At 33.5% G+C, this 72,089-nt stretch overlaps 3 protein-coding genes across 12 annotated transcripts in view; 2 read left to right on the top strand and 1 right to left on the bottom strand.

The window, feature by feature from the left end:
• Positions 1 to 7,983, top strand: part of LOC128246496 (uncharacterized) — a 15,285-nt gene extending 7,302 nt beyond the window's left edge. For 2 of the 3 annotated variants that reach the window (XM_052964725.1, XM_052964722.1), the window contains 10 exons: positions 664 to 732; positions 1,050 to 1,121; positions 1,426 to 1,608; positions 2,306 to 2,416; positions 2,616 to 2,690; positions 2,991 to 3,266; positions 3,582 to 3,656; positions 3,956 to 4,225; positions 5,069 to 5,149; positions 5,783 to 7,983. In XM_052964725.1, the coding sequence (XP_052820685.1) occupies positions 664 to 732; positions 1,050 to 1,121; positions 1,426 to 1,608; positions 2,306 to 2,416; positions 2,616 to 2,690; positions 2,991 to 3,266; positions 3,582 to 3,656; positions 3,956 to 4,225; positions 5,069 to 5,149; positions 5,783 to 5,850 (1,280 nt within the window). In that variant the 3' untranslated portion in view covers positions 5,851 to 7,983. Of the gene's footprint in view, positions 1 to 662; positions 733 to 1,049; positions 1,122 to 1,425; positions 1,609 to 2,305; positions 2,417 to 2,615; positions 2,691 to 2,990; positions 3,267 to 3,581; positions 3,657 to 3,955; positions 4,226 to 5,068; positions 5,150 to 5,782 lie in introns of all 3 variants that reach the window. The other variant, XM_052964724.1, reaches the window with a different exon arrangement.
• Positions 7,984 to 16,189: 8,206 nt separating this feature from the next.
• LOC128203182 (uncharacterized) lies at positions 16,190 to 41,945 on the top strand. Of its 6 annotated transcripts, none has more exons than XM_052904478.1 (21): positions 16,190 to 16,460; positions 24,709 to 24,826; positions 25,733 to 25,822; positions 26,493 to 26,595; positions 26,763 to 26,865; positions 27,235 to 27,275; positions 29,717 to 29,766; positions 30,717 to 30,812; positions 31,592 to 31,648; positions 31,919 to 32,056; positions 32,802 to 32,966; positions 33,477 to 33,557; positions 34,100 to 34,180; positions 35,041 to 35,094; positions 35,480 to 35,692; positions 36,112 to 36,192; positions 39,455 to 39,568; positions 39,784 to 39,858; positions 40,204 to 40,416; positions 41,082 to 41,162; positions 41,337 to 41,945. In XM_052904478.1, exons 2-21 carry the CDS (start codon positions 24,787 to 24,789, stop codon positions 41,402 to 41,404), a joined length of 1,944 nt encoding a protein of 647 aa, XP_052760438.1. In that variant the 5' UTR covers positions 16,190 to 16,460; positions 24,709 to 24,786; the 3' UTR covers positions 41,405 to 41,945. The 6 variants fall into 6 exon arrangements, with proteins under 6 accessions (XP_052760438.1, XP_052760440.1, XP_052760439.1 ...); XM_052904480.1 differs by having other exon boundaries at positions 24,712 to 24,826; XM_052904479.1 differs by having other exon boundaries at positions 16,190 to 16,374.
• Positions 41,946 to 43,268: 1,323 nt separating this feature from the next.
• LOC128203358 (SH3 domain-binding protein 2-like) lies at positions 43,269 to 57,432 on the bottom strand. Of its 3 annotated transcripts, none has more exons than XM_052904749.1 (14): positions 57,365 to 57,432; positions 55,657 to 55,740; positions 53,254 to 53,343; positions 52,897 to 52,999; positions 52,605 to 52,707; positions 52,332 to 52,372; positions 50,160 to 50,209; positions 49,574 to 49,669; positions 48,760 to 48,831; positions 48,349 to 48,642; positions 47,997 to 48,182; positions 47,118 to 47,390; positions 46,443 to 46,523; positions 43,269 to 45,868 (listed from the first exon to the last, which is right to left on the bottom strand). In XM_052904749.1, the coding sequence occupies exons 2-14, from the start codon at positions 55,694 to 55,696 to the stop codon at positions 45,810 to 45,812; spliced, it is 1,488 nt and encodes a 495-aa protein (XP_052760709.1). In that variant the 5' UTR covers positions 55,697 to 55,740; positions 57,365 to 57,432; the 3' UTR covers positions 43,269 to 45,809. The 3 variants fall into 3 exon arrangements, with proteins under 3 accessions (XP_052760709.1, XP_052760711.1, XP_052760708.1); XM_052904751.1 differs by having other exon boundaries at positions 47,997 to 48,179; positions 55,657 to 55,743; positions 57,365 to 57,428; XM_052904748.1 differs by having other exon boundaries at positions 55,657 to 55,743; positions 57,365 to 57,428.
• Positions 57,433 to 72,089: the final 14,657 nt, after the last annotated feature.

Raw genomic sequence — 72,089 nt, forward strand, 5'->3', positions numbered from 1 at the left:
AATTGGAAATTGTAATGACTTTATTGTTTTGCTATGTTGTTGTGTATTGTTGTTGTTCTTGTTTTGTATGTACGTATATGTAAGATTAAAGCAAATAGAAACTTCTTGGACGACTAAAATAGCAAAGGTCTACCTTAAGAACCTTGAAGTTCATAGTTGAACGTCAATATAAGTTTGATTGAACGGTAAATGAAATACTGTGTCTTACATACTGTCGAACAAAAAAAAATATAAAAAAATGATCATATAAACGTATCTTCTTTTGTTTAAATTTTATTTTTGACCTGTTTCAAAATTGATATCGCCCATATGACAACCAAGTTAAAAACCTAAACTCAAAAATCTATTTAGAGATTAGATTTTGAGAAATCTTTCACATCGATTGATCAAACGTCCTATGACGGTAAGGGCAATTGACAATATGTTGTTGCTTTTTCATTATGAATAAAACTTTTATAAATGAGCTTACATTTTGAATGAGCAATTTTAATTGTATATTTATTAACTAAAAATCTAAATTCTACAACGTTTAGAGAAAAAACATTTTAGTGTCGGTTACGAGCTCACATAACAGGTATTTGAATTAAGTTGAATAGAAACATATCGAAGTACTAATCACACTAGTTATAATCAACTATAATACCCAAGCTCTATTTAATGCAGATAACGATGATGAGAAAGAAGGACCATACAGATATATGCAAATAAAAGACAACATCATACCGCCCACAGGTGCTGCATGGTTTATGTGGTTAAATATATATTTTAAATTACATTAACTTTTAACTATTCGATATGGTAAGAGCACGAACGCCACTTTATAAACCGTTTAATTTCATCGACAGTGAACCCCTCCCATAGTTTTACCGAATATAAAAAAGGATCAATAAAACAAATCGGGTGGAGAGATCATTTCGGATAAACAAAACAAAACTCCAAAGTATGAAAACATCATTTTCGCATATTATGTTGTTTGCAACAAGCACCGATTTAACTGTCGTTCTACCTTAAAACACAGATTTTAAATGTTAAATAATTTATGTTTGAAGCTGACGACCGGACTACGTCAAATGACAACCACGGCGAAGAACCTCAATATGAAAATTTCGGACACTTTGCAGGTACAAGACAATTGTTTAAGTTTTATATTATAATAACTTATACGTGCTACCTAAAATACTAGATAATAATTTGTGTATAAAGAAGTATTTGCACCCGAGCGTACAAGTTGAGCCAATATCAACACGGAAAAAGGTGCGATCCGCTATTCCATTGCCGCATAATCGCGCCCCCGAAGGTTCGCAAAAGTATGTCTGATCATACCCGTTTTTATACTTGTGTTTGATATGCAACTGTATTGATAGTTCTTATCAAGATTTATTGTTAAATGATTCAATTGCTGGCTAATTATTAATGTATTATTAGGCAAACCGAATAAAACACATTCATTTGGAACGAATGTGAGAATGAGAACAAGAGCCGATAAGGATACACATTCGAAGGCGGAAATAAACGCAAATAGACGTTCTTTATCGTCTTTAAGTTCAACGGACTCAGAAAGCGCTTTCGCCCTTGTTACTGACAGGAAAGGTCCACCAGTAGCAATAGGTAAAGTATTATTGGTTAACAATCGATGAAAGCTCAAACAAGGCATCTAAAAAACTTTGAACGCAATTGAAATAAGTCGTTCCCACAAAACAATCAAAAACTATTACTACTACTACTACTACTACTACTACTACTACTACTACTACTACTACTACTACTACTACTACTACTACAACTACTACCACGACTACCGCCGCCGCAACCACCACCACCACCACCACCACCACCACTAACACAACCACTTCCACCACTCTACCACCACTACCAACAACAACAATATCACTACCACTACCACTTGTACCACCACCACCACCATCACCACCACTTCTACTACCACTATTACCTAGAACAAAGTTGTTTATTAGGCTTAATCTGTATTCTCCTCTGATGTTATAATACATCATATCTCATAGTGAGCAGTCTTAGAATAACCGGGGCAAACTCACTCCCCTTGAACACAGCCCCAGCTTGCTTTTACCCAATTCACACTAAACAGAAATGTTGGCGCCCTGTTTCGGCATCGGGGCTATGAAACAAACATCGACTCGTTAGTTCCTTGCATAATCATTTTAAAAGTAGTTTAACTATATTTTTAATTTCAATATTAACACCTGGGATATAAATTTATGTTGCTGTATCTATTAGCATTTGTTATACTCTTTTTACTGTTAACCTATATCACTTGAAAACATTTTAGATCAAGCCGATGTTCAAACTTCGACATTGAAGAAAAAACAAGCGAACGAAGTAGTTGACGACAAGCCGGGCGATACACATGACGATTTCTATGAAAATGTTTTACACGGAGGTGATAAATGTCGTTCATATTATTCACCATGTCAAACTATTACACGTTCATCCTTTAAAAACACTATGAACTTAAAGCAAGATTTTTTATATAAAGCTTCACTTTGATAGAACCATCCTTACGCTATTTCACATGAATGAATGTTTGTTCTCTGTAACATTTTGCAACGAACAACATGGAAATTATTTGTAATGTGTAGGTGCACACAATATGTCCATGCGACATCCGAAGATGGATAATCAACTAACACATGGGCAGAGCAAAATAAAAGGAGGTATATCATTGCCTTTTTTAATTTTCATTGCTACATACAATACGAGTTTTTGAAACGAGAAATTTTCTAGAATTACCTTACCCTGGTTTATGAGGTAAAAATAAATTACTGTTCTTTTCTTGTATGACAATCATTAGTAAACTTATACGGCAAAAACATAGCATACCAACAGAACAAATATGTTTTATCGGAATCAAAGGATTCACTGTCAACATCAAAGATTGCCTTTGTAGATACAAGTATTTGTATGGGTACTTAAATAGTCATCAATTAATAATTGTTTTTTATTGTATTAATAAGTGAGCAATATTGGGCGTCCAAAGACTGACGTAAACATGACCAGACCTAACAAGACAAGACCCCAAACCAATACAAATTCGTCTTCGGCTTCGAAAACAAATTCAGAAAACCCAATGGTTCGTGTGCCTGGCAGAGACCATTCGTCGACATCATCAAAGAATCAAGGGGAATCTCAATCGATAAAGATGAGGGCCATTGCAATCGAACAATCTTTAAAACTTGGATATTCGATGGGGAAAGGAACTCCAAGAAGCCATTCATGTGCACATTTGCACGGTATTTTTTTTAGATTTTACCCCGTTTTATTTGCGGAATATTATGTTAAAATCAATAGATCCTTTGAACTGTATTGTGATGAATCAACCATATTACTGATGCATCAGTTTTGCAAATTAAAATTATGTGTATGAGTGTGCACATCCGATCTATTCAGTTAACATTTAGTAAGAATTAAAACAACCATATTTCTTTTAAATAAAACTACATTACGCTTTAAAAATGTCGTTACGCTTTGTCATATGTAATTGTGTGTTTTGTCCGTAATACTTTGCAATGAACATCGAGGTATATACATGTTTTTGCAACTTGTAGGTGCACACAAAGTATCATGTGAGTATCCGGAGAATGATGACCAAGAAACACATGTGCAGCGAAGAATTAAAGGAGGTATGCTATGATCTTCTTTAATATACATGGCTTCCAACGATACTAGTATGATTTACTAATATTAAAAAAAAAACAGAACACTTGTATATGCGATGAAAATTAATTACTCTTACTGTCTTGAATGCCAATCACAAGTTTGCATTTGATCAATGCATATCAACATGTGGTTTAAATATCGCATTCCTTCCTTCTTTGCATCAAAAGATTCTCTGTCCCCTCAATATAACACTCTAAGATATAGTAGTATGTATAAGTACTTCAACCAACAAAGTAAATATTGTCATATTTGTATTTATAAGGGCGCAAGATTGGTCCTTCAAAGACTGACGCAAAGATGGATGTCAACACCAGGTACCCAATCAAAACGAATTCGTGTTCAGCTTTGGAAACAAATTCAGAAAACGCTACGATTGATGGTTCTGGCAGAGAAAAAAAATATTCGACAGTATTGAAAAAAGGGGAATCTCAATCGATGAGGTTGCGGATCAACGAATTCGAACAGTCTTCGAAATCGGCAAACTCGTTTGGGAAAGGACTTTCAAAAAACATCACATCTTCCAAATTGAAAGGTGCGTTTTTTAAAATAAAGATAGATGTAATTAGTTCCAAGATATTATACTGAGTTTTACACGGTTGTTCTAGTTGATGAAAATTATGTAAGCGTTGGAAAATCTTTTAACTGTATTATGATATGAAACATATTACTAATAACATTTGCGACTTGAACTTATATTTGTGAGTGTACAGGCACGTTCTGTCCTAAAGAGATTTTAAGAAATTGTATAAAACTGATTATAACCTTACAGTCATTATAACCGGTGTATCGGTTATAAACCACATTCAGGTACGGCTAAATACTTTTCATTACAATCTGGTACATGTCTCTTATTTACGAATCACGATAAAGTCGGTAATATCAATTAACAACAAAGAAAATCATGTTTTACTACTCAAAATAATAGGATATACTTAAAAAGAGGATGATTAATGTTTAGTTTCATTATGTACTGCTGGTACTGTTAATTGTACTATTTGTAACATTAGAGGGTCTTAGGAACACAAAGTGTATGCGAACATGTACGGGTAGCTGCACGTACAGTCAAATGTTTATTTCCAGGTCACCAGCTCTTATGTAATGTTTTAATATGATATGTATGTTTTAATCCATGTCGGAAAATGTCTCATTGAGCTAATTGTATCGTGTAACGTTACAATTGAGTTATAAATTGGAATTGTCTCTTCAAACTGTACAACTTCCTCTACCGATCATTTATGTAATTCATGTAATTCTAGTGCGTACAAAGTACGCATAGCTAGATGAGGTAATGCACTAAAATGATCCATACGTACATGTACCCGTACACATAGTGATTTGGAATTTTTCCCATATTTAAGAATCGATGTTTTTTTAGGTTCTGCACAGACAACAATACCCGTGGTTCAGGGAACTACAACCCCGTTAGAGGAGGATCCAATCTATGAAAACTCCCAAGGTAGGAGATGACAACCATGTTAAAGATTTGATCATTGTTAGCTTTATTGCTTTATTATCATATTGAAACGTATTTTTAGTATTTATTTATGCTTAATAAATGTGAAACAAAATTTCATTTTTTTTTTGGTAACTATTATGTACTTCTGTTCTACTTGAAAACCTTTCAAATTAACTCAGTTTTACTTAAATGTATTAAAACCTGTCAGTTATATATATCATGCTTACGTTTAAACGAAAAAAACTTTAAAACGAATTACATACTGCATTGTGTGTATGTATATCGCCTGGTTCATGTGTTATATACTGGACTCCATTATTTGTAAATATATATTCTTGTAATAGTTCAGCTATTTCGTTGTAACATGTACATCTCTAAAAAGTGGAAGGAAAAGATAATTAATCAAAATCGCTGAACGGGAAACCAGTTTCAAATTTAACGCGATCACCTGCAATAAAAAACGTTATAGTATTGATATTATTGTCCACTGCTTTTTCGCGGCTAAAAGTGCTTAACTAAAGCAATTCAATTTTTAACATTCAGAATAGAGGAATTTTTCCCTAAAACATTGACAATGTTCATTAATGACGGTATTCCTTGAATAAGAGTCTACATTTATTTCTTCCTCTTCAGATCTGTATGAGAATGTGGATTACCCTGCCGTGAAAAACGATAAGAGAGCCGGAGCTACAACTAAGTAACAGTCTAGTGGGTCCTTTGACGTTCCTATTGGTTTATATTCTGTTTGTATTATTTTGTTTGTTGTTGCTGTAGCTTATTATATAATACACAGAGACAATTCGTAATCATTGGTTTTATAATTTATCGTATTAATTTTGTTTTTCTCCATTAAAAATGTTTTTGTATTTTATTTAATTATATTATTGTTTTATTTAACATGGACTTAGTAATTTTAATAGTCATGATACTTATTCTCATTGATCATGCTGTTTTTCTTTTTTGTACCAGTTTGTACCGGTGCGAAAACTTTCGAATTGAATGTACCAATATATATCTTGTTTTATGAAGTTAAAGTTATATCAGGATTCGCTTTTCGGAACCCCCCTTCGACGATGCGTTTTTGCTATAGCGTTTAATAAAGATAACGTTATATAAAGACCATGACTTCGATCATCTATTCGATGATGTGTATTGTTTTAACAGTGTATATATCACTTTAGAATTTCTTTTACACGATTGTTTTGTTTTTATCATCACATGGATATATTTAAAGCGAGTTTAAGGGTTTATAAAATATGAACAATTGTGTGATAGGATTAGAAATTCCTAGTATATAAGCGTACTGTGATAGCCTTAAGTGGTAAATTGAGTGGTCATATAATGCTACCATATAATGTGTTGTTTTACACAATGTTAGCAGACAAAAATAAAAGTTAAAAATAAGTAAATATTTAGACAACACACTATGTTGTTACGATTCCTTTGAGACAAAAATATCATACAAAGAAAAGAATCACAAAACTGAACATTGCAAAATAAAATGTCGATGAACTCGAAGTGGCGAGTGAAAATGATTATGGATGTACATTTCGATACTATGACCCTCTTGATATGTATGTACTCAAACACATTCGATTACGGTTTTGTATACACTTGTACTATTGCGGATAAACTATGCCCGGACGTTCTCTCGTTTTTCTCACTTTGTATATCTTATTTAACAATGTAAGTTTGAAATCGATGTGTTATATATTGTCAGCGTCATATTTTAAACAATATCCAGTGATTTTGAGCATGCTCTGCTTTATTCTAGGTATTTTCTTATGGCATGTATGTGCAATATATTCCCTAAAAAAATTCACATGTTCAACATTATGTGTTAGTTAAATTTTGAAATATTGTATAATTATTTATGTTTACAATTTTCACATATGTACGTTTGTTCATGTATACGGTGATATATAAACAGGAGCTTTACTAACAGTATCAAAATTCATTTTACTAAGAATTTTATTACATGATGTAATCCTCATTATCCGGAGCGTTATGATACTTATATCGATCTATTTTTTACTTGTATATTCTAAAATGACAATAAAACACGTTATTGCAAAATATTAACAGGTTAGTTTGTTAGCACGTTGTCACCTCGCAACGCTTTACAATACATCATTTATGTTCAAAGGACCGTAACATTTTGTGCCTTAAATATCGAACATTTTATTTTAATCACACGTTATATTGTTACAATGTTCCATATCACAGTACTTCGACCGCTGCAAACTTTCGTATAAGAGCTTCCTATATATACTTCGAGGATGTTGCTGAAAGAAATGAACTTATTATATATTCGTCTAAAACAACTGCCAATGAGTAAAAAACAGTTCGGCGGGTCTAAAAACATTTGATCAAGAAAACATGTGCTATACGACACTAATGTCTTCGCTTATTCGTTAACACAAATTTACAGGAATTAAATTTGAAAAATCATCGTCTGTCACTAGCCCCGTAATATATAAATATGAGAACATAATTTTTAAATCCTAATTTAATTTATTGCAGTTTTGCCAGAATGTAAAATTAGGAAAGTATCTTCTTTTTTTCAAATATATCAAATGTTTACCTTCAATTACTTATATATAGTTGGTTTCTCTGTGTGTGCCAATCACCATATTGTACATATTTAAACATCAAATCTGGATATTTAAATATTAGTTTAGTTTATGGTATTTCATTATTGTCACTAATCACAACAATTTAAAACAGAATTAAGTTAGGCATCAAAAGGAAATGGGAAACGCTTTAATTAATTTTCCAAATGAGCTGATGTTATTTGTGTTTAAATATCAAAATAAACTTATTTAATAAATGTGTTACATTATTGTTTCAATTTATTTTATGCATTATGTAAACTGTGATTGACATGTCATATGACATGACCCATGATTGGAAATCAAATTTATCTTATCTTATCTTATCTTATCATACACTGTTATAGGCAGCACCAACACATCGGGACACTGCTGCCACTTAAATGTGTACATTCACGTATGGTTTTCCTTATTGTTCACATGCGTAGATTGCGCAAACACATTTTCCATAACGACATACAGTTCATTACTATAAAAACTATTTACCAAAAAAACCTGCGATTCGCCGGAAAAAATACATAGCTATGTTCTTCTATAAGTAACTGGTTTTGTACAATACGCAAAAGTTCATCTCGAAGTCTATCAAATGGATAAATATATCCTAGCATAATCCTTCATAAAAAATTCGTTTATTCAAATTTAACTGACTTTAAATAACGGTTGCTTGGCCCGGTCGTTTTGACATGTTTTTTGCTAACAATAAGACCCAGTAAGAAAACGTGAGTAAAGATTGCTGCACGTATTTGTAGTTTTCGCAATTCGTTTAGTGCGATCCAAATGCCAAGACGTTTTTGATACCAGACCAGTGTACAGTACAATCTATTATAGTATTATTGAATTATTGGTATACTTATGATCGGAAGTTGAGCAGCAAAAAAGGCAAGCCCGTAGTTGATATCCTATTACCCATCATTACAATCAAAGAAAACATAACTTTTTCAATATTTATTTCATTTTCATTGTCTTTATCTTATGTTCGGAAAATAATGGGCAACGCTCGGACAAAGTGTAGATAAAATATCCACGATTCTGTCATGGTATCTATGATCAGATCCGACCAATCTATCTAAATACCACAAATTGTCCATAAACGTTATTTGAGAGTTGCCAATCGCCGAGCAAAAGAATATGCTAAGGAGGCGGTATGCTACTCCCTCTGAATACGCAGCTGCTAGGCATGCTTGATATTTTAATCGTCAGAGCCTTACCAGAGAAAAAAACAAAAACAAAAACAACATCAAAATACTGGAATGACAAATAGCAAAAGAAACCTTCTATAAGTGACGCCCCCCTCCCCGAATCTGATGTGAGTATCCTGCTGTGCAGTTTTGAAGGTTTCATTGTAGAAATGGACCATTAATAGCCCTGAGCCAATACACGAATAGACAGGATATTGGCCCCTACTGAAACATCTGTGCAATTAGCAGGAGAAGCACAGCAGGAGATGATTATGCCAAACACTCCTTAAATTAGACCTTTGAAGGGATAACTTGAACTATTTTCATGAAAATATGCATCTTTCAGAACCAGATGTCTGTTTTATTATATTGTAAACAAGACTTTAGATCTTCGAAATTATGTCCATCTGAATATGTCGGTACCTAGGATTATTGTTAGGCGGCTCAGATTTAAAAGTCGCAATTCCCCAGATAAATTGGTACCAGGGCCTTACGTTATTGATTATATAATATTGCATGCTTTGCTAAAATATTTCTTATTTTACTTTTATAAGCTTTGTTGATTAGCAGGAATAATGATATACGTAATACTGAGGGATTTTCATTGTTCAAAGATCAAAAAAGAAAATTATAACATGACAGCTGCAGAGACTTAATAACTTTTCGGATATTTCTGTGAGCCGGTCAGGTAGAGCCAAACAAACTTATATTGCTTGTGGCTTAGTCAAAATTTGTTAATGAATCGACATGATTGTCAATAAAAGTCCGTAAACTTACGACAGCTTAAACCATTAACAACTAATATAATATTTAAAACTTTTGGCATATATAAGCGAAATCTTCTTCGTATTAATACCTAGTAACCACTAACTAATCATACCTTTTGAATATTAATTAAAGAATGTAAACGTTCTCTTGTAATAAAATCATGATCTTAAATACTTACACTGCATCAACAAGTATCTTTACGTTATTTATATCCAAGACAAGCAATTGATTCTAGCAATTCACAGATATGTTTTGTATCCTTATCAATATTAATACGAATCTATGGAATCTAATCAACGGAAGCTTACTAGGTCGCAAAATCCGTTCTTTGGTTCTAGCGAAACGCGATTAATGCTAAGTCCATACTAAACGTTAATGTTAATCAAGAAATAAAGGGAATAATGTAAAACATTCAGCATTATTAGAATGAAATATGAATCAAACACAGTATAACCGAAAAAGAACTCTTGGACGATTGTCAGATTATTTTACGACATGTTTTCCCATGTAAAAAAACACACAAAAACACCTTACTGTTTCACCTGAGGGCGTTGCTGAAGTGCGGAAAAATAAACCATACCTTTATGTGATACATGCATTGCAAAAAGGATAAATCCGGAATAATTGAAAACAAAATGTAAATCCCATCACCTAAATCCATTTAAAAAGGAATATTTACACCTCAACTTCCATTCCTTAAATAAACTGCCTTCCGGCAATTGCGGTTATCATCCGATGAACGCAGCATCCTCTGATATGTTCGTATTGTTTGTATTGTGTCAGCAGGTCCCGGTAATATATATCAACATTTTAGGCAACATTTAAAGGGATTAAAAGTGGTTGATCTTTTCCCGCGTTATTGTGACGTAATTTGATAAAATGTTTCCGGTTACAGTCGGGTCGATCTATTTACAAAAGGCATATCTATGAATATATATAATGTTGTAGACGTATGGTGTAAACTATGTTATGTAAAAGAGCAAGTTCTTTTAGTCTGTAATCAATTAGTTAAAAGGGAGAAAGGATAAAGGTAGAAGAAAAGGAAGGTGTAATGAGGAAGGTGATACAGGGACTGGTCAGATCGGGATCGGGATAAGTTTTGTTGGAATTTGTACTCAAAAACGTTTAGATTGACGTATATAGTTCGGGACGTGGTCAAAGATACGTTTGTTCGTGTGATATGAAGCTTTCTTCGAACCAAAAAGTAACAGTTGAAGAGACAAATGACCAACGATGGATAATTGACCAATGAGATGATTTTTTTGGACGTTATATAATGGACATGTAAATAAATAGTGGAAGGTGTAACGAATTTCACCGCATTGACAATTAGGACTGTTGACAATATTTTTTTTGAGAATAGATGCTCATTAAGATTGCTACAGGGCATACGCAACCTCGCGTGATTGACACGATATTTGCGGTCACATTCGTAGTAGAAGTAAGGAACTTGTTTTATATTCTTATTTAGTTTGTATTTGAAAGAAGGCACGGGTTGCGATGAACAAATTTCTTCCGGGAGTGCGTTCCATGCGGATATAGTTGATGGCAGAAATGAACTCGTCAACAACTGTGATTTGCATGAAATGTTTCGAAGGTTAGCTGCATTTCGAAGGTTATACGAAGTAGTTTCGCCAATTCTCGTTGGAATCAGAGTCGTTAGATATGCTGGTAAAAGAGACTAAAACATCTTGTAAAATAGGATAAGTTTTTGTTTATGTCGCCTTTCTTTGAGTGGTTCGATTCCAGTTTCAACGTAAAGATTTGTCAAAGATACTAGTCGAGTTGCACCGGATGTAATTCTGGCCGCCTCATGTTGTACTTTTTACATGTTGTCATCCTCGTCAGTTTGCGTCAGATTATTCCAGACAATATCGGCATATTCCACCAAGTCCTAATAAATGCGAAATACAAAATCGCATAAAGTGAATTCGCTGCCAAGCCTTCTGTGTGACGGTGTGAATATGAACGTGCCAGGAGCAGGTGCTAGAAAGTGTGACGCCCAAGTGTGTATTGGTTGTAACTTCAGATATTTGGGTATTATTAATTAATATTGAGTGGTGCACATGCCTATTAGACTTTCTAGTGAATAGTAGCGATTTAATTTTTGCAGGATTCTATATAACTAGCCATCTCTCAGCCCACATATGACATTTTTTAGAGGTCATCATTAAGTTGCTGTGCAGCAAACATGGGGTCTTCGACAATTATGTACAAGCTTGTATCATCAGCAAAGAGTCGTATATGTGATTGTATCTCGCAAACAATGGCATTAATGTAGTTAAGAAAAAGCAAAGGCCTAAGAATTGAGTCTCGAGGGACTCCAGCTGATATTGTAATTGTATCAGCCATAGAACCAGAAAGAACAACACGTTGTTTACGTTCACTGAGATAATCACAAAACCATAACAATAAAAAATCGGTTATGCCTCATCTAGGAAGTTTATGGATTAGCCCGTCATGCCAAACTCGATCAAAGGCTTTCAAAATATCACAAAATACTGCTCTTACTTATTTACCTTTATCTAGAGCGAGGCAAAAGAATGATATATCGATACGAGCTGGTTGACAGTGGAGTATTTAGGAACAAAACCAGATTGAAATGATGTTAGATAGTCGTTCTGACGCAATATATTAAACTTGTACGTATGCAAAATTCTTTCAAGAACCTTAATGACAACACTAAAAAGTGAAATAGGACGATAATTTCTAACATCTTGAGGGTCAGACTTCTTATAAATAGCACAGACACGAGCCAGCTTCCACTTTCATGGTACTTTACCGAGACGAAGTGGGGTATTAAAAGGTCACGTAAAAAGTGGGTAATAAATTTCAATTGCTACTTCTGTCATTACATAGCTATTTATTAATTTCCAGATGCTTTGCCGGTTTTATGACCCATTATTGAATCAATTACATTTTGAAGTTAAAAAACAAGGTTTTGTAGTTTAGGATTTTCATTGTCAGCGCAGTAAGGGAGGAGCCTGTTTGGTATACTTAATAGAGTCTTCGAATGGAAGAAATTATTTAGTAGGTTCGCTTTGTCCGTATCTGATTAGTAGATAGTACCGTTATTGCTAAGTGGGGGATTTCTTTAGATGAAATTGTTGATATAGCGAAGTTCTTTATGGCTTTCCAAAAGTCGGATGTGGGAATGTTTTGTTTTTTTCCATACGTCGTGTAGCTAGTTTGTCATAATGTGACTGCTTGGCAGTTCGAACGTTTTTCCGTTCTATAAGCGCGCCGTCTTTGTCAAAGAGAATTTCGGTTTTCGTTGTTAAACCAAGGGGGTTTTGCGATATACAACAGTCTACGTAGGTATACAGGTCTTACACATAGTCATTTTAGTGAAATTGTCGGTATATATATTGATATATGTGTGCACACAAGACTGCCAGTCAAAATTAGAGATAACGTTCCTTAGTTTTCATTTTCTGAACGACAAAACTTGTATTCATTTTGCATGAACCGGTCGACATTTCGTGACCTTTGTAGGTGGAGTTTTGCAAGAAAGCAACGCTCTGATTTGGCGCTGGTGTTTCACCGTGCGTAGAGAACTTACTACGATCTATTTTTTGTTAAATATAGCACAGCACATGTACACATACAACTGAAAAAAATGACACGGTAAATGTGTCAAGTTTTAAAAAAAATGGCACGTAAAATGTTGAAATGCATTTTTCATCATAAGATAAAGTGGTATCTCTCATATTAAAGATGAATATTCTAAATTATCATAACTTATTATAAAACAATATTTAAATACATGAAATGATTGGAACCTGTCAAATTGTCATGTATGTTCGTTTAAGAGCAATCGTCCTAAAGTGACAATTCGAGAGGACTTTCACATCATTAAACTACAGTTTGATAGAAAACATTAAAAGACAAGAAAAGAATAGTATTTTGACGCTATTTTTACCTGATAAACATAACGTTATCCATAAAATCATCATGACAACATTTGTTATGCCCACTCACATTTGTCATGCATATGTAAAACAGGAGTTAAAATATATCGATATATTTCGTGATAAAAACAAGAATATTACAAAGGAAATCATTATTACCACCACATGTATTACAATAACTACCAAATGATTTAAGAGTCTTGGATTATTTTATTTTTTTGCAAATTATTTTTGGACTTTTTATTAAGCGGATGATAAAAATTACGCAAAGTTTAACAACCAAGGGCGACAAGTGATCTTACCATTTACTTCTGCTCTTGCGTTTTGTTCCCTTTGTTGTAATTAAAAACCTATAGGTCGAAAAATAAATAAATAAAAGGACAAAGGTTAATACAAGTATTGGTTCTTATTTTTTGTGCTTTCATGCATTATGAACGCTCGGCACGGTTCATGGATAAGCAATATCCCGGCCGAACGTTCATACTGCATGAACGCACAAAAAATAAGAATCAATCCTTAAATAATTCTTGAACATGTTTAAAACATCTTTATTATGTATTTGATCGTGCACAATTATATTTAAGTTGTATACAACATAGTTCTTTGACAATTTAATAATAAAAATAATATTCTTATTAATCATTCGATTTTATGTCTTTGGCGTTTTCTCACCCTGTGTCATTAAACGGGGTTAATATTTAAAGTTTCGACTACGAAGCTTGTTTTGTAGTTTTTCATATTAATATTTAAAGATTTTTGTACTGGTTTTTACGTTGCGTAAGGCACAGAAATGAGTGTACCAAGGGATGTTTTGTTTTTATGTTAAAATTATATTAAGGATTCGTATTTCGATAATTCCTTTTTATACTGTTGTAACAGCTTTTTTATAAAGTTAAAGTTTATATTAAGAATCCGTTAATGATGTGTAATGGTTAAGCTTACGGTTTTGTTCCATGTTTCTTGTTTGTGATTTTTTTGTTTTTGTGTTATCTTAAGCGTTTACCCAGTGCCATTTAAGGTTTATGTTTAGACATTTTGCTACTGAGATTGTTTCTGTAGTTTTTCACATTGTTGACATTTGTACTGTTTAGGGGAAATTTAGCCTGGACTTTCTCTTATTTTCCTCACTTTATTTAGCTCATTTCACAATGTAAGTTTTGAACACAATTTCTTATCATGAATATGTGTTGTATGTTGTCAGCGTCAGGTCTTATATTGCATGTATATCCAGTGTTGATGAACATGCTCTGCTTGTTCTAGAACTGTAATATTTCTATTTGCTAGGTATTTCCTGATGACATTTACGTGTAATGTATCCCCTTAAAGAATCAACACATTCAACATTATATGTTTGTAGTGGAAAAGTTTGAACAATTGTACAATTTTTTTTATGTAAATTTTCATTTATGTACGTCTGTGCATTAATAACGAAATATTTAAACATGACCTTTTATAATAGAATTAAACATTCTTTTTTACTTAGAACAAATTGAATTTCATGATATAAGCCTCATCATCAGGAGCTGTTTGTTACTTTATTTGTATATATTTTTCACTTGTTAAATTATAATATGACAATAAAACACATTATTACTTAATATAAACGGTCAAATTTGGTTGCAAGTTTGTTATCCAGCATAGAATACACAACAATACATCGTTTATACACAGAGAAACACAGTTTGTGCCATACAATATCGAAGTTTTTTATTTTTTATAACATTTCTCGAAATATTTTGTTTCTTTCTGTATAATACAAAACTATTAAAATGACCATTTTCATTCGTAAAGCTAGATAACACACTTCCTTATAAGACACTTCCTATAGTCGCCATACATACTACCTATAAATGACTCCGATACATGTTTATCGTGAAGACATAATCAAATGTAAACTGTGAGAATAAATGAAACTCGAAACTATTTTGTGTTACGGGTCTTTCACAGTGCAAAAGTGGGTTGGAAAGGCCAATAAATAATAAGCACGCTTCACAACCTCAGGATTAATTAAGTTTTGAGAACAATATTTTTATACGTAAAACAGATATCCTTTGCAAAAACCTGGTGTCATAAGGAGTTCAGCGAATGTTCTTCAAACCAACGTTTGCACTGTAGAGAAGTAATATCGTTTTCTCTACCTAAAGAAAAAGGAAAATACACACTTGTTCAGAACTTACTTAACAAATGAGAATGTTTTCCTGAATACCGATAATTACTTACCTAATATAAGTCATTGTACGTTTATATCAATGTTATTGTTATGGTCACGCTTTTGCCGATAATATGGTATGAATGAAACTATATCTGACAAAAGTCTACAGCTCTACATGACATTATGATTTGTGTTTCAATCTTATATTTTATTTTTATTAGATGAATCATTTTCTTTGTGGATACCACTAATGATACTGGCAATTAAAACGATATTTATAAAATTGAAGGGAATCCATTAAATGCGTCAGATATCTAGTCAAACTATTGTCATCGCAATACCTCCTTGACTTAAGAACTCTGTACTTCATATGAAAGTGTCGATCATGAAAGAGAGTCGCATAGTGTCCGCGTCTAGAATGAACGTTGTTAAAAAACTTTGGGATTTGAATAAATCATACTAAATGTAAACTTGTATAAGTACACTGGCTCAAATGTTTAATTTTACATGTGATTTAAGAAACGTTTTACAACATTCGAATAACAAACATATGAGGAAGGCATGTTTTATTAGCAAGCGTTATATGGAGCGCTATTAATCAAAAGTAAGTTTTGTTCATTGCCTCGCCAAATATACTATTACTAAAACCCGGGCAACAGACCACTGTAACTTACAACTTTCGGAAAGCCTGTAAGTATTATTATTATTATTATTATCATTATTATTATTATTATTATTATTATTATTATTATTATTATTATTATTATTATTATTATTATTATTATCAAACTGCATAAAATTGTAGGTTGTTATCACACACATATAAGACTTTGTATTTCCATTCATAAATAAAATGAAATGCCTATTAAATAGATCTTATTGAAGCGACTTACACTTATCGACTATAAGAGCACGATGTTAAACTTGAAATATAATGCATTGTGACGAATTGCAAACATTAATTCAAGTAAGTTTAATTATTTAAGAGTGCGTATAACAGAAAAACAATATAAGTAATACACTTATAGCCCACCATTTAACATGCATTTAATAATCATTTTAATTGGGTTCTGCGCAAGTTGCAAAGCGGTTCTTAAACACCTAATGTAGGCCTCGCGTCACTATTTGACCTGTTTATTTATATGTCAATGGTAGCGCGTTGGGCACACCAAATTACATGAAAACATGTCACTGTCCACTTAATCCATGAATCGTATGCTGTGTGTATAACTGATTCAACGTTGTATTTTCCATTAAAGCCTTAGTATTTATACATGTATAAAATCGTTATAGTCAAAATAGTATCAATTACTTTTTGATAGTCAATTCAAACAAGAATTGATTGGCAAAGGCAGATATTTCTTAATAACTTATTTTTTTTCGCGGACAATTTCTAAAATAACATGTCGTTATAAAGTTGAACAAATCAGAAGTCTCTTACGGCATAGGAAGCTTATGAAAACTTGATTAGCAATTCTGGATAATCATTAACGTGGAACCCCGTCCATGAAATAATTCAATAACAAGAAAACAATGCATTTCAACAGTTTTGTATATATGTGCTTCAGTTGAACACACTCATATATAACACTTTGAACACACTTCTATAATTACGTCACGATGTAATATTGATCACATATTGTACCATCACGTATTTTTCTGTTGTATAACGAATAATTGCCAGAAAATCAGACGTTTATTTTTATAGTTGTTTATATATTAAAAAATCATTTGATAAAAATAGTTCATCTTCATTTTAAATCATCAGAGGATAACTTGGCTATTTATTCATTATATGAAATTAAACATGTTGCTGTCTTTCCGCTTACATAGCCCCGTATTGGTATTTCATAAGAGTTTGATTGAGAGCTTAGTTTCTTAAAACACTTTGACAAACCATTTCACAAAACCACCGCCTTATGGAGCACTCTCAAAAAATTATTTTGGATACAGTGTTTGAGTTAACTAATCACCTAATACAACTCCGGTAATTAAACGTAGGCGGGGCTCTATAAGTGGCATAGACTGCGCTTTGTTTCGTTTAAATGGAAAAGTAAAAGAATTAACGCTTTTTCTCCTAAATTTCAGCATAATAGAAATATTCTTGAAATCCATTGATACGAGTGAACATAAATTTTCCGTTATCACCCCGTTGAAATAAATTTTGAACTGACACCGATCTGTGTATCCATCATTGTAAAAATAATAATGTCTCCATTGCAATATTAAAGGAGCAGTTTCCGCTCAGATTGGTCATGTACATCAAATGAAAACTTATATAAATGAAAGTTATTGGAGAGAACGTCATTCTGAAGCTGTCGCCCTCCTGCCGTGGATGATCACTTCAAAGTTTAATGACAAAGAGTGCATATTAATGGTCTACAAACAGTAATACAAGTATACACTCGATATTGGTCACGAACTAAAATTGTAAGCACATGGTAAGGAAATTATAATCTAGTTAATCATACAGACAACGTTTTGGAGTGTATTATAGTTAAAATGAGTAGGATGCGGAAATTATAATCTGGTTAATAATACAGACAACAAATACAATTTTGCAATAAAATTAGCTGATATTTCATTGACAGTGATATGTAAAACAAAGGATATGTGTACATGGAATGACAAGATTTATTAATACAGGTAATTTTAGCAATACATGTCACGTGATATGTTGTATTGTTTGTCACTTGTTAAGTGTATATTTGGAGTTGACTTTATATCTCTGTGTCATTTGACAGGATCACAGTACTTTCCGACGGCTCTAGAATTACGCATGTAACGTTCAATACAGTACAAGATGAGCACAACCCATATACCACATACACTTTCCGTACATGTATATCACAGTAATGAGACTATAAGTACCTTCCATGGCCGAGAGTGTAAGATAGGTTCATCCCGACCCGAGCGTAGGGTGTTTTGCGGAAACGAGGTTTACCGAGTTTCCGCAAAACACCCTGCGCGAGGGTCGGGATGAACCTATCTTACACGAGCGGCTATGGTAGATGCTTTTTCTCCCACCTCAGTTAAACAAAATTAAGTAAAAATGTATTTTTTTGCTGGAACTCTTTTTTGCTTAGTAAAAATACTTGCGCATGGATATGCGATAATTCGTGGTTGTCATGGATATGCGCGCAGCGATTCAGATGATGTTATTTGTCAAATCGGTCTTTAAATAGTTCTAAGGAGGGTGAAGCATTGTTTCTTGAAAGGTGCGTGATAACTGTTTTATGGTGACATTTGAAGCGAGAAATAATTAATTAGCGTTCTAAATATAACCACAAGAAAATGTTTCCATAATGCTACAGACGACAGTCTTTAACAAGGGAGGTAATTACAATGTGGAGACCATTAAGAAGAAGTTCCATACGGGCATTTTATCTTTGCCCGTGGGCAAGATAAGAATTTCTAGCATAGCTAAATTATGGGATCTACTTATCTGAGGTGGGAGAAAATGGCTGCCTGTTTTATAAGATACGACATGATATCGTATACGCCACCACAACACAACACTTTTCCTATATATGTCGTATTAGACTCCCTGTAACTCAACCTACTCTCCCATCAACATGACCACTGAGATATGTCTCATTTTGTGCAGTATCATCTCAGCAAATAGCATATATAAATTGACAAAATATTTTAACAGAAACCTCTAAAAATAAATCCTCAAACTGTTTAAAGTTATCTAAAGCACAACGATTTTGAAACAATTAAAACGTTATTATGTTTTTATTTCTTCCGTTGGCGCGAAAGGTAATATGACATTTTAGCCGCAGAAATACAACTTGTTAAGCTTTGCGGCCACTGTACCAAGAAATAATGATAATAAAATACAAATATACTGATTAGTAGACTTATTCTCTTACTGATATGGTTTGGCTATGAGATACTACTTAGCTCACCAAAATCTACGACACAGCTAGCGTGAGGTTAAGTACTCCTAGTAAAACTCTCAGTGACCTCATGTTCGAGTCAAATATGAAATATTTTACTACAGGAAACAGTGAGAGTGCTAAATTTAACGTAAATATTTTTTTATCTCTCGTACAGAAGTGTAAATGGTGTGATAGATGGTTTAATTTAATTACAAACCTCATAAATAATGGTATAAATTCGACGAATGATAAGACTACCCCTTTATATTATGAGGCGGATGGTTGGTTACTATCTAACTAGAAACAATATGCAGTCTCTGTGGTGGGATGAACAATGTGAATTTCTTCAAACGCTGAAGTATTCATATCTACGGTTTTGCTTTCCAAACTTGGCATCCGATCAAAGAGTGTATGAACATTGTCGACATAATTTTCAGAATTATTAAAATGCTAAAACAGTTGATAGACGAGAACTTATTAAAAATCGAAATGAGCCTTTTAGTATTTGATAAGTAATAACGGCAAAAATTAATCAATCTGTAGATACCAGTATAGAGTATATTATGGCCAATACGTGGTAGGACTTTTATCGCAGTGCCGCCATGGTATTTGTGATATTGATATTGATAAAAATATTTTTTACTTTAAACGAGACAATTTTATTCGATGAAGTTGAATTTGCGATATAAGGTGAAAGCTGTGGTATAGACGGCATCTAAGTTTAAAAAGATACCATGGATAATATTGCTCCTTATATTTTAAATAATCGAATCAGGTTATTTTCCCGAAGTCAAAGCGTCATCATATATTCTATACATATATCCAGATCGTTCATTGAATTTATCGCGGACCTCATTTACCAACATCATGTGTATGATATTTTTTATTATAACTTATAAATGCTTGTATACACGTACTGGAGATACCAACAAAATTGGCGAGTTACAATCATCATTTTGTTCTGCCTATTCGGCTATAGATAGTGTATTTTGTCTCTAAGCAATGGTTCAGATCAATGTTTCACCGACGGAGGGGTAGGTTATATTGTTCGTATGTCGACTTTTGCTACGGCGTTTGCTATAATAAACCACACACGTTTGATTAAAAACGTAAAATGGGCGTTGATGCTTGATATTTGCACATGTGTTAAAAGAACTACGTAAAGATGAAATGCCATTGATGAATGTGGACATCTGCCATTATGTGTTACTTATTTTGCTTTTTGTTATTTACCATTTCCATATTTGACAGATTGCTACAAAATATTAAAATAATGACACCGAACGTAATTTAAGGGCTACAAAAGTAAAACCATTGTTATTCATTGGTTTTGGGGTATATTTGCAGTGTACAAGCTGAATGAAATATAGATGTATTCATATATACTTTACACAGCGTATAATTGATAATTGTCTAAAAACGCCAAAATGATGTTAATGATTCCTCCAGATGTCACCATTATAAATATTACAAATTTAACTAGATACTGAAAAAATACCATTCGGAAATTCCATTGAAGTATAACATTTACTAAGTTTAGATAATAACACCAAAACTCCACGATGAGATAACTTGTAATTTCAGTCTGAATCAAAACAACATGGCAGTTAATAACCCTGAATTTCTTGCATTTCTTTCAATGTATCAAGTCTAAAATTTATTTCATTTGTATACATCTTTAAACACAAGTAGTTCTACTCACTAATAGGTTTTGACAATGATAATAATGTATTAAAATGAACGATGCATATGCGAGAACTCTATCTTTTTAATGTGATGAACATGTAAGTATACCTACCATTATGTACAAAATAATATATAGATAGACTTAGAGTCTGCAGCGTATATACAAATCTGGTTATGTGTGCCAATAATGAACATTTTCGGCCGGTGCCCGTTTTTAATTTCACAGAATGAGTTGAGATAAGCGGACTTGAGTTCAGTTGAGTTCAGTTTAGTTGGGTTGAGTTGATCTAATATCAGTAGCCATAGACCTGCGTAAGATTGAATGCGACTGGGGTGATGTAATGATATAATTCATTTTAAACTGTTTGCTGCAGTCACTCTGGACAACTGACCAATGATCGCATGGCAAGGTCGTTTTAAGTCATCCATGTTTGGTTGGTTTTGTGGTGTTTTTACGTTTTGTGTCCTTCAATGTTCAATGTCTTTTGGAGGTAAGCTAGTGTCACTAAACAGGGCTTATACAAGAATATCGGACTACTGGGGTTTTCCCCGTAGAATTTATTTTATTTTTGTTCATTAGAAAACCAACTAATCAGAAAATGACTCATATTGTATAGAAAACCAAATTAAAATTATTTTCATTGTAAAATGTAGAGTGTTTTTTGTTTCGGTTTATTTACCAGGAAGCGGGAAGTTAAAGTATAGACAAAGACTTAAGTGATTAAAATGATTCAGTAGAAAAGGGAATGGGCCTTATTTGCGCACTATATCTTAAACTGGAAAGTAAGGTTAGTTTTATATTAATACTAAAAGCTTTAAAAATATTTATGATATCAATTACTATTTGTAATAACATATATAATAGGTGTTATCACAAGTGCATTTGATAAGCAATCAATTTTTCAAAATCATTGATACAAAATACCAACAGACATTGAATTTAATTGATAGGATATGAATCATAGATTTTTTACGGTGTTCAATACCGTTAAACTCTTCATATCATGTTTAAATTTTCAAAAAACTGAATTTACAAGACATATTATTTCCAGGTCTTTAAACGAATTTGTTTTAACTCTCTTAAAATATAGAGTTGATGACCAGTAATGTAGTTATTGTTCAACAGCTCTATGATTAACAAAAACGTATGTGATGATTATATTTAGAATGATGTATATTAAATGTTGATTTGTTGGGATTTATATCTATTTGTGTGTGTCAGAGTGCGTAATAATATCGGCAGCTCAAAGTTATGTTTGATAATATTCTTAATGCTGCCGACAAACTAGACATGTTATGTTAATGACATGTTATGTTAATACAAATTAGGCATGAGCTCTGTTTTGCTGATAAAATATAAAGTTATGCATATAGTATAATAATTAAAGTAATAACATATTAAATGATATTTGAAATGCCTCTAAATTTATTTATGTTTTCAAAGGTGTGTATCATTTGTTTTATGAACGTTTAAAATGTTCTCTTCTCAATTCTACTAAGAGTATAATAGTTTGTTTAGTGTAAGATAGCATTATATTTCACCTTGTGAGTACAAAATTATATATTTCACGAATGGCTTCGCCGGCTAATCGGCCGGTCACGTATCTTACTTAGTTTTAGTATATAAGCAAACTGGTTTTGGGGTCATATTAGTCTGAAAACGATCGCTAAAATCAGTACAAGCTCTTATCGAATTTATCGGCAAATACACATAATTTAATGTTAAATCTAAATTGATTAACAAGAGCAAGAGTCGTCAAGAAGTTTACTCTTAAACAAGTTATACTATAACGACAATGATTTAAACAATTTATATGAGAAGAGATCATTTTGGTTACTTACAATGTGTTTTGCAGTAGTCAAAAGATTCTTTTGGTAATACGGAAACGAGATAAAGAACACATTTGAAGTGCTGTGCCATATTTAATGAATTGTTGAGGTTATATGGAAAATGTTTTGGTATTATTTAAATGATGCAATGTTACAATGCTGATGATGTGTGTTATAGTTTACGGAGAAACATACCATTTTAGGTCCGAAGTCCGAAGCAGTTATACGTTAGACAGTGATTGTTAACGTTACTGCTTTCGGTACCCAGTTTAAACGGTACAAGCTGCATCGGTAATCAGAGTACATGCTTATATTGCTAATATATGTTTATCCTAATCTAAATTATATACATATTTATGTCTGGAGGAGTAAAACGCCATAATGCATCAAATTAAAAAGTTGCATCAACCTATATTGTCATTAAAGGGTGTGACCTGGTTAGCATTTCATAACGGACAAATTACTGGATGCTGCTTCTTGTTAGACTATTTGCCAAGGGAGATTCGGAGAACCAGTAGATCTCTATCATAATAAACACCATACATTAATAGTCGGGAGCAGTTCACCCCTGACCGCTAGCGAGTACGTAACAATATACTTTGTATGTTTTTATAAAGATATTAATTGACGGATAATTGTAGTCAGATAAAAACGCGCAAAATTGTATGAAAACGAAACGGAACGTAACGTTACGGTCATTTAGGAAATTAGTAATTTAAGAAATACCATCGTTGAAAATGAGTCCGAGCCCTGTGCAAACTGACATAACATGTTTATTTCGGTGATAAATCTTTCCATCGCATATCATATATATATTATTCTATTGCGATTAATTGCGATCAATATATATGCAAAAAGCTACAGAAACATGCTCAGTAGCAAAAAGTTTAAACATAAACCCGGTTTAGTGGCAATGGGCAACACCAAAGACATAGAACACAAATTCACAAACAAGAAACATAGAACAGCACACAACTCTACAAACAGCACAGTGAAAACCCATCACCAGAAAGGAATATCATTTTGTCTGTAACAATATTTTTAAACTCCTGTCTTATGATATCTCTATATCCGGTTGTAATATGTCAAATCTTACTCGTTCTTATCCTTCAGAACTTACCTTAGAAGTGGGAGTGATCTACATGATAATACTGTTATGGCAAAATGTTCTACCATATAGTTATGCACTAATCAATTGTAATCACAGCCCCCCAAGGTCCGGGGTATACCGGGGATAGCCGGGGAAATGGGCCGTGTTTTTACCTTTCCGGTGGTCCCGCAGTGCCGGGTGAATGCGGTGATTTTGTATTCGCGCCAAATATAGCGGGGAATGTGCCTTACTTAGAGTCCCTGGGGTGCGGGGGCATTTGGCGGGGATTTTACCATCAGTTCGTCCCCGCAGAGGGGGGGGGGGGTACCAGGGCTTGGCTGGACCGAAATTAAAAGTCCCCGCTATTCCTCGGACCTGGAGGGGCCGTGGTTACAATTGACTGGTGCATTAGTGATCGTTCAATCTTTACTTTTTTATATCATTTCAGCAGTGTTCTTTAAACAGTCGTCTATGAAACTGTAAATTTGGACGGCTCATAACCTACACCTGGGCATTTGTGCGGACAATGACTGACAAAGCAAAGCAGACTCCCTTAAAAAGCATCGGTATGGTATAGCTTCTACTGTCCTTTGTGATTCTCTGTTAAGTGTGACTGTGTTTGCAAGAACCAAATATACGTGGGTTTGAAAGATAACTCAACAACTGGCTCCATTTAACATGTGCTTACAGTTTTCGAATGTTTATATAAATATTATCTTACAAAATGTACTAATTTATTTTTATCATTTGTGATATATAATGAATCCTCAAATATATCTTCCTCAAGTTAATAACTATACTAATTGAAAAATGTCAAACGTTGTTCTCATCATCTTCTTTTTTCAAAGAGATTTAGTGCACTTACTCTAACGACATTGATCTGAAATGAGATATAAGGGAGTTTTTGTATTAAAACATCTTATATTAGAAGGGTTAAATGTGAGTGTAATGCGATTCCTATATATTTATATTACTTCCGGTTTAAGGAATCGCCACGATGCAAAATAAGGTGTGCAGAACAAAAATAAAATAAAGAGTTATGATGCTCATTCTTTCGCAAGCATAATACTTCCATTCTTTAAGAAAAAATCAGATGTTTTAAGAACTTTGAATATATACGAAGGAAGATTGTGTCAAATTCTGACTCGAAAATAATTTGAATTTTCTTATAGACGGTTTACAAGATTCTTGACACTATCCCTTTAGCAATTAGCAATGCAGTGTGTCTCAGTGTTGATTTAATCAGATTTAAGATTTGTACATTTAAGTAACCAAGAAGTCAATTTTAGACTCGTGGGAAAACAATGTGTGCTTTTAAACTAGTTTTAACTCACAAATCTAAATATCCTAATTACAGTACATGTGCACGCGTGGAAACCTGTTTGCTCTATTACAGTCACACAAAATGATCATGCGATAAATGTGTTTATTTATTTTATACATCATTATGAATGCCTTTATATCACTTCCAGGTGCGCAAGCGCTGGTAGAACTCTCCCGAAAGTGCTTTCATGAAAAGTTGAGGAAGAAGGATAAATTTAGATCGCTTTTCCGTGTTAAATGTTCGTATCAGAAGGATTTATTTGAAAAACTTCTATACTGTTCTTTTATTTATTAGATTTAAGCTACTGTTATGTAACGTCAATGGGACGATAATTAGTACACTGACATATTCATGCTGACATTTTTAGAGCAAATTCAATCATCGTTTAAAAATGTTAGTATTTTAGAGGGATTTATTTGGGGAAAAACTAATTTGTTGCTCCGTGTTTCTTGTTTGTTATTTTTGTTTTTGTGTTCTATGTCTTTGGCGTATACCCTGTGCCATTAAACTGGCATTATGTTAAAACTTTGGCTACTGAGCTTGTTATATATTTTTTTTGAGTTTAAGGATATTTTCATGCTGACATCTGTAGAAGGAATTCGAACAAAATGTCGTTGAAGTGTTGTTGTCGTCGACATCACCTACACAAATAATATATTGTCTCGACAAATAACATGCAATATAGCATACTCACTTATGTTTGAAAGTTAAACCGGTTAGGAATTTCATTATTTATGGCTGTTCTTTTTTCAATTTTGATATGCATAGTATCTCAAAAACTCTATGGAGAGCCATTTTAAGAGTATAGCGCTATCACAAAAAACAAATGGTTGCTTTTTCCTCAACAAGCATCATTTTCGCTTGCAACGACATTTATTTATATATAGTATTTTTGCTTTATCTTACAGGGTCCCAAAAGTTTGTAGTTGTTGCCCATGCGTGCTTATATATCTATGGCGATGAAGAGAGTAAAAACTATGATACTGCATTCTCTATGGCAGTCTTTAAATGGTAATCACTCACATATTTTAATTAGTATTTTGAAGGAGATAAGAAAAAACGCATAATTTGCAAACATTGTGACTTAATATGAAACTCGATGTGAAACTATTTATCACATAAATTACTATACTGAAAGTTTATGTATATTCCATTAACATTACCCTCTTTTATTTCAGTGTTAATGAGCACAAAAACGGTGACCGGTATTTTTACCTGACATTCAACGATCCGGACTGGGAACACATCGTGTTTTGCTGTGATTCAAATAAGTCGCAAAAGGTATTTTAACCTCTACGCATATCGTCGACGACGCAATACTCGCTCAATATTCAGTTTGTTAATTCTTCTTCTGCATCATATTCATAAACTCCTTCCAAAATAGTAATATATGTTCTATGAAATGTTTCCTCCCACCCCAGATAAGTAGATCCAAATAGTTGGCTATACTGAAAATCCTTATCTTATCCTCACGCAGTGCGTTCTGTGGAAACTCAGTAAATCTCATTTGAGCAAAACACCATTCGCTCGGGTTATGATGGACCTATCTTACACGAGCTGCCATGAAAAATACGTATCATCTATTCTTTTCAAAATCAATTTAATGTGTTTCTTAAAATGAAAAATAAACGAAGAACTGTTTTATTACAGAAATGGATGAAAACACTCAAAGCAGCAATTGATCAGGCGTCGTGAGTATGAATTTGTTGAAACATATTCTAGAGTAACACAGTTGTTCACATTCGAGTTTGGTTGGTGGTCACCAAGTAGGACAAATTGGATTTTTTTTTGGTTTCCCCCATAATACTAACTCAACATAAGACAATGTCACTTTCTTTACAGACATTGTAAAATTTTAACTAATAGGGTTGTTTAAAAAAATCATGGACATGTTTCTTAAACAAAGTTTTGATAGCAAAATGTCGTAATATATACGATTTCATTCTGACCTTTCATGGAATAAAAGGTTTGTCAATATGAAATCTCATGTTTTATGAAAATTGAAAACAAAGTCATTCATATTTCGAGGTTATTTATTTTGTTCGCATCTTACTGCAAACACTGTGTGGTATGTCGAACAACCTGTGATATTCGCATTTTACTGCAAACACTGTGTTGAACGTCGAACAACCTGTGATATTCGCATCTTACTACGAACACTGTGTCGAATGTCGAACAACCTGTGATATTCGCATCTTACTACAAACACTGTGTCGAATGTCGAACAACCTGTGATATTCGCATCTTACTACAAACACTGTGTTGGACGTCGAACAATCACACGTTTTCGCGTCTTCCTGCAAACATTGTGTCGAATGTCGAACAACCAGATATGTTCGCGTCTTACTGCAAACAGTGTTGCATATCGAACAACCAGTGGTTGTCGCATCTAACTGCAAACATTGTGTTGAATGTCGAACAGCCAGTGGTTGTCGCATCTAACTGCAAACAGTGTTGAATATCGAACAACCAGTGGTTGTCGAATCTAACCGCAGACAGTGTTGAATGTCGAACAACCAGTGGTTGTCGCATCTAACTGCAAACATTGTGTTGAATGTCAAACAACCATAGGTTGTCGCATCTAACTGCAAACATTGTGTTGAATGTCAAACAACCAGTGGTTGTCGCATCTAACTGCAAACGGTGTTGAATGTCGAACAACCAGTGGTTGTCGCATCTAACTGCAAACATTGTGTTGAATGTCAAACAACCAGTGGTTGTCGCATCTAACTGCAAACAGTGTTGAATGTCGAACAACCAGTGGTTGTTGCATCTAACTGCAGACAGTGTTGAATGTCGAACAACCAGTGGCTGTCGCATCTAACTGCAAACATTGTGTTGAATGTCAAACAACCAGTGGTTGTCGCATCTAACTGCAAACAGTGTTGAATGTCGAACAACCAGTGGTTGTCGCATCTAACTGCAAACATTGTGTTGAATGTCAAACAACCGGTAGTTGCCGAATTTTACTGAAAAAGGAACTGTGCCATTAAACGGGGTTCATGTTTAAAGTTTTGGCTACTTAGTTTCATTTTACTTTTTCATATAAACGTTCTTTAAAGATTTTTATTATGTTATGTCAATTCCGACAAAAGAGGAAAATAAATATACATTAATGTGTTCCATAGAAATTATCAGTACGTTTGTAGCAATAGACAAAGGACATTTAATGCTTATCCTGTCCCAAAATATTCAAAATACATCAAGTTAAGAATTCGGTTTAAACTAATTTATTATAGCTCAATTGTGACGACTGGAATGAATCACGTTCGAGTCCGTTGCATAAGTAGAAACTTGTATAAGTGTCCTTTTTGCGCGTCTATGAGTAGGTATCCCTGTGTGGTTAAACCCATGACCTCTGAAGTGAGAGGCGGACACCTTAGCAACTTGACCACTCTCAAACTCATGTTTTTCTAAGTAATACATAAACTACTTGAAGACTCCTCGTATAAGTTCAAAACGAATGCCTATTCTGTTCCACAAAGGACACCATTACTTGAATGAGTAGAAGAAATAGTTATACAGAATAAATAATCACTTTAAGAAGGTCAAGTAAGGTTATGTTAAATGTTTAATTTTAATCGCAGTCTGGTCAAATTAATTGGTAAACCACTATAGTTTTCCATAAGAATTTATTTCTATTTTTCAAATATGTGAGAACTATACGTTCCAGTATTACAGCGTATTAAGCAATGCCCATATGACATACAAAACATGGCTGTTTCTGAAATAAAAATATGTATTGGTTAAAACATCGCTACCTTGTCTGAGGCAAACGGTACTCTATACACTGAAATATTGATGCCTTGTGATCAAGTATTATGTAGGTATTATTTTGATGGTCTTATGTGTAAATAATTTATATGTATAACAATGTCGAAATTAGTATTACGTATTTTTGTTGATGTTTTTGTTGTTGTTTCTCATGGGTTCCATGTGGGATTTAAGATAAAGTAAAGAACTAAAACACAAACTGCAATAACTGTAATATATATTCGGTATTTTTGGTCTTCTAAACACCTTCTCAAAGATAATAATAGTATACATGGTAACCAGGCATTAACATTTGTACATGTTTGTCAATTGCTCGATGATATAAAACCGTAAATTAATTCTTATTTTTCTACATTAGAGACTCAGGAATAGGCCATGATGACGAAGCCGAACAGACAGATGATGAGGGTAAGAACATCAACTCTGTTTTGTTTATGTAGTAATTAAGTTCCAAGGCGATACCTAGCAATCCATGATAAACACGCCCAGTCTTTCATATACATTTACATTATATGTAGTGTGGTGTCTGTGGAGGTTTGTGCTGTTGTTCCATGTTTCTGGTCTGTGATTATTTGTTTTGTGTTATATGTCTTTGGCGTTGACCCTATGCCATTAAACGGAGGTTATGGTTAAACTTTTTAGAACTACTGTGTCTCTGTAGTTTTTCATATACATATTTATTGTCTTTATAATAGTACTATGAGTAATACTTGAAGCACTGCATATACTTATATGGTAAATGTTCACGCGATGTGTTTGAAATTTGTTCGTCTTATTATCTTGCTGCCATTGAGCTATATCTAATTTTGAAAATAAAAGACTACTTGGACGACCCTTATTGTTCATGCGTACTTTAATAACCTTTATAGTTCACTTCATATGTTTCGAATGTTATAGCTGAACTGTGCAAAACCTTTTCCAAACCCATATGGCATTTTTTTTTTTTTAATTATATTTTATTTTAAAGGAAAGCAATGTAATAAAAACCTATTTTAAATGAGAATTTCCAACACTGTTAATTTAGCTTTGATTTAAAAAAGAAAATGAAACATCATGACTTCTAAAATGACTGACCAAATGTTTTAAAACTTAAACGTTACTGCATCTTGACATTCCACAAGTTGATTGCATGTTAATAGGAATTCTTCTTTTTTCAAATGCTCTAATTTTGAATTACAATTATAATTGTAATTTAGTTTTAACACACGCTTTTAGTTTTAGTGGCACGCTTCCGAAACTCCCATTTCTCTTCAATTTAAATGACAAATATCAGACTATCAAGGAGATATTTAAAACGAATGACATTAGTTCTACAGTATGTGGAGCACTCAATAATACCCAGGAAATATTTTATGCAGATAGCGATGACGAGACGGACAATATTTCGGCAATGACAGCGGCGAAAAGACCCGACACCTATATGCAAATAAATGACAGCGACGTACTGTCAACAGGTACTGTATGGTGTCTGTGGTTGAATGTCTATGTTAAAATTATATTGAATTTAGAACGCACTTTATAATCATTGATTGATGCCAACGGGTACTTCATGCTTTTTTCTGGTTAAATGTCTATGTTTCAATGATATTTATTTATGAATGCATGTTGTAGTCATTTAATGTAATCCTTATACAAGTTAATTTAATAGAAGTATCGGGTTGAATAAAAAAATCGTTCGAAATCAGTACTAGTAAGAACGAAAACGCCCCATAAGAAACAATAGGAAGACATATGTATTGCAGTGTCTTAGTATGGATTCGAAAATGGTTTAGATTCTCCTTTAAGATAAATTCCCTGAAGTTTCTTTCACGGAAATGATGTTTCGAGACAAAACGGCACTTTCTTTCAATGTGTAAATGAAATTGAGACTCAAATTTACGAAAAAAAGAGTTAAAATATATCGACCAACCTACCGTTTACTGTTGTCAAATGCAATCGTAATGAAACAAACAAACTGTTCTGACGTTAGCGTAACTCGTGTAAAATTGGTAAAACAAAAAAATACATCATACTTGCTTTCATAATTAGTGTATGTATGTTGCATACATAAACGTGTAGCACCAACATGTTTGTAGAAACTATGTTGTATGAATTACGTGTATGAAAACTATTTAAGTTTCCTCTCTTTATTTAAGAGTTCAATGTTCTTTACTTACTTAATTCAATAAAACATGGATATTGATCTGTGGAAGTATGAAATCTGTTGTTATCTTCTTGTACTTATCAATTATAGCCTTACAAGTTGAGCCACGATCCGCTGTGCTGATGCCGCAAAATCACACTAGAAAAGGTTTGTATCCACCCATTTGTAAAACACATTTGCTGTAGGAAATCTTTCAACTTGCACTTTTTCTAGTTTAATGCCGGCTTTGTATAACAAAATGCCTGATCATAGCCGATCTTAAAGGTGGTGTTTGATGGGTAACTGTATTAATAGTTAAGTTTTCACCAATAAGCATTGTTATTCACTATACTGCTTGAAAATTCCATTTCTGTACACGTATTTATCTATTATTAGGCAAATCGAATAAACACCTATCATTTATATATTTAAAAACAGAACATCGAGACGATATGGACAATCATTCGAAGCTGAAATCCACCAATTACAGATTATCTTCATCGTCTATAAGTTCAACAGATTCAGAAAGCGCATACCTGATTGTTTCTGGCGGAAAAGAATCTTTAGTTCCAACAGGTAAAAACAAAATCGATGGAGGCACAAATAAAGGCATTTGAAGAACCTTATAAAACCAACTCCATTTGAGAAAGGTCTTAAACACAAACACTTCACTATTATACCGGAGCCGAAGGTTAAAGCCAAAATATGTCCAATAATGATTTCTGTGATATATGTATCTGTAGCATCTTTGTTTAACGAATGATGTATATGATGTATAACGTGAAATAATAATAATAATAATAATAATAATAATAATAATAATAATAATAGGAAAAGTAATGATGATGATAATGATGATGATGATGACCACGATGATGATGATGATGAGGATGATGATAATAATGATTATTTATATAATAATATTGATATTTATAATAATATCATTAATAATAATAATAATAATAATAATAATAATAATAATAATAATAATAATAATGATAATGATAATAATCATAATAATAATAATAATAATAATAATGAATAGTGAATGAAATAAACTCTACCAATTCGAGTTATATAAAAATATTCTTGTATAAAAAAAATACTATTGCAATCAAACTTGAAGAAAATAGAACATGTTATTCTTTGCTTTATATCAGATCAGAGAATCATTAGGGAAGAAAAAATCGTTTCAAATAAACAAAACCTATCTCCAAAGTATGAACACATTAGTCACGGTTTGATTGCATTATTTCATTGACAGTGATTGTATTTTCAACAACTATATAACCTTAGTTTTGTAATTTATAAATGTTTAAAGCTGGCGCGTGTTGTACGTCGAAATGCAACAACGATGAAGAGCCTCACTATGAAATCCCCGATAGCAACTTGTCCCCATCAAACAAAACTAAACAAGTAAAGTCAGTAACAACACGGGACAAGCCGCGATCCGCTGTGCCGTTGTCGCAACATCACAATCCTGCAGGTTTGCAACACTTTTTGTATCATTCAATCTTCTGTTTAACACTTTGGCTTGTTGAATTTTTACAACTTGCAATATCTTCATCTTCAACGAAGGCCTTCTTAGATAAACTTGTATGCACATGAACTTAAACCAACACAAATTAATACTGTTAACATTACCCCTAACGACTTTTCGTTACCATTTGGAGCAAGTCTCAAGTAAACTACATACATTCGTTAAGCTCGAACAAAACGATACTACCATAAGGCCAGCAATATCATAAGTATTATTAACAATCCAAAACGGTAGGAATTGTGATTAAAATTGATTAAATATTTTGTTTTACTATGTATTCGTACTTCTGCTGCTGGCCCTTGGTAATCGTAATATTTCTCATTTTAGAAAGTATTTAATAACGTGTGCAATGTTCACATATCTTGATGACGTAGTGCACACAAAGAAGTCCAATCACAATACGTAGGTGTACATGTAGCGTTTCGCTGTCTCTCCAATACCGCAATTTTCGTTTAGGTTCTGTACAGCCACATTTATCCCTGGTTCAAGAAGCTGGAATTCCGTTACAGGAGGAACCACTATACAATAATTGCCACGGTATGAGATGACAACTGTAATATTATTATTAATAATAATAATAATAATAATGATAATAATAATAATAATAATTTATATAATCATAATCATAGTAATATTGTTTTTAGTGATAAATATAATATAATATTGATTGAACGATAAGATATCTTATCTATCAAGACTACATATATTCGTTATGCTCGAACAAAACGATACTACCATAAGGCCAGCAATATCATGATTGTTGTTGACTATCCAAAATTATAGGAATTATGATTAAAATTGATTAAATATTATGTTTTACTATGTATTCGTTCTTCTGGCTGCTGGCTCTTGGTTATCGTAATATTTCTCATATTAGAAAGTTTCCGAAATCCCGTACAGGTAAAAATTGTTGTAGATTTTTGAAAGTCGATTTTCCTCCTACGTTCGTACACGTATTTATTAACGTGTGCAATGTTCACATATCTTGATGACGTAGTGCACACAAAGAAGTCCACAGACAATACGTAGGCGTACATGTAGCGTTTCGCTGTCTCTCCAATACCGCAATTTTTGTATAGGTTCTGCACAGCCACATTTACCCCTGGTTCAAGAAGCTGGACTTCCGTTACAGGAGGAACCACTATACAATAATTGCCAAGGTATGAGATGACAACTCTCTAACAAGTTTGGTCACTATAATCATTAGTATTTTATCATAAAATAATGTATTACTATAATTCTTTTTTTATTCTTGCGTGCGAGTACATGTGCTCAGCTTAAGTATATCGGTAAATGTCGCGTTCATGTTTTCATTATAAAGACATTATTTATAAATGTAAAATTCTTGTTAATTGTTTTGGGTCGTAACTTCTTCTCTCATCCTTTACAATATATCAAAGAACCACAGCATTATGTACTTGACTGTCTTTAAGCTTGTCAGTTCTAATCGATCATACTATATTCTACATATATTAGAGAGGTTCGAAAACACGACTTGTACGCAATCTGAAAACGCGTATGAGACACATATTTACTTAACAAGATCTAAAATGTATCGACCTGCTTAACGGCAAATGAAATCGTTAACAAACAAACACATTGTTGTGACATTAGCCTTTCTTGCATAAAAATATATAAACACATTTTCAACTTTGCAAAATACTTTATTTATAATAGTGTATGTGTGGAGCATGCATACACGTGTAGCACCAACATGCTTGTAAAAAATATTATGTATTCACTACATATAAGACAACTGTTTAAGTTTCCTGTCACCATTCAAGAGTTCAAAATTCTAGGTGTCAGAACATTTACCTTTGGAAAAAAAACAATAGTCGAATGAGTGTATGTTAGGCCCCTGAACACATATCCAGTAAACACAGAACTAGCAATGTATTTTTATAAAGCATCCCTGAAATAGAAATTTCATTACGCTATAGCATATGTTGTATGTCTATTGTCCGTAACATTACAAAACTGTATATATTTGCGTTTCTACGTACACATGATATATTTACAGATCACCTTGGATACAATGGCAAACATAACCATGGGCAGTGCAAAATTAAAAGAGGTATTGCATTGCCTTCTTCAATGTGCATGGTTACACATAATTCCAGTACGATTCACTTACCTTCTACAATAGCCGTAACCTTGTATATGCGATTAAATAAAATTGCTGCTCTCTCTTATATGACAATCACTAGTAAGCGTATGATGCACATACATATTAACATGTATGGCATATAATATTTCTTCCTTCAGAGCGCATATTTTCCTCGGAATTCAATGAAGGTCTTTTTAGATTAACTTGTACGTGCATGAACTTAAACCAACACAAATTAATACTGTTACCATTGCATTGATACATGTACGCAAGGATGGTCGTGCTAAGACTGACGCTAACATGGATGACATGACCAGGCACCAAATCAGTTCAATTTTGTCTTCGGCTTCAGAAACAGAATCAATAAACACCATCGGTCATGTGTCTGTCAGACTAGGTAATTCTCCGACAGCATTAAAGAAGAAAGGCAAATCAACAAAGATCCCGGTAAACAAACACGATCAACCCACCCCAAAACTGTCAACTACGATACGTAAAACACTTCCAAGAAGCTCCCAATCTGCAAAATTACAAGAAGATATGGAAGCACGTCTTCACAAAAAGGGTAATTCACATTAAACTGAGATTTTCTTCGTGGTAATACTAGTTAATGAAAACTGTTATATATCTACAGTTAAAATCATGAGGCCAGCAATATCTGAATTGTTGTTGACATTCCAAAATTATAGGAATTGTGTTTAAGAAATGATTAAATATCGCTTTTTTATGTATTCTTACTTCTAGCTACTGGCTCTTGGTAATCGTATTATTTCTCATATTAGAAAAGTTCCGAAAACACGTACAGGTAAAGGTTGCTGTAGAGTTTCTATAAGAGGTTTTTTTCTCTTCTGTTCGTACACGTATTTCTTAACGTGTGCAATGTTCACTTACCTTGATGACGTAGGGCACAAAATGAAGTACACACATACACGTACGCGTACGTGTTGCATTTCGCAATCTCTTCAATACCACAATTGTATTTAGGTTCTGCACAGCAAACTCTACCCCTGGTTCAAGAAGCTGGAACTCTGACACAGGAGGAACCACTATACAATAATTGCCAAGGTATGAGAATACAACTGTCTAACAAGTTCGGTCATTATTATCATTAGTGTTTCATCATCAAATATTGTATTTTTATAATTCATTTATTATTGCGTGCGAGTTCATGTGGTAAGCTGAAGTGTTAAACGATTATACTATATGCTACATAAATAAGAGAGTTTCCAAAAACACGACGTGTAGGCAATGTGAAAACGCAATTGAAACACAAGTTTACTAAACAAAATCTAAAATAAATCGACCTACTCACCGGCAAATGAAATCGCTAACAAATAAAAACAATGTTTTGACATTTGCGTTTCATTTGCATAAAAAGATGTTAACTATTATAGAAATTATTATGTATGATCTACTTATAAGACAATTGTTATGTTTCCTGTCTCTATTCAAGAGTTCAAAATTCTTTATGTAAATAATTCAATGAGGCATTAGGGATTTAAAAAGTACATCATGTTAAGGAAAACTTTCTCAAATTTTGTTAATGGTCATTATAATATTATACCAAAGTACAATAGTAGTCTTAATTCGCTTATGGCTAATAGTATTGCTCATCCCGATTTTTATGGTGATGTTTTAAAATAAAATCGTAAAATTAAAATGTTTCCAGCAGGTAGCAGGGCAGATAGACTTAATGAATTACTATGAATTAATTAAACCACGGATATAACGGCAATACTTTGATGGGTACTTGGCTTCTAGTTTTTGAAGATGGATTCCTGAAATAAAATATAGGGTTGAATATAGCATCCTTACATAACTAAGCTTTCAGTCCTTTGATTTTAGGCCACAACAAATTGATCATTTGTTCGTCGGATTTGCCGCACCTAAAATTCGAAAAACGAAAAAAAAAAAAAAAAAAAGAATTTGCGCCCGCACTTACTATTTGGCCGCGCATATTATTTATTTTTTTACTTCTGAATTTCCTCTATTATCTGAAGTTTTTTTACTTAAAATTTGAACCTGCAGCGTCGATTTCGCCTTTTTTGAAGGTATTTCCATGCTTTACATTCTCCGCGAGCAAACTTTTCTCGTGTCAGGACAAAATCAGGTCCGGGTAACCGCAAAACAGCCGATATTTGTTGACAGTCTTTTTTGTCGGGAATATTTGCAGGACGCACCGTTGTTATCTATTTCCGGTATTAATTTGCAGGATACTTTCAGTTTTCGTACACATATAAAAATACACATTTTTAATTGAAAAGCAGTGTCATAGTCAATGGATAATAGTCTTCAGTAAACAACAACAGTTTGACAGCGTCGAAGGCAATAATTATTTATGTGTGTTTTAAGTAATTCATTGTTTTGTACTCAAAATTAAGTGTTAAATAATAACTTAATCAGATTTTGAGTGCAAAACTTATATTAAAATACACGGACACTCGACTTACAACAAATGAACATGTTTTCGTGAGTTATTTTTTAAATTCTAAAATGCATTTCTCAGTTTTATACTCGTAATTGTTAAAAATAGAAGGACTTGTAAATGTTTCAGAAACAGTCTGTATTTATGCACCATTCAATTGTAACCATGCCCCCCCCCCCCCCCCCGGGGTTGGCTGGACCGAAAGTCAAAGTCCCCTCTATTCCCCGGACCTTGGGGGTCGTGGTTACAATTGACTAGTGCATTACACATACATGTACAGTATAAAAATAACATCAGTAAAATCAGAAAATAAAACCTTTTATAAGTAAAATGACTGTTTTAATTTTCTCAATTCTTTGTTCTTATCCACTTGTTTTCTTTGATCGATTTGTAGTAAAGTGGTCTGTTATTAAAGTGGCCTGTTTCTTACGGGCATTGAAGCTATGGAGGGTGTCATGATTTTTTTTTTCAAGGCACGGACCTATAAACCATTGGTTCGTGGTAAAGGCGAGGTCTTGAAAGGGAAACATCTTTATTCCACCACCTGCTCTAATATAATGACCGGTGCCACATTTGCAGATTTGTTTAATACTGCTTCAATTGTGTTGTCCCGCAATTTAATCGGCAGTGTCTTAAGTAATAGTAAAGCACTGGATCTTATTGCCATTTGTTATATATTGAGACAGATTTTCATGTGATACAATCAAAACCTTTTCATTTATATTTAAACTAAGAACCTATGTTTGCAATTAAAAAGCATTTCTTGACATATTGCATGATAAATTTAGTAAGAAATAAACTTTTTAATTTTTATTTTATTTTACGCCTTGCGCTCGCCTCTGAATTGCCTTAAATTTAAAAAAAAGTATTTTAAATTTTTTTTCGCTCGCTCGCTCCTACGTTTTTTGGGCAAAATCCGTAGAACAAATGATCAATTTGTTGTGGCCTTATGCCAATTTTGCAAATTCATGTTATCTTTAAAACCGTCTTTGGCTGACTCTACTAAGCTTTCAGTCCTTTGATTTTATGAAAACAAATTGCAGATTTATGTTATCTTTAAACCGTCTTTGGCTGGCTCGGAATGTTTTGGCATGTGACGTCATTTCTTCAAATATTTTACATAGGTAATCATTTGGAAGAAAATATTACCTAATTTACGTCGCTTTTATTTTTAATAATAGTTTCTTTATTTGTTTCCAGTTAGTAAAATGATGCTTTTTATTATGAAACTCTATGCTCACACAGTTTTAAACCATTTATTTTCTAAGGTAGACTGTGTATGATAGTCATAGTTTCAAACAATGATTGCATCGTATCTTTGAACTGTTTTTGCATTAGGTAATCTGAATTGTATTCCTCCATCCGCAGATAGATTTGGGATCTCCAATTATTTAAGTACTTAGGGTTTACCGATTATTTTATTATTATTTGTTTTATTGTTAAAAGTGTCTTCAAGTTAATGCATACTTTGATAAGATTTACCTTTAACGTTTTTTCTTTATTCAGGATTGTTGGGATAAGAGTGAGGTTTGTGCACATTAACTGGCTTAAACCCCCAGTAAATTTACATTTTACTGACCGTTCCAAGGCGGTGCCTAACAATCCTTGATAAACATACCTAGTTTTTGTATATAGCATATATGCACTGTGCTATTTGTGGAGTTTTGTGCTTTGTTCCATGTTTCTTGTTTGTGATTTTTTGTTTTTGTGTTTTATGTCTTTGGCGTTTACCCTGTGCCATTAAACAGGGTTTATGTTTAAACTTTTGGCTTCTGAGCTTGTTTCTGTAGTTGTTCACGTATTATAAATCTTAAATAATTAAAAGGTGTTATGTGTATGTTGCTATTTATGTTATACTTAACGATACTTTCTTTGATAACACACCAATATAATATATTGCAGAACATGCCGATGATCAAACTTTAACATTAAAGATGAAACGAGCGAAAGAGTTAGTAAACCATAATCCGGACGATAAAGATGAGAACTGCTATGAAGATGTGTTACAAGGAAGAGGTATGTGTCAGAACATTTACCTTTGAAAAAAAAAACATTATGTAGTCGAATGAGTGTTTGCCCTCTGAACAAATGTCCAGTAAACACAGAACTGGTAATGTATTTGTATAAAGCTTCCCTGAAATAGAAATTTCATTGCGCTATAGAAAATGTTGTATTTGTATTGTCCGTAACATTATGAAATGTACAAAAACGGTATATATTTGCGTTTTTAGGTACACATGATATATCCACGGATCACCTGGGGAACGATGGCAAACATTCCCATGGGCAGCGCCAAATAAAAAGAGGTATTTCATGGCTGTCTTCAAACAATACTAGTCCGATTTATTTACATTCGACAATAGCCGTAACCTGGTGTATGCGGTTAAAATAAATTACTGCTTCTCTCTAGTATGACAATCACTGGTAAGCGTATGATGCGCATATTAACATATGTGGCATATAATAATCTTCTTCCTTCAGAGCGCATAATTTCCTCGAAATTCAATGAATGCCTCCTTAGATAAACCTGTATGTACATGAACTTAACCAACACATATCAATACCGTTTCTATTGCATTGATACGCAAGGATGGTCGTGCTAAGACTGATGACCCGATACCAAATCAATTCAAATTTGCCTTCGGCTTCAGAAACAGAATCAACAAACTCAATCGGTCATGTGTCTGGCAGACAAGATAATTCTTCGACAGCATTAAAGAAGAAAGGCAAAATAACAAAGATCCCGGTCAACGTACACGGACAACCCACCCCAAAACTGTCAACTACGATAAGTAAAACACTTCCAAGAAGCTCCCAATCTGCAAAATTAAACGAAGAAATGAAAGCACTTTTTCACAAAAAGGGTAATTCACATTTAACTGAGATATTCGTGGTAATTCTAGTTATGACAACTGTTATGTATCTAAATTTAAAATCAGAAGATATTTTTTTTAATTTTATTTTGATGAATTGTTCAGAGTTTTGATGAATCATACCTGCAGATTGAACGTGTGCATGTGCGCTCTATTCTACTAAGACTTTCACAATTATCACTTAACGTGTTTTGGCTATTTTTACTAACGATTTTTCGTTACAATTTTGAGCATGTCTCAAGTAAGACGACATATATGAGTTATTCTCAAACAAAACGATACTATCATGAGGCCAGCAATATCTTAATCATTGTTGACAACCCAAAATTATAGGAATTGTGATTAAGAAATGATTAAATATTTCGTGTTATTATGTATTCTTACTTCAGGCTGTTGGCTACTGGTAGTCGTACTATTTGTCATTTTAGAGAGGTTCCGAAACCTCGACGTGTACGTAAACGTGTTTGTGTTGATATACGTACAGGTAAAAGTTGCAGTAATGTTTTTAAAAGTCGTTATTCCTCCTCTGTTCGTACAAGTATTTCTAAAAGTGTGCAATGTCCAAATACCTTGATGACGTGGTGCAAAATCAACACATACACGTACGCGTACATGTAGTAGTTCGCAGTTTCTCCAATACCGCAATTGTCGTTTAGGTTCTGCACAGCAAACTCTACCCGTTGTTCAAGAAGCTGGAAATCTGTCACAGGAGGAAACATTATACAATAATTGCCAGGGTAAGAGATGACAACAGTCTAACAAGTTATGTCATTATTCTCACTATGGTTATATCATCAGATATTGTATAACATTCAGTCTAGGAAAACAATTCCTCAAAAAAAAACGTTATTTTCCAATGTACATGCATGACAGGATCGCTTTAATGAGTTCATGCGTACTTTTTATTACAGATCTGTATGAGAATTTGAAAAGACCGGCCCAGAAAAGTGTTAAGAGAGATACAGATAAAACTCAGTAAAAGTCTAGTCGGGTCGCTCAATATTTTCTAAAGCAAGTTTGTTATCATGCGTCCTACATTAATTCTAATTTGTTAACATGTATAAATTAAACAAAACTAGTTTAATATTGCATATATTGTTCGATTTTACACACACTAGGAACATTTACATTATTATGATACCATTATATTTTTTCTAGTCTTTTTGTTCAAGTTTGCTCCTGTGTTTGCAGGATACGTAAAATAAGTATACCAAAGAATATCTTGTTTTCCTTTCATGTTTTTCGATTATGCATTTGTTTTTATAAGTAAAATAGAAATAGTAAATACCATGAATCAAATTGGACAAATGTTTTAATCCACTGAAAATACAAATTTGTTTTGCTACGATTTTGACTTTGTATATTATTTCATTCGGTTAATGGCGACCAGTATCATTTGGTCATATATTCGTGCGCTGTTCAATTGTACATTTATGTTATGGAACTTTAAAGCATTAATCAAAGGTAACTGATAATTGTTTGTAAAATGTTTGAATTTTAGCATGAAATAATAAACTTTGAAAAAACAAATTCTTCAAGATAGCGAAGTGACGACAGTATACATCATCGGCGAGGGACTTCCTATAGATGTGGCATAGCAAAGGGGTATTCAAAAAAGGCTGATTTAAAAAAGATATATATTAAAATACGAATTAATGTCAGGAATAATCACACATAAAGAAATTACGCGTGTTGTTGTGACAATGAAAACATCACGTCTACATTTCATTGATTCAAGTATTTTTAGAATAAATAATAATGCATAAATGCTTATTTCTATGGAATATGACAGCACTTCGACGGGCGCAGATTGTTACAATCAAGCCTCTAGAATGTATATGTATCCAAAAACACTGACATGGTGCTAAAAATAAATAACATGTTTTAATTTGTCTAAACCAAGTGCCAATGAAATAGGTTAGGCGGTTCCGTCAAATTATATTAAGTATCAAACAGTATAACTCTGTATTCAAAGTACTTATTACTTAGTGAAGGCAGAGTCATACAAGCATGATATGTCTAAAGATCGTGTAAAACGTTTCTTGGGTTTGACTTACCCGCATCATTCGGTCTTCTGTAAGATTAGTTAAAACGGATTGTGAGTCATACACAAAGAGTAAATGTGTCGGTTCCTCAATTCATTTGCCATTCAACCGAGCTGCGGTACCTTCATATGCATTATTTATTGGATGGGCGTTTATAAAGTCATGGACGCCGCGGACTAAAAACATGTCGTCATTATGGCGAAACAGGACACTGTATATTAAATCCAAAAAAACAAAATACTGGCAAACCTAACTAAAAGTCTTTTGGTTGCTGGGTCATCGTCGAAGGGATTGCCCAACAAACAATCTGTGACATTTTGAAACGAAGATGGACATTCTATTATGTAATGCCCTAGAAACCTGTAAGCGGGAATTAACCGTTTGGCAAAGTAGGAGTCAGGACTGCCAGCATTTGCCCTACAAACCAAAGGGTTTTATAGCAACACTTCAGTTGATATGCCAATATCTTTTGTGTCCTTTAATTGTTCGATGTCATAAAGGTTATAGAGGTTATGTCTCACAGATTTGGACTTTTTAAAAAAGACTTCTGCAACTGTTTAATTCAATATTTCATTTTGGTATTACAGGTATGACAAACGGATATTATTATTGCGAACAAACATCCATTGAATTAATAGATCTATTTCATTAAAAATGATATATGTAATACATATTATGATACATATCATGCTTTTTCTTTTTCATTTTTGTTAATGATATTTGGGGATCTCCGACCTAATTCCACACTTGCTACGGGATAATAATTGCAGTCATTGGCTTCAAAAAGAAATTATAATATCAACTTAATATTCTTTTATTATATCACAGTTTACATTTAAGCAAAAGCATGTAAAAACGCAATATATATATATATAAAGAGGTGATTTATCAGAACCTGTTTTATTGTCATGTAACAGTAAACTTATAACAAATCAATCGATATAAAACTACATAACATTTGAGATACTACATGATAGATTATTTAACAAAATGACATCGTATGAAAAATTATATATATCATTTTTATTCATTTGTACTTATTGACATTCATTTACTAAGATGAGTATTGTTTAACAAGTCTTTAATACGCGTGCATAAGGGTCTCTGCTTTTGTCTTCAGGTAGGTTAAGGGGGTACTACAGTATAAATATGTATACACGCGACAATGTGAAATATGTAAGTCTTCGTCTTAACATCGATGGAATAAACACATTCTTTTAACATAAATTAAATATATAAAGTATGGATCCTTAATAATCTATAATACATTAAGTATGGATCCTTAATAAATAGTATCACGAGGTATACTTGACAATCGTAAAAATGAGTTTTACATGTTATAATGACAATTCAGTAAAGGTTGCATCAGAGTATTTTTTTTTGTACAAACTGAATTATATGACTTGCATTTTATTAATCGTAATGTTGAAATAATGGGTCATATTGACGCAATTTAAACATAATATTGAACAAATGAATGTTAAAGAAAAACTTCATTCGTCTGAAAAACTAAAGCTGTTAAGAATGAGAATTACATCATGAAATAAGATTTAATGCTTAAAGGGGCTAGACACCAGATGGTCAAAATATCGGCAAATACAGTATTTTCTCTAAACACAGTCACAGAATTGCCAATGCGAGCTAGTAGGAGGCCGATAATACATCACTTTACATGGTTAAAATGATAAACGCAACAATCATGTTGCTGTCTCGCCTGAGTGTCCCCGTTTGAAATAGCGCTAAAAGGTTTCCCAATTTAAATAGTATATGTTTATGAGTACAGATGAATATACCGATGCTATTTGTAAACTTACTGCGATTAACGTGGTAGACAACCTAGTAAATTTCGAAACGGAAAACTGCGCAAAACTGCAAATGATGAATTTGTCGTAAGCAATGGGATACATCATTTAGTAGGAATCAATGCGTTGTACAATAAGATGTCAATTTTATGACATTTTTTCTCGCAATTGTGGTATCTGGTGTCCACCCCTTTAGTAACATAAATGCCTAATATTATTTCAAAAGTTCATGATAAAATAAATAAATAAATGAAAACAATACATATTCACGTATGCCATTATGTCTATAATAAAGTATTTCTGGATACCAGTCGTTTGTAAGCTCTTTCAAGATTTGTATAACCAGTTTTAAAAGCAATGGAATAACAAAATGAGAATGGTACAAAGCGTAATGCTAAAGTCTACGTGAGGACAAACGTATACAGTACAGTTACATCACACTTCAATCGTATGAACAGAAATGTAAACAGGACTTCCAGAAACTTGGCATCATAATTGTGTTGTTCTTCATTACTTAGAAACGAATTTGATTGTTGAGGAAAACTAAATCTTCGTTGTTTTTGCCGTACTACAGGAAGAAATTACAAAAAAAAATGGTTATTTTGCAAAGCCTTTGAAGTTGAATATATTTCAGGGGCATGATGATTGGTAAAATAAATGGTTAAGTTATAAAGAAATGAAAATAAAATGTCATAAAAATTTAATTAACATTTCTTTATAAATAAACGTCCATTTACTCGAACGTCTCATGTTTATTTGCATTTCAATGCCGTTACACGCAGATTTCGCATTCTCTGCATTTTGACTTCGTCGACAGCTCAGTTTTGTGATGTTTTAGTAAACCAGCTTGTTTGAAAGGCAGAGTCAAAGTAAAGTGTACTGTCTGAACGATTACGCTTCCTTAAAAAATTGTTATGTAATAGAGTGCAAACAAATTGTAGAACAAAACAACGTTGATGGACACATTAGGCTTCCCTTTGTTATTACACGAGGATTTTTTAATCCTATCAAAAAATGTGCTTGTTTATATATAACTATGTCGAAAATGATATAAAACCATTATATAAATAAAATGAATAATTGATATGTAGACTCTCAACAATAACACGCCTCTTCGCATGGAATCATCGAAGATCGAATCCTTAAAATAATTGCCACATCATGAACGTTTCAGGAGAATTTGGTATAATCGTTTGTTTAATCGTTTTGAGTTTCTTGCAAACTGGTACAAACTAATTCAAAAAATATTTGAAAAACAGAATCGAAAATGAGAAATAATTTTATTTAAATGTCATAAGTCTATGTCAACTTAAATAAATTATATGCAAGACAAAAAATGATTAACCTGGTTTAACAAAATATGATTAATGAAGAACACATTTCGCTCATTCATTGTATAGTACTTAAAAAAAGACATCAACAAATAGAACAATTTAAATGCAATATCAACTTCTCGTAATACGAATATCCGTGTAACCATACAAATGCAATCTCAACTAATACTAATATCCGTGTAACCAAGGAATCCACTGTATTCTTATTTAGTTGTATCTGTTTCCATCTGATCACTTTCTCGCAAATTCTCATACAAATTCTCTGCAAATAGAAATTATATGGATACACTCATTCTCATTAGAAGGGACATGTGCATTGATAAACATCAATTTGGGAGAAAATAGATTTCCTTGTCCGATAGATAATTGATACATCATGAGAGGAAAACGTTATATTTCATCTTGATTTAATAAAGGAACATTTATTTTTTGTCACTTATTGTAAATGAATATATTACAAAATGATGATGTCGGGTTAACGCTTTAGTGTGTATGTTATGATCATGACAGTATTCATACTAGTTATAAAAGACAATTAAACTAACCGAATGTATTTTGTTTGAAAAGTCAGTCAGTTTGTAGTCTTTGGCACATCATTAGTGCAGGTTAAACAGGTAGGTATCTTTTGTAACGTTTAGTATACACGTTTTGGATATCGCCGAAGGCTCGCTAGCTTACAAACTTCGTGAAGTTGTTAAAAGGTTTTGTAATTAAATTCAAAGAACGGAACATTAAACACATGCAAACGGCAAAATACGCATAGCACAATATTTAATTAGCTTTAGTACCATTATCCTTTTTTTAAAAGATATTATAGGATAGTTGTAATCTCCTACCTTGGTAGTTTTCATAGAGAGGTTCCTCCTGTACCGAGGCTCTAGCTTCTTGAACCACGGGAAACGTGCGCTGTACTGAACCTAAAAACATCGAGTTTATATATGTTAGAGGTTGCCAAACACTACCTGTACAGGTGTATGCGCATATGGAAACATTTTGTGCCTTACATCTTTTACATATATGTGCCGTGTACACATTTAAAATAATATGCTCTAAAAGTTCGCGTACAAGTCATGTTTTTCAACCACTCTTATATTACCAATAGTGCGAGTACAAGAAACCAGCAGTTCGAATAAAACAAAGTAATTTATCTTCTTTCTTTAAAAAAAATACTATTTTGATTGAGCGAACATAGTTAAAAGAATTAGTTGCAAAATAATATTAACGATCTTTTGGTGAACGACAAAATATGTGTTGTAAAACTTGATTCATGTACCGAAATGTAAAACAAAGTCGTTAGACTCATTTAAATAGATATATCGCCACAGCACGCTAAGTGAAAACTGCAAGCTGATAAACAAATTCTAAAAAATCTCATTTGATTAGAACGGATGCGCATACTCATAGAAAAAAGTATTAAATTGCAAATGTGATTGATCAGTTGTTAAATGATATATCATAATACAGTTCAAAGCATCTTTTTCTGAAGACTTTATTTTCTACAAAGCAAGCACCTTGCAATTTCGGAGATGAATAGCTTCGCGCAGGTCCTTTCCCAAGCGCAGTTGACGGTTTTATAGATTGTTCGAGTACGTTGACCTGCATCTGTTTCGATCGAGATGCCCCTTTGTTCTTTACTGCTTTCGAATTATTGTTCCCTCTGCTGGACACACTAGACATGGCGTTTTCTGAATTTGGTTCCGAGGTCGCAGACGACTTTGTATTGATTGGGTTCTTCGTGTTGTCATCCATTTTAACTTCAGTCTTTGGACGACCACCCTTCCGTCCTTTCAATAAAACAATTATAACAGTTTTTATTGATTTTGTACATATTCCTTTATTTTTTTTCTTAAAAGGCCATCTTTTAGGGTTATTTTTAAATTCCGTGGGAGAGTAGTCTCTCTGAAGGAGGCGATATTTATGATTAATCAACTAACACTACAGGGGCATTAGCGAGTATTAAACTGTTGAGAGGCACAAGACAAGAGCCTAGACGATGAGGAACAAGAGACAACAATGTATAAAGATCACAATTGCAAACACACGACCAACAGACCACATCAAAATAACGTTACCGTTAAATGATGAGATTACCAGAACAGTGTGTACAGCCATAAACTCATACTTATCCAAATAGTTATCAATTGTCTGGCAATAAACAACATTAGCCTCATCCGAACTAGCATCAACTTGAAAGCAATGAAGAATATTGAAGAAAAAAATACTGATCAGAATAAGAGATTTTGATCGGTTATAACAGACACCAGACAGCAATACGGATAAGGCAGAATAAACAACCGCTTTAGTTCCTTTTAAAACGGTGTAAGAGAAACAGATGAAACAAACTATTACTGGATAAAGTTTGGTTAAAACATTTTTTTCATCTTGTTTACCTGTTTTAACTAAAGGTCCTTCTCCGCCAGAAACAATGAGGAAAGCATTTTCTGAATCCGATGAACTTGAGGACGATGAAGAATTTCTATTTTCGGTGGGTATCAACTTCGAATGTTTATCCTCATCGTCTCTATTTCCCGTTATCTCATTAGTTCCCAATGGTTGCTTGTTATTAGGTTTGCCTACTTATACATGCATAATTATATATAAGTGGAAATTTGGCAATTAAGTGTATAACAATGTTTTTTTTATTGTTATTTTTTTATTAATACAGTTGAGCTATTATCAGGCATTTAGTTATACAGAGTGACCAATAAACTATTTGCGTTGATGATTAATATTCTTGCAAACCTGCAGGAGTGTTATGATGTTGCAAGACCACAGCGGATCGAGGCTTGTTACGTCGTGTTACTGGCTCAGCGTGCGTCAACGGTACAGCGGATCGCGGCTGGTCCCGTGTCGTTACTGGCTCAGCGTGCGTCAATGGTACAGCGGATCGCGGCTGGTCCCGTGTCGTTACTGGCTCGGCGTGCGTCAATGGTACAGCGGATCGCGGCTGGTCCCGTGTCGTTACTGGCTTAGCGAGCGGAGTTACCACAGTGGATCGAGGCTTGTCACGTGGTGTTGTTGGCTCATCTTGTATGGCTTTTTTGCAAAGTACAAGTTGGCAGTTGCTGTTTTTATACTGACATAACTCTATATCTATTTGTTTCAAGTGTTTTAATGTAGCACTTTAAAGGAAGCTTAACAATTGTCTTGTACCTGCATGGTCGCTGGTATTTACATATGGAGGTTCTTCAGCGAGTTTGCCTTCCAACATAGTGCAGTCGCCAGCTTAAACATAAATAAATACACATGTAGAGGTAAAACAACAAGTCTGTAGATGCAACAGTTGCTGTAAATATCATTTCTGCCAATGCAATTATGCAATCAATCCGAGACTGATTGTGCTGTCGCCATTTTTCTACATATTAACATGTATTGATATTAGTATGCATACTTACGAAAAATTATCCCAAAAGGAGAAAACAAAATAATAGTCAAACATTTTTTAGACTGCAAAACAAAGAGGTAGGGTCGGGTGCAAAAAGGTTATGGTAGGTCAGATTAAGACAAGATGTAAGATTGAAACATTATGTTGTGAAGTACTGTGAATATGTATGTTGTCTTCACCAATGCGCATTCGGAAGTATAACTTTAATCTTTTTCATGTATCCTAAGTAATTGTAATGGATATGGATATGATTTCATGGTTTTTAGTAGGAAACGTTCTTGCACTAAACATTTCTGTTATTGAACGGATTTCCTAGGAGACGTTCTTGTACTTATAATTACTGTTATTGAACGGATTACCTAGGAGAGGTTATTGTACTTATCATTCCTGTAATTGAACGGATTACCTAGGAGATATTCTCCTACTTATCATTTCTGTTATTGAACGGTTTCAATCAAACTGAGACTGTTATGTGATGGGGGGGGGGGGGTTGTATCAGAAATGCAATCAATGACTACAAACTGCAATCTAAATTAAAAATTATTTAAACATTAAAATTCCACCACAGACACTATGCATTACCTATGGATACTATGTCGTTGTCATTAATTTGTATATAGGTGTTGGGTCTTTTTGCCGCTGCCATTCCCGACGGGTTGTCTTCCTCGTCATCGCTATCTGTATAGATTATAGCTAGAGTTTTGTGGTGAGATTACCATACTGTATAGCCAAGGGTTTTCTTAATTGTTCTGAATGTTTTCAGACATTTGGTCAGTCGATTTCAAAGGTTTTTTAATGTTTCATTTCAAATCAAGGCTTGATCTACAGTATCGGATATTTCTATTCAAATTAGACTTTTGAGTAAAATATGCATTGAAAAATGTCTTTTGCCATATAGGCAACAACTAAAAAATAACAACAAGCAAACATCCAAGCAAAACAAACAAGTAATTTAGGCGTTCATGCATTAATTTTGCTGAAAATAGACAAGTCCAATAGCATTAACATTAAACGTAATGACAAAACTACGTAAATAATACAAATAAAGCGCATCGACATTAACCATCTAAACATATGCAGTATTTCAATTATTACCAATATGAGGAGACTATTAAGACAATACAACAAATCAATTTCTACATAAACAAAACAACAAAGATGTTCTTACCCTCATCGTCCGATTGATCGGCATCCTCTTCATGGCCTATTCCTGAGTCTCTAATGTACAAAAAGCCAAAATGAAAGAACGTTTACTATGCTTATGTGCAAATAACTTTTATTACCCATATTATTAATAGTGTTGAATGTTAACGCCTGTTGATCCCATCTAATTTTGATTTCATTTGGAATTGTATAGCTGGCTCATTACAAAGATGTAAATAAAAGACCCAAATTATATGATACATTAAATACTGCAGTTTGGGTTTTTGTTCTTTTATTATTTCAACTATAACATTACATAAACTTTCCTAATTGCATTTCTTCAATGCCTTAATGACTAAGTGTAATATCAATTTCGATATGAGTTTACATTTCAATTATCCGCACATAAGATCCTTTGAAATAATACGAAAAGAGAAATTGGGTCACAAGGCATCAACAATTCTCAATATGGAGTATCGGATACATTAAAACGAGGAGGCGTTGATTTTACTTATACATGTACATGTTTTTAAACCTCAAGACAAAATATATTTATAAGGACTTGACAGCTAAGTGTATTAAAATGTATGCAAGTATGTCTTTCTGTCAAAATATAACACGCTGCTTTAGTTTTACCAGACTGCAATTTAAAGCTTTGCATTGAACAATAATCTAACTGTCACACCTTGTGGTCAATTTTTACTTCACCTATTTGTTAAAGTTTTGCCATCATTAATAGAACAGAATATCAATTCGCTTCAAAAATATACGAGGAAAGTACAACAAGATCGTACACTTCTGAAATAACTTATGTAAGAGTGGTCACGTGGTTACGGTTTCAGCCTCTAAGAGATTAAAATAGTTTGATCGAAAGAAACGAATAACGGTGGTCATAGTCCAGCTTGGCTTATTTCTTACAATGGCATTACCTTCTTAAGAATGGTTTTAAAATAGTACCCGAAAACTTTTGTGAATAAGGCTATCCAATACAATACATCTGTTTATTTCTTGTTCGGATAATAACGTTGTTGTGCAAATGTTATCATTTATTTACATCTAAAAGTCGATAGTTTTATCACCTGCACCTTGTATAAAAACCGTCTGAGTGTATTTTATCGTAGTTCGAAGTCATACCGCGCAGTTGGGAAGATATAAATGGGTATATCACCCACCTTACCTTTTCAAGGGAAATGGTCATGTTAACCGAATGTTTTGAAAATGGTATTTGTATGTTTTATATTTCGATAAAACGAGTTCCTGTCGTTTAGCGTTTGGAGACAGTTTGTGTTCGTACTTAATTGTAGGCCAATGACAATCGAGGATTTACCTCCATATCATATAGAGTAGATCTGACAGTGAATACAACGTTTATTTTCATAGAACATATTTTGTGGGTCTATGTGACCTGCGCGAAGTAGCTTTGTTTGACAGATAAGGCTTCCGACTGTCTGGAGGTTGTTTAAGCTTACGTCATGAACCAGAATTTAAAAAAGATGTGTATACAGCTGTCATATCCTATTGACAACCGTTTGGTGCACAATTAAAATATTTCTGTGACAACTATTCAGGTCACAATTAAAATTTTACCAAACCGAGATTTTACACAGATCCATTCGGATATCGCCGAGCAATTAATCTTGTTTCTAAAGTCATACCATTCCTTTATTTTGTACACATCAAAATCATTTTATCCGTATCAGAAATAGTCGCTTCAGTTACATGAAGGACCCCCTGCTGTAATAAAAAATAGACTAAGTAGTTCAGCAAAGTTCTTATATCAAGTATTCCCCACCGAAGGGATTGTTTAATCAATTTTCAGATATAGATAATTAATTTAGATAAGCAGATCAACGGGAAATGGTTGTTCAACAGTCAAACAGTGCTAAAGGTGTTTTCAGTAATACTTTTGTAATACGAAAAACTTAATTTGAAATTTTTATAGAGAATAATGTTGTTACATTGGCAAACCAATTGATCTATGAAAGGTTAGTGTATCATAATCAAGGCGTACATACGATGACAATAACTATGAATATACATATATTTTGTGTATTTTATATGTATTTGAACTGTTTGAAGAGTCCTTGTATGTCGCGGGCTTAGTACAATACGGTTGAAACCAAACTTTTAAATAGATGGCGTTACAACAATTTTGCGCTAAACCCTCGATGTTTATGTTGAGCAAATTCATACTCACGTCGCCTCATCAATTGCTTCTTTGAGCTTTTTCATCCATTTCTGTAACAAAACAATATGCTGTTGTATTAGATTTAAAGATACGTATAGATACATTGTGAACACAGAGATTCGCCATTCATTAAACAGCAATAACGGAGTTAATATGTTGCAGAAGAATATTTCAAAATTGTTGAGATGAATTATCCTAAGCGCCTAAAATCATCAGGTTAAAAGGATTGTTCATATTGGGCGATCACTTAGCCGTCAAGGGAACGCGTACAAATTAAAATACCTTTCGCGATTTTTTGGTATCACAACAAAACACGATGTGTTCCCTCTCCGGATCGTTGAACGTGAGGTAAAAATACTGGTCACCCTTTGTGTGTACGCTAACACTGAAAATAAGGATGGATCTTAGTTCATGGAGTTACAACGTACATTGACTTAATAGTTGAAATTATACAAAATATCTAATTTCATATCCGGTAACATATATAAAGTAGTAGTGTATTAACACTTCTTCATGTATTTTAAGCTCGTTCTTATCTCATTCAAAATATTTGTTAAAATATGTGAGCGATTACCATTTAAAGTCTGCCATAGAGAATGCGGCCTCATACTTGGCACTCGCTTCGTCGCCATAGATATATAAACAGGACTCGGCAAGAACCACAAACTTGTGAGGCCCTGTGGGTTTAACATAAATTAGAACACTGAGTAAACACCTAATGAGGTGAAAAAGAAAGAAAATAGAGCTACAAATATTTATAATTATCAGTTAAGATTATACAGTACACTCACGGCAATATCACTATAACTATCACAATGTCACGACGTTTTTGTTTGAACTAATTTATCATTAAAATAACGTACTCGTATATAACACTGGATTAATAAAAGTGTATAGTTATTTTCCAAAATAATCTTGTTGATATACGAACATTTCAAATGGAGAAATGATCTTAATTTATCCCGCTTCCTTAACTTCTCATGCGAGCACTTTCGGACGAGGGCTATCAACGGTTGGGCACCTTAAACAAAAACGAACATTAATCGTTAGATTATTTCTTATAAATTTTAATTCTGCAAGAATGCAAGAAATGTTCTACAAGTGCAAATGTTAAGGTACATGTAGAATATCAAGATTTATTGGTTCAAAAAGAACATAATTGTTGGTTCAGAGAATGATACACTGAGTGACCAAAATGTACACATGAACAGAACATTCAAAATTTTGATTATGCAATCTTTACGATATAGAAAGTTTAAAAAAAATGCTTAACAGACCCCCCCCCAAAAAAAAAAAAAAAAAAAAAAAATTAAATAAATAAATAAATAATAATAATGATAATATTTTATCAGATCTCCGTTCTCCGATCTTAATATCCTGCTGTGCAGTTTGGGAGGTTTTATTATAGAAATTGACCCTAAATGTCTCTGAGCCAATAAACAAATAAACAGGAAAAATGCATGACCGCCAATCATTAAAGGCCTTGTTTAAGGAATGTTTGGCATGACAATGCCCTGCTGTGCATCTCCTGCTAATTGAACAGGTGTCACAGTATGGGCCAAATGTATGTGTATTTGTTTATTGGCTCAGGGCCATTTATGGTCCATTTCTATTATGAAACCTCCAAAACTACACAGCAGAATACTCCGATCGATGATCTGATAAGACGGCACCAGGCAGTTAGATTAAGATCAATACATAGAGGCTGTGTACACCGATTTGCGGGAGGGGTGGTCAATTATAGAAGGCTTAAACTATGCCAAGGAGGTTGAATTAACATGACGCGGCCCGTATGTCAAGCTGGTCGATACCCGACCGACCAATCTACGTCCAGACTAGGCGGGGCTTATCAATTGCCGTTGCTATCCGCCATGACCCCCGCCTATCTGCACATATCAACAGTAGTGTAATTACGCTTTTATATATATATATCCGAAAAAAAAACGAAATACTGATATTATTCCTTATTGCTGTTCAAATTATGCATTTTGTTTGCATTTGTTGATAACAAGAGACTTTTTAGTAGACTATTCAACCCTATAAATGTCTTAATGTAACCGTACAAAATATACGTTTGATTGCCGTTAGTCTTAAAACAATAACTATCATTATGAGTATTAGGTATAATATTGACGATATCTTGCGATTTATTTTAATTTTGTTATTTGTTTCCTTCTTGTGCGTAAAGTTTTAAATCAGAAGCAAATACATTTGCTTTTAAGTTTGTTTGGACATATAAGTGAATCAAACAACTTAGTTGATTCGAAATACATTCTTATATATAAATTAAGGTCACAAAAAGTATATACGTATAGACAAAACAAAATCATCTTTGTAAATGACGCAAATCAAATATAAAAAATTTGCATTTATAATGACTATGGTCATTTCTATTTCCTATGTTAGAACAGTTTTGCATTTCATTTTATACGGATATTAATTCATTGAGAGAAACATTAAGGTAGTTATATCAATAATAATAATTCATTACACTTGTATAAAACAGGTGACTCTTAATAAAGAAAGGAAGAAAAACAGCGAAATCCATTGATTTTTGACAATGGATCTAAACAAACGTCATTTTTGTTGATTTTCAGAAAGATTATTAATAAATGTTTTGTTTCCCTAAATTTGAATATTCAAATAGAGACTGTTATTCTACTGTAACGAAATGCCGATGTTATTTAGAAATAAATTATTTAAAAATTTTGACATTATTTCTACCTGAATCATAAATTGCATACAATTGATAATAACTAACTAATTTAATGTTAAACTTGATTTTATTGCTATGCTTTACCATGGTCCATGCATTCTTTTTCTGATTGTCAAGAAAAACTTTTGTATTATTATCGTCTGTTTCTGCGTACTTGTCGGAGGGCCCTTACTAAGAGGTCACGTGACACACGTGACCTCTTAGTAAGGGCCCTCCGACAAGTTGAAACAAACAGGTGTGGAGAAAAAGGAAAATCAATTTCTATTCAATTTACACAACACCGATAGCGATAAGGCTACGCCTACATAAATTACCTATTTGCTTCGTTTTGAAAAAAACAACTTATTATGTTGTTTTGAGGTACCATTATTTTAAAGAGTAAAACATAAATAATTTGCAGCATGTTAGGTGTGACATAAAGGTGAGAAAAAATTACTTTTTTTATATAATTGTTGTAAATCCGTTACCATTTTTCCAAAAAGCCATTTCAGGAATTTGAACATTAGTTTAGGTCAAACTACTCCAAATTATCAAATTAACAATGCCTTGTGCTTTTCTGATTTTTTGTTTGCTATCACATGTCAAACAAAACAGAGAATAAATCAAAATAGAACAAACCGATGTTTTTTAAGGGAATCTGCCTTGCTTTCCCAGCCATTGCCGACCAACATGTTCAGTTCATCTACATGTGTTCGAAGAAAACTGCTGAAACGATGCAAAAGTATAGAGCGCTCTTTTACAATAAAGTAAAAAATGTTTCCATAATATTATTATCATGTAGATTAATTCAATTCTTAGGAAAGTTCTTAATGTGACTCGCTCATGTTTTTGGTCCAAACGTTTTCCCGGTAATGCATCTGAAAAGACTTATTTAATCATTAGTTTACTCTATGATATCGAAATTGCAGGAAAAAATACAGTTGTAGCATAAAAAACTAGTTTGGTTTCAGTGGAGTTCGAATCCACGTCGGTAAAGTCAAGAACAAATTGAAAACAACCGGCTAGTCCACACGGCCATTGGAACTTAACAAAAGTGGAGAATATGTTGACCTGTTAATGATACATTGATAACATCACGTGATGATGCCAATCAACCAATCACGCAACACCACATCCGTAATTAATTTTCAATCGTTAATACGCTTATGAAAATTGTGGTCTTCAAAGAAGATATTTGAGCAAACATCAACATTTGTTGAAGGGTTCCAGCTTTTGATATTTTGTTTTAACACTCCTTATGATCTGCCACACTTTATTTCGTAATTAAAAACGGGCATTTTACAAACCATGAGCGAGTTACGTAAGACAATTAACGAGATACATCATATGTATTTCTGTGGACTTTTCGGAAAAGTAAGCCAAATTGTGAGCGGACTTTATCATTACTCTGACATTTACAAAAAAACACAGTATCATCACGGGAATAGGCGTTTTCGTCCACCCTTTTACTTGGTGGAGGTATTGTGTCGAAGGAGCTCAAAGAAAACCACTGGAGTATATGGCCATGTGTTATACTTTATTCACCATTGTCATGTTAATTGTAACAGACAAAAGTAAATCTTGTGATGAGCTTAAAGAAAATTATCATGATCAATCCTACAAAAGATAGACAAATTGTAAAACTTTCATAATATCGTATTTTACACCTTTAAATTTCGTAACAGTTAAATTTAGAAGCGGTATAAATAAGTTTTACTGTGTGCAGAACCCATATCTTATAAATATCAAATAGCGTAGGTCTGATTTTTATCACCCAGTCACTAACCTAGTTTGTTGGTAAGATGAGATCATTACTAAACATAACTTAAAACCGCCCATATTCGTATAATAACTTGTATCGATCTCTTCCCAAACTCAGGGTAAGTAAATATTATGCACTATATATCTGTGAAATATATACAAACAAATTCATTTATCGTATATTTATTGAAACATAACACCAGTGGTTATTAACGCTAAAAAGAAGTTTAACTTCAATACGTCAACTTTGAGAATAAACAACTGTATAATTAACAATTTAATTTTCTTTTGTAAAAATTGTTTTAAACTTTGAACATATACTGTAAACTAGTTTTTGATACATTCACATATATTACATGGACAATTTAAAGGCAAAGGACACATGTAACTCATGTGATTCATGTGTTGTTAATAAAGTTCAACGAAACAAAGTTCTGTTGGTATTTCGTAAATGTTTAAGTTTAAAACATTCGATTGCTTATTTACTTTACTTGTTAAAGCACCTATTTATTCCCTTTATTACATATACTAATTTATATCTTAATTTTGATCAATACTTCTTATATTAATATGAAACTTAACTTACTTCTCAGTTTCAAATCCAATGCGTAAATAAGCTTTTATAACCTTTAAACTAAAATACAAATTTCATAATCAAGACTTCCTCTTCCGGGTTTCACTTTGTGAACCTATGTAAACTGTTAGTTGAATGATAAGGTCTTCTTCGATAAAAAGTTTTTTTTAATCAATATTATAACATTTATCAACTGTAAACTATAGAAATAAAACAGTTTATTTAAGAAATATAATTTATATATATGTACATGAGGATGATTATATTTCTTAAATAAACTGTATATAAAATTATATATGAAAAAGTCAACATTGCCCATGATTTAATTTAAATGATGAATATGTTCGTAAGTCGAAAAACGTAATTCATTGAACAAATATACACGTTAAAAGACAATACCTTTATCTTAATTGAATATATCTTGTTATAATATCATGTTTATGATAACTATATTCATAATGATACAAACAAAAAAACACATACACACACGCACGCACACACGCAAACACACACATATGTAACATAACACTATTCACGTCATGGTGAACAAACTTGTTTATGACACTTGTTGTAATTATAATTATATCATTTTGAATTTTACTAGTTACTTATTGTCATATTTATACATTTCATGCGTAAAGAATCCCAACATTCAACATTCTATAAAATTGTCGTTGAAAAGAACGAACTATGTATACCCCGTTCATGGTTCTTTTCATGTACAGTTTTCACTTATCTTCCATCTTTGCATTTACACAGTGATATTTTATTCTGAGCATTTTATTAATAGTAATAATCAAATTTTAATTGAATGGTGTAAGCCTTATTCTCCGGAGCTATAGTGTTACGTTACTTGACATCGATTCAATTATTTGTTATTTGTTTATTGAAAAACATGAAAAGTGTACTGATTGAAGTTTTGTCAATACGTCGCGACCGCTTTTCCTGTTTCACGTTTATTTTAAGTATGGGTTTGTTACGTAAGCTTCAGATGCATTCAGGCAACAAAACCCATAGTTGCCAATACAAGTCACCATGCGCATGTGCAGGGGGCACAGCGATGATAAAACATAGACAATTATCAACTTATGTAGACCGATTGAAATATGCACTACAAAACGAAAGTCTACGCTCTTTTCTTCATGAATTCTGATGTTTGTCTTGCTCCTCAACATTCTCGATAATGACATGCAGTTCAATACCATGACAACTATTTAAACATATAATGTATGCGTTTAAAAAGATAGAATATGTGTTTTTTCTTTAAATTGCTGACTATATACAATCTTCATAACGTCTATCATATTATTAAATTTGCATTAAACTGCCTTATTTCTTCTAAACAGAAATGAGGTTAACATGCACTGTCCCTTTGTATATATATATATATGAAAGTAGTTGTATAATAAATAAATATTGCGTCCCTACACCAGCCTGTGGTATTCATAATTTATAAGTTGCTCCACTGAGTAATTCCTATGAGGTTCCCACACTTCGGTTGAAATATATAATATACGCACGTCATATAAATCATTTCGACAAACAGTTTAATTATACGATTGGGTTTGGCCACAAGTTATAACAACTTTAGAAAATGGCCCTCCCCGCAGTGTGTCAGACTATCGTTTAGATTGAAAAGTTATGACAATATCAATTTGCATCAGCATAAAATAAATTACATTTCATGATAATAATCAATTTTGGGTTTTGAATTAGTAAGAGATTGACTTAAAGACAAGTTTACGGAAGAGAGATAGAGGGAGAAGAAATATATGTAAACGAATCTGTTGTCGCAAAGTCCCCGTGGGCTAATACTACAAGTATAATGATAGGCAGGCTATTGAACTCCATTTATTTTAAATACTTTAGAAGCAACAATATATGTTTGCACTCTTTGGAAAACGTATGTATTCCGTTCGTCATTCAGATTACTGTAGCCGTGTAGTAATTTGTGGGTATTCAGTGGGTGATATTGCCTAGAATAATTTACGCCTTTGTGCAGTAAACAGACTACATTTGAAAAGGAAGTGTTCAGCATCTTCAATTTCTGTACCACAGACACAGCTAGGGGAAATTGCGATATGATTATTGAAAAGATCGGAATTTTAGTTGCTGCAATTATTACGCATTTGGGCATGCTGAACTGAAGCGGATCTGTCGCCTTCTATATAAAATGAAGGGTCTTTGGGGACAGTATATATAGATTTCATTTTACCTTTAAACGCGGGCAATGATATTGCACCTTTAACGGAGGTGTCAGGATGGAAGTATAGACTGTGCATAAATTTGAGTTCTTCTAGGTAACGTTTGAAAAAATTCTGAGTTCCGTAAATTGTACGTGTTGTTACTTAATCATTGCACGCTTGGAGGAAATAATTGTTCGAGATAAGATGGTAACATGTTTTGTCTGTGTTTATATACTAATGTAAGCTTTTGGATTGTTCTTCTATTCGTGAGGGACACCCAGCCAATTTCTTTGAGTAGATTGTTTATTGATACGGATCATGTGAGACCGGAAATTATTGGTTGCTGTGTGTCAAATCAAGGTGCTTGTGGTGATCAACAAATTGAACAAAGGTGTTATCAAAAAGAAGTGTTGGACTATTTCATGGACAATATGTCAGAAACATTGCCTCTGTTTTAGCAGTTAAAGTTGACTAGCCATTGCTTAGACCATGCACGGATACAATTTAAATCATGGTTTATTGTGTCTTCTATCATATTTACGTCACGGGAGAAAACAGCTACAGAACTGTCGTCTGCGAAGAGACGAGTTATGCCTAGTAGAGAATCTACTATTTTATTTACATCGATAAGAAAAGGTAGAGGACCTAACACGGATCCTTGAGGGACACCACTTCCTAATAATTATGATTTTGAATAAGATGATTTTACAAAAACTTTTTGACTTCGGCCTTTTAAGTAATCTGTTAGCAAATCCATTAAATCTCCATTGATACCATATTGTTTTAGTTTAAAAATAAGACCTTTGTGCCAAACTCTATCAAATGCCTTGGATATGTCGCAAAACACAATACATGTTGATTCTTTATCATCAAATGCTTTACAAATTTGGTTACACATGTCTACCAGCTGATATTGAGTCGAATGGCCTGGCAAAAAAACAGATTGGTTTTTATATATTACGTCATTAGCATGAAGATGATTATAAATATTTTTACACATAATTCTTTCCATGACTTTACCAACACAGCTTATTCGATCGGTCTATAATTTGAAGGTTCGTCCGGTACACCCATTTTAAAAAGGGGCATGAAATTGGCTGTTTTCCAATACTTGGGATATTTTCTTTCTGAGAAAGACTTGTTGAATTATAAACAAAGGTGGTAGCATATCGTTTTTGATGTTGCTTTCATCATTTTGTGGCTAATTCCGTCTGGGCCAATAGCTTTGTTAACATTTAAGTTTTCTTAAATATCAGTAACATCCTGTTCTGTAATTGCAAAGTTAGATAACCATGAGTGTGTTTTATAAGTTAACAAGGGGAGAGTGACATTTGAATCGTCAACGTTTGATATTGACACGAAGAAGTCGTTAAGCGAGTTTGCCTTTTCTTCATCAGAAGTAGCAACATTACAATTTGCTGTTTTCAAATAAGGAATGGCATCTGCTTGTTGAGAGTTGTTCCTAACTAAAAGTTTCATAGTTTTCCAATACTTCTTAGAATCAATTGTGCTTAAATCATTTAGAGATGTTTCAAGGCTACAATTAAACGTTTGCTTAGCATATGTTTTCATATTATAAACTTTATTCCTAAATTGCTTATAGGTTGCCAATCAGAATGTATTGTTTTTTGTTTGGATCAATTAATGTTTGAGTATTTATTCCTAAATTGCTTATAGGTTTGCCAATCAGATTGTTTACCCGAGTGTATTTTTTTTATGTCTATCACGTTGGCGACTTGTACTTCGGATGTCTGTGTTGTACCATGGTTTATCATTTTGTCATATAGTTACAAATTCGAATGGTATACATTTTGTACAAAGTTCGGTTAGTTTCTGTGAAAAGATATAACACGAGTTGTCAATATTTTCGTTGTTGATAAATGACCAATCCGTAATTCTGATTAATTCGTTCAATTTATTAAAATCCGCTCCATTATATCTCCATATTTTCCGCTTATAAGGCAATGAATGTGGTAAGGTGATTTTTGTAAATATGTTGGTGCCATAATGGTCACTTACATTCGGATTTGTTTTAAAAACACCTGAATCAAGAACAGTTATATTGTTTGTAATTCCGATTGGATCGTTTAATGTGTGAGTATTTGCGTTGACTCTGGTCGGCTCGTAAATGCAGTTTGTCATGTTATTTAACGATAAAATATCGTGAAATTTGTTTCATTTATATCTCCAACTATAATCATTTTATCTGTGTATTCTAATGCTTTTTCTAAACAGACATTAAGCTTGTCCCAGAAATCTATTGTATAATGAGGGGGTCTGTAAATTGTGCAAAGTATGTAACAAGTGTTCGAGTCATTGATCTCAATCCATAGCGATTCCGGTAGTAATATCTCTAAATCAAGTAATCTCTTAGGGCGTAAGTGCGGTGTAACATAGACTAGAAAACCACTTGAATGGTTTGTAAAATAAGTATAACCTTCTATTTTTAAATAATCGTCCGAAATATTTTATCTTACTTTATCTCTGTAAAACATAAAACATCGTGATCAAGGAAATTGTCCTTAATATATTCTTATTTATTTCTAGTACCTCTAATATTTTTATGTAAAATGGAAAGACATCCGTCTTTATGTATTTGAGGACCAGGATTAGTCTCAATATCACCAGAACGAATAATTAATATACGACACGTTAAGAAATACATCAGATCGACTGGCGTGTATAAATCCATTAGTAATACCATTCTATTGTGTGAATTTCAATACATTTTATGAACTGTGATATTGATCAATGATCAGTATTGTTGCGAAGTGTACAAGTACATTTCGCCCACAGGCCAATTAGTACTTGATTATATAGTGTATGAACATTTTAACAAACAGTATCAATGAAAATGCAAAATATATGCATTGTCGAATAGGATTAAATGAAATATAGGATTTGTAAGACATTCGCTGCCTACATATTATTATTGAGGATTTCCGGTTGTGTTTAATGGCGGACGCTTCACAACAATGCCTTAGGAAATTATGACTTTTTGATGTTGTTCTAGTTCGTTTAGGAGGATATGATATTTTCTGTGAGTTGTAGTATACCTATGCGTTTAAAAAGTCACTATTGCAATGATTTAGAAATGATTTAGAAACTTTAAACCTCGTAACGAAGGTATATCTACATGTACCTTTATACCTGTTTACTTGTGTATTGACTTTTATAAACAGGTCAAAAACTAGGACTTATTAGGTGAAGTTACGCTCGAAATTTTATTGAGTATACGGTGGATAATTAAAAGCGTGAACCTGAATAATATTGAAGCATACAGTATGCTTAGCAATTTTCCGCTTTGATTGAAATGAGTATATCCACGTCTACGCCAATAAATGCCAATAAGTCCACCAAGAGGGATTTTTCTGTCTTATCATCGCCCGAAGAGTTTTTAGAACTTAAGAAAAATCGTATTTGTAGTGACACGAGTGATTCCAGTGACAAGTATAATTATACGATTGACGACATGACCGATACTATGGCTGGGGCTGGGGCGCAACTAGACCCTTCTATCACTGCAATGATAACAAAGGCAGTGCAGGATTCACTCCTTTCTAGTATTGAGCCCATGGTGAATTCAATCGTTTCCGGTGTTATGTCTGGCCTGAACACAAGATTAATCAGCTTGTTGATGAAAACACAAAATTGAAACAGCGCATCAGTAACCTGGAAAGCAAAGCTGATGCTAGTGAACAGTATAGCAGACGAAACAATCTTCGCATATCGGGCCTTCGCGAGGAAATGGGCGAAAGTACAGACCAAATAGTTATGGCACTTTGTCGGGATATTGGGGCCGATATCACTATTGAAGAGATTGATCGATCTCACAGAGCTGGTAGGGTTGTCCATGATGCCCCTCCTCGTTCCATCTTTGTTAAATTTGCGACCTACCGCGCCAGGTAGAAATTCTACCTGCGAAAAACAAAGCTTAAAGAAGCTGGCCACAAACGCGTATTCGTAAACGAAGACCTGACGAGGCCACGCTCAAATCTTCTCTTTCACGCTCGTAGTTTGGTAAAGGCCGGTCGCATTGAAGGGGCATGGTCGTCTGATGGCACAGTACTAGTTCGTGTAAAACAGAACAGTTCTTTCATCACTAAACGGATTGACTGCATAGACGATCTATCTCAGTACAAGTCATATGCTGACATTGCTAAGTCGCCAAAACCTGTGTGACTTAACTTTTCATCTGAAGTATAGTTGCAGTATACCTGTATTAGTTTGACCTACTTATTTAATCTACCTTATTATTCTCACCTGTTTGTACATGACTGTACAGTATGTATGTATACAATATAAAAGGTCAATGTTTAGATGTTGCGCGTACTAAAACGACCATATAATTGAATGCCAACATAACAATTTGTAGCGATTTTGACTGATAGGTTAAATTATGTTATTGTTTCTGAAAAGTCACCTTTATATATTAATGCAACTAGGTAGTCAATATTTGTTTTCTTATTATTTTTCTTCTGTTCCAATCAAGTTTTGTCTTTAGTTACAAAGTCTATTTAATGTTTTTTTGGGGTTTTTTTACTTTGTGCTATTGACCTAGTTATCAATATTGGATATTCGTTTCTTAAAAATATGTAAGTGGTCAAAACCAATTCACTAAACTGAAAGGAGATTATTTTAAAGTTTAATCGACAACACATTAACCTATCGTTATACGTATAAACATGTGTTAATGTATCGAACAGTGATTATCTTCAAAATTGTACTACCAGCATTGATCACATGAATTGCCTTATTATGTCCCTTACTTTTAAATTTTGTTTTGATAATAAAAAGGTATTTCGCATTTTGGGTAAAATCTAATAACTATTTGGCAATTATTTCTTATGACTATATAGATGGAATTCAATTGTTTGATTTATTTTAATTATATATGTTATACTTTGAATGTTTAACCAATTTACGGCTGTTCAACCTTCATAAATACTTGGACGTTTTATTTTCCATTTATAAAATCTATTAGCATTACTGTAGCAGTTTTAATCATGGAGAATAGTTTTGCTTGTTATTCCAATACTGTGGTCAATCAATATACCTTTAATATTTAGTTTAGTAAAGGTATTTCTAACATTGACTAATAATTAGTAAGTTCAGTTAAACGAACTATTTTGCGAAATATTACTACGCGTGACGTAGTAATCTTCGTCTTGTTCTGCTGTGAAACTTCATGCGTTCGAGCCCAGGCATGTCCGAAGATAAAGAGGAATTTCAAGAGAATCTACACGATTCCACTATTAATTACAGTGCTGAAGGGTCACATAATGACCGTATGGTAACCGCGCTAGAGCGGATTGAAGCTAGGCTTACTCGCCTTGAAGGAAAATCACAAGACAATTCTGCTTCACGTGGTGAAAGTAGTTCTTATGGTGGCCATATTGGTTTTCTGCAGCCACCATTTCCGGATGAGTCTTGTCGTCCAAAAACATTCGTTTCGCCAAACCAGGCCAGTTTTACTAAGCCATACCGGGCCACTGATAATCCCTTCCGTCCTGACTACCCAGTAGACACCGCTGAAGGCCTGAATATAGTAAGATTCAGGAGGAGTATAAATGCATCAGGGACTCCGTCAGTAAGATTGTTCTTCCAACTTACTTGAAGGTACATGATTCCCGTACAGGTGTTAAAAGGGAGGATCAAAAATCTTTGAATATTATTTCGAATTGTGCTTGTTATACAGAAACAGTTCTTAAACTCTTGAGTCAGTCTAAAGCTGATGAACCTTTGGATATTAATCCTATCATTACCACTTTGACTGCTAATGTTAAATATCTGCAAACTGAGTATGCATGTTTGTTAACACGTGGAAATTTCGGTGATAGCACAGCCCAGTTATTTCGGTCGTTGCAGACTCATACTTCCGGTTTAGATCAGTCTAGTTTGAACAATCTGAGAATAGCTGCAGAACTATCTAGTATTTCTAACCGGTACGACAGTAAAGAATCGCGCGGAAGAGGACGCGGTTTTAGAGGTAGAGGGCGTGCTTTTGGGCGCCGAGATGATGACATTTTTTCGGGATTACAAGGATCACGTTTCAGAACGCCAGGCCACAAGCCCTTTTCAGAGCATAATGACCGTGAAGATAAGTAATCATGAAACAAACTTTATTTGAAAATTTGCATAAATGGACTGATATTGGTGCTCCATCGAACATTATAGACTGGATTTCTAACGGTGTCAAGTTTCCTTTCTGTGAAAAATTGAGCCTTTTGAATGTTCTAATAAATGTTTTACTTCTAAAGAATTTCTATCTTCTGAAATTAAAAACTTGTTACTTTTGGGACATATTGACATTTGTGATGAAAAGCCATTGTACATCTCGCCAATTACTTGTGTTCCCAAGAAAAATGGTAAACTTCGTTTGGTAACTGACTTGCGTATTATTAATGAAAAATGTACAGCGCCAAGTTATAAAAATGAAGATATTAACACTGTCATTTCTTTAGTCAAACCAAAAGATTATATTATAACTGCTGATCTTAAGAATGTTTTTTTTTTCACATACCGGTGCACAAAGATCACCAACGTTACCTTGCGTTTAGTTTTCAGTGTATGTTCTACAGATGGAATGTATTACCATTCGGACATTCGTGTAGTCCATATTTTTTCAATAAAGTGTTGAGACCAGTGATAGCGTTTTTACGCTCCAAAGGGCTACGAATTGTGGTGTATGTAGATGATTTTATATTATTCGCAAGTCTAGCTGATATTGACACACATAAATGTTTATTTTTGCAAACATTACATGAATTAGGATGGATTTTGAATTTTGAAAAATCCTCTTTAGAACCTGATTTGGTGAAGAAGTATTTAGGTTATATTATAGACAATTCGGGTGTTAAGACAGTGATAAAAATTTCCAAAGATAGGATAAGAAAGTTGAAAAGAAGCATTAAGACAGTTCTGATAAAAGGTCAGGCTTCGGCCCGTGGATTAGCACGAATTGCCGGACAGTGTGTATCTATGTGTAAATGTATATTGCCAGCAAAATTATTACTTCGCAACTTATACAGACTTATTTCGTTACGCAAACATTGGAATGAAGTTTTGACTATTTATAAATATTCCATTAATGATTTACAATGGTGGTTTGATTCAGTTTCGCATTGGAATACGCATGTGGTTGTTGATAGGAACATTGAAGCACAATTAGTGACCGACGCGTCTAAAACAGGATGGGGAGCTTGGATACAAGATCTGCAAGCACAAGGATTCTGGAACGGCAGGGTCAGCCAGTCAAATTCCAATTTCCGAGAATTGTTCGCGGTTTTGATGGCAATATTATCTTTCAAGAAAAAGATTCACGGGAAACACATACAAGTTTTGTCCGACAACATTACAACTGTGGCTTTTCTCAACGGCATGGAAGGTTCGGTCACCTCGTTAGACAAAATAGCCAGAACGATCCATTTAGAAGCAATAGAGTGCAACATTCATCTTTCCGCACGTTATATTTCGGGTCGCAAAAATTGGAAAGCAGACTACCTCTCCAGAATCAAATCAACATACGAGTGGAAGCTTCATCCGGCGTTATTCAGAATGTTAGATCGTGTTTGGTGACCTCACAGTATAGATCGATTTGCGTCGATAACATCAACGATGACCAAGTATTACCGTAATACAATGTGTTATGTATATACTCACATCGATATTTTATTTCTACCACTATTTAGATTTATTTGCTTGAATACATATTTTTCATCTTACTAAATCTACCAGTGCTACCTAATACGTGTTTTCCAATTGAAATACCTTCCCTTTCGTTTTGTTAAGGTGTTTCAGCATACGGACACAATAGCTATTTAAGATAGATAATCTATTATCCTTACCTTAGTTCTAAAAAGCTCAAACAAGATATTCATTCGTTAAGATAAGCATTATGACTGGAGTGCTAATACTAAAATCTTAAGATTTTGATTGTTAACTACTGCAAAATATGCATATGGTTTGAAATTAAATCACTTATACAACTAATACATTTTACATTTTGACCAAACTATGTATTACCTGTTCTTATACAATGTATGCAATATATGTTCATTTCTTAACCATGGTCCAATGAAGAAACTACTCACCTACGTTAAATAGCTTCGATAAACTTAGTTGTGCTATAATTTTTCTTAGATGAACAAATAATTACATGTTTAAAATATATTTCCTGGTATAGCTACTGCATTAACAATTATACAGTCTACATTTTCAAAGAGACTCTTGTGTGTCCAATAGTACTGTTAAATAATATAATTTTTGTTTTGACCTAAACCAATAAGTATTTCCTTAATGGTACTACGCATGATATATCTTATATTCTCCTAAAACTATCAACATATGGTTACATTTACCTATCATTTTTGCCCTCTTTTCAAGTTCTTTCTTTCTGTCTATGGTGGTTGGTATCTGGATAATTCACATCCTCGTGTCACTGTTTGGCCTAAACATAGAAGTAGCTGTATGACACTGATTATGTTATTGTATATTTTATTGGTTGGTTAATCTCATGAAAGCCCACATGAACGTGTACGCGCTTCAAAAATATAAGTACATCGGCCATTTCAAATGTTTTGTTTATTTGGTGTTTTTACTTGGCTTAGTAAACGATATAGGTGGCATTTATGCTTTGTGCCTTAATTTTAAGGTCACATCAAATTTAGGCTTGCTAGCATGTCAGCATCACGATATAAAACTGAATCATTGTTCGGCATTACGTCACGCAGCACGTGTAGCTTTCCAATCTAATTCTGAATTTACAAGTCACTGCTTAAGTGTATTGTTTTCCACTGTACTATTCACTTGGTTATCTATATTTCTTTTATTGTCTGGTGATGTTCACCCAAACCCAGGTCCTACTTCAAGTCAAGACTCATCTGTCAGTAGTTCTCATTTTGACTTTTCAAATAACTTGTCAAACTTCTTGTCTTGTCCTAATTACCTTTCGCTTGTTCATTATAATGTCCAGAGTTTACTACCAAAATTAGATAAATTGACATCTGAACTTCGCTCTTTCGATATTCTTACTTTTTCCGAAACTTGGTTAGGGGATGCAACTTTAGATGGTCACATTCTTATTCCTGGATTTTCTAATCCAATTCGTCGTGCTCGCAGCGATAATTGGTATGGTGGAGTTGCTGCTTACGTTAAAGAAGGTATAAGCTTTAAACGACGAAGTGATTTGGAATTAAATTATCTTGAATGTCTGGGGCTTAAACTAAAATTTCACACCAATAAACGAGTATTAGTTGGTGTTTTCTATCGTCCACCTAATTCTGATAATAATTACTATTACCTCATTGAAGATTCTATTGGTCTAGCAAGAGAAAGTGGTGTTGATGATGTTATAATTACAGGTGATTTTAACCTCAACACACTAGTTGAAAAATCAGGGAGGAAAATACTGTCTTTATCGCACCAGTTTGCCATCGAACAATGTATCAAAGATCCAACTCACTTCACAGAAAATACTTCGTCGATTATCGATCTTTTATTTGTTTCGAATTCCAACGACTTAGTCCATAGCGGCGTTGGTGAGCCATTTCTTCAGCAAAACACTCGCTTCCTCTGTCCTATTTTTGGTATATTTAAATTCCAAAAACCAATCAAAAAGACTATTCGTCGTCGTATATGGAAATATGACAATGGGAATTATATTCAACTTTATCAAAGGCTTTCAGATACTGATTGATCATTAGTTCGTAGTCCAAGCATTGCTTGTTTCACATCTTCTCTTAATAAGACTGTTGTTGATCATGCACATGAGTGTATTCCTAATAAAGAAATATACAGATTTCATGGCTTGAGAAATGAAGTCGTCTCTCTAATCCGGAGCTCAAAATTGAAATATTTTGATTCACTTGCCTCGGAACTTAAATCTAATTAACTCACTTCGAAAGATTGGTCGAAGACCCTTAAATCATCTATCTCTCCGCAGATATCACGGGAAATTCCCCCGCTTATTAACCCGCTTAATGATGTGTGTGTTGCAGACAATAAAGGCAAGGCTGACATTCTAAATGATTATTTCGTTCTTCAGACTTATGTTGACGACTCATCACATGTATTACCTCGGGTTGATTTAGCTTTCAATGATAGAAAACTTGATTTAATTGTTATCATGCCTTCAGAGGTAAAAGATGTTCTGCGTATTCTATCAATTGGAAAAGCATCTGGACCCGATGGCATTGATAATCGTGTTTTGCGGTAGCTTGTACAGCACTTAGTCAACCTTTATGTGATTTATTTAACGCTTCGCTCTTTTCTTGTGTTGTTCCTACAAATTGGAAATGTTCAAATGTTTGTGCTGTGTTCAAAAAGGGAGATCCTTCGGACCCTTCTAATTATCGACCAATATCTCTTTTAAATACAATGGAGAAGGTTTTCGAAAAAGTTGTATTTAAACATGTATTTAACTTCCTTCGAGGCACACATTTCTTTACCCGATATCAATCTGGTTTCCTGCCAGGGATTTCTACCGTAAACCAACTTACCTACTTATATAATAGCTTTTGTCAAGCTCTCGACTCTGGTCTCGAAATAAAAGTTGTTTTCTTTGATATAAGTAAAGCATTTGATAAAGTTTGGCATCGTGGTCTTCTCTTTAAACTCGAAAGAGCTGGCGTGTGTGGCAGTTTATTATCTTGGTTCGCCAACTACTTAGAAAACAGACGACAACGCGTTGTTATTCCTGGAGCATCATCTGACTTAAAATCAATTAAAGCAGGTGTTCCACAAGGATCAATTCTGGGCCCTCTTTTATTCCTTGTTTATATTAATGATATAGTTAGCGAAATTGATTCGTCTATTAACCTTTTTGCTGACGATACTAGTCTATTTGTTATAGTGGATTCCCCACAGACGGGGGCTGTTCAATTACAGAGAGATATTGATAAAAAAGTATTTGGGCTGAAAAGTGGCTGTTCAAGTTTAATCCAAACAAATCAGAATCAATGGTTATTTCTCGAAAGAGGAACAAACCAATAGATCCCTCTCTGTACATGTTTGATATCGCTATCCCTGTAGTGGAATCACACAAGCACCTTGGTATTTTCTTTTCTGATGGAGGAAATTGGAATTCTCATATCAACTATATTATTGGAAAGGCTTGGTCTAGAGTCAATATCATGAAACGACTCCGTTATCAACTTGATAGGAGGTCTCTTGAGGTCACCTATATATCATTCATACGGCCAATCTTGGAATACGCTGATGTTGTTTGGAGTAATTGTACTCAAAATGACAAGGATGAACTTGATAAAATTCAAACTGAGTGTGCACGTATTGTTACTGGTTGTACTCGACTTGTTTCCCTGCGACCTCTTAAGATCGAATCTGGTTGGGAGGATTTAAGTTCTCGGCGAGAAAAACACAAGCTTCTTCTTTTTTTCAAAATGAAAAATGGTCTTGCACCAGATTACCTTTCTGACCTCGTTCCACAAACAGTAGGCCAAGCCTCGTCAAGATTTTTAAGAAACTCATCACACATATCTAGCATTCGTACAAATACTTCACTTTATATGAATTCTTTCCTACCTTCTACTATATCTGCATGGAATAATCTCCCAGGCGAAGTAAACTTGATTGACAGTGTTTCTGGGTTTAAAACTTATCTGAAGTCGGATGTCCCAAAAACGAATGATCTTTTTTTATTATGGTAAGCGCCGATTACAAGTCTTGCACACACGTCTTCGCAATGAATGCAGCTCACTGAATCATCACCTGTTTGTTAGAAATATCGTGCCGTCTCCCCTCTGCTCGTGTGGAATTCAGAAAACATTTTATCATTTTCTCCTAATTTGTCCTCTTTATACAGATCAAAGGCGAATAATGCTGTCTTCTGTAGAAGAGCTGACTGAAGTAACTCTTCATAACCCACTTTATGGTGATGAAACTCTTTCAGAAGATCAAAATAAGATAGTGTTTGATGCTGTTCATCTGTTTATTCAATTGTCCAAACGATTTGACTAGTTATCCAACATTTGTATCGAATTCAGACTAAATTTGTAATGTCATTCATAGTTCTAAGCTAAGTAGATTGCTTGACACTTGAAGTGTATTACCAAAACCAACCACCTAACCTTTCCTTCTTCAACTCTATATTTCTCCGTTTGAATTCAATTAACGATATTGCGTGATACTAGTAATTAAGTAACCGTGTTATCATATGTCCCAGATATAGTTCAACATTCTATTACTTTATATTCATCGTTATGATTTTCATTTTGTCATCTATATAGAGTTTATATAATGTCCGTCACTTAAAAAGGCATTCTACAAATTGTTTGGAGAAGAACATTATAAGATTGATTTATCTTTCGTTCTCATCCGTTTCATAACATTTGTACTTGTATTTGATTTACATTGTATTTGACATGTATTGATGAATAAAATATGTTTAAACTAACCCCACTGCTGCCCGCCACGCCATTTACTCATTACCTATGAGGCAAAGTAAAAAACGACAAATATGTGACAAACAGAAATGGGGTTTGAATATAAAGAGGACAAAGCGACAAACAGATTGAAAACAAAAAAAAGTACGA

The sequence above is a fragment of the Mya arenaria genome, chromosome 9 (assembly GCF_026914265.1).
Source record: "Mya arenaria isolate MELC-2E11 chromosome 9, ASM2691426v1".
In the NCBI taxonomy this organism is placed as follows: Eukaryota; Metazoa; Mollusca; class Bivalvia; order Myida; family Myidae; genus Mya; species Mya arenaria.

Coding starts and splice junctions, on each gene's coding strand:
- LOC128203358 (XM_052904749.1), bottom strand. CDS start 55,696: ATGGCTGGGAAAGCAAGGCAGATTCCCTTAAAAAACATCG. Junction 53,344..55,656: donor GATTCCCTTAAAAAACATCG/GTTTGTTCTATT, acceptor TTTTTGTTTAAG/GTGCCCAACCGTTGATAGCC. Junction 52,708..52,896: donor TCTATGGCAGACTTTAAATG/GTAATCGCTCAC, acceptor CCTTATTTTCAG/TGTTAGCGTACACACAAAGG.
- LOC128203182 (XM_052904478.1), top strand. CDS start 24,787: ATGACTGACAAAGCAAAGCAGACTCCCTTAAAAAGCATCG. Junction 30,813..31,591: donor CAGCGACGTACTGTCAACAG/GTACTGTATGGT, acceptor TATCAATTATAG/CCTTACAAGTTGAGCCACGA. Junction 31,649..31,918: donor GCAAAATCACACTAGAAAAG/GTTTGTATCCAC, acceptor ATTTAAAAACAG/AACATCGAGACGATATGGAC.